Raw genomic sequence first — 72,089 nt, 5'->3', positions numbered from 1 at the left:
TTCAAAATTTGAACTACGGGGTCTCAGGGGGCGTTTACCGCGCTAATGTAAAAGTAATAGAAAATGAATATATTTTTTCGTTGTTCAGTTTGTTTACATATATATTTTATGGTACATGCGAAGAATCGGTATTTCAACTAGTATACAATATAACAAAGACAGTCTAAGTGTGATCCTACTACCAATACAAATTACTCTATATAGTTTTGGTAAATATATGTACCTAGGCAAAGGCAGAAAGCTAAGAATTGCTACAAAGCTCCAGTCAAGCTAAGGGGAAGAGGTTTAGGAATTATCATTCTCCATGCAAGCAAAGAGTAAGAGGTTGGTGTCATTCGAAACTCCAGGCAAACTAAGCGGGTAGGGAAGCCACAAAGCTCCAGACAAGCTAAATGGTTACGGTTAGGATCACTTGGAACTCCAGGAAAGCTAAAATAGGGGATTTGACCAACATAAACTGATATCGATAGAAACTTTACATGTTGTTTAATACCCTCTTCTGGATAGCGGTGGCGCTAGTGTTCCTCTTTTGTCCCATAACCTGGTAATTATGAAGATTCCCATTACCTGCTTCTTGTAGTAGTTGTAGTAGAAGACGTGGTTTTGTTCATAAATAAGAAGCACGTGTTTCTTGTTACAAATATAGGCCACGTGTAGGTTATTACAATGTTGAACAAGGATCTGATAAATTGTTCTTAATCAATTGGTAATGTTTACTGGAGAAAGAGATAACTTTCATTGTTATCTCTACACTGAAAATTTATTTGTATAAATGAGAAAAAAATTGCAAACACAAAAAGAATATTGGTAACAAGGAAGGGATTGGACGCAGAAGTAGAGCAGGGTCTTCAGCTAAGGAAAGACGAAAAGAGGGCAAAGTGAAAACACAATTGTGATTCCACGCTTCCTTTTGAGAGAGAAAGAAAGAAGAGGTTTGGACAATGTATTCACATTTAAACATGCTTACAAATATAACTACGCGTACTGTCTTTTTCGCAAAACTTGTAACCATAGACTTAGTCTTAATTCTTGCAGCAAGATACAACGTCCAAAATATAATCACGTAATGATCAATCCCGAAAACGAAAGTTTAACAGTACCTAGTGCTAACATGTTATCCCGTACTACATACATTTGGGTACATTACGAAGATCTGCAGTCTGGTCTTCACGCTCACCTGATGTAAACCACTTTACGGCGATATGTAGGATCCTCATGTTTATGTGAGACTGTACTCGAACCATGTGTGCATGAGTTGCATGTGAGAATTTACATGCTATTTGACACCCCATCATAACCCAAAAAACAGGGTCTTATTTTGGATCAGTCGTCACGTCCAGTTGGAAATGAGTCGTCCTTGAGTTGTTCAGAAGATATTCTTGAACTTATTGTATAGCAACGTCATGCCCGTTGGTTTCCCGGAGATTATCCCAATCAGTGTTCTTTCCAGGAATTCTCCTGGGTTTTTCACCTTGGAGATAGCCAACCGCTTCCCCATAACTGAGATAAGTTTAATTCAGTGGCATCTCGTGACATAACTTTTCGGTAGTTCACAGTCGTTAGAAAAACCTAATCGTATAATTCTTTCAGTATTATAAATAAGTGATAAAATCAATGAAAGCAACCAGATATACTTAAACATAAAAAAGTAGCCATTCATAACAAATAGTTCAATTTATTTGTTTATGAAATCAGCTCAGCTGTTCCTCGGGACAGCAAATTTGTCAATTACTATTTTGAAGTCTAAGTTTTACCAGTTTAATCTATTGATACTATAGTTAATGCACTGAGATGATTCTGCATTATGGCACCTTTTCAAATACTTCTATATTCTGTAATACAATAAAGAATTTTCAGTTTCTGAAGTGAACATATTAATATTCACTATGCTTTTCAAGATACATATATTAATATATTTGTGTCCTGGAAGATCCTATGTTTTCCTATGGATTCACTATCTATTTCACGACGATACATTAATGGCATCTCCATTAGACTCGAGATGTCTACTGAGCTCTCTTCTAGTTAAGCTATTAATGTCCTCACATTTGACGTGAGGGAGCCGGATTAAATTCCTTGTTCGAGCTCATATGGTTCGGAGCCCACTTTAAACTGTAGGTCCACATCTCATATACCCTTGCTGCTGAAAGAGACGCTAAACTCAAGATCAAATCAAGATGTCTTCTGTATCATATACTGCGAAGATAACGTATGTGGAGTACGTAAAAACGTAGGTCGCATGTGTAAATCCTGTAGTTTTCCGACTTAACGTACACAAACGTATAACTGAAAAGTATATTTTATACGTAGTTTCCATATAAGTGTTCCGAACAAATGTACTTTCCGTACGGAAGAGAGAATTGTATATAGGCGGCTAGGATCTCACATACAGATAGACGTATATAACATATAGCTGACGTATTCACATACGTATATGTATATAATATACGGAAGACTGTTAGATGTAATACATCATGCAACGGCATGATTTAACATCTAAGCGGGAAAGTATGTAGGAAATGGATAACGTATGTTCCGTATTGATTTCCGTAGTAAACATGATGACTCTGTATATCTGTACAATATACCACTGTCCAGATAACGGATCAGTGTATACTTGAATTGCCAAGTACGCTGTTTTAAAACTGTTAACAATATATAAGCAACATCAAATGCACCAAATTATTATGAGAGTTGCAGAGGTGTCTTTGCATGTGTTCCTGGATTGTTGTCTCAAGACATTATTTCATGACTGTATATTTTGCATTTACGTTCTTTGTCAGAGGTCAGGCTATAGAAAACAAGATTTACAGTTTAAAAATGAGATTACAGCAATGTCTTTGATGTTCTCCCACAGGGAATTGAACCTGAGACTTATGGAGTCAATAGACAAATGAAGAAGGCAGGATATTTCATGAATTCAACCAAACCACGGAAAACACCAGTTACCTGAAACTTAATGAAACACGCAACATGTTCAAACGCACCCAACATTTGATACAATCAATCAAAAGTGAGCGAATGTGATTTTTTTCACAAGATTATTATGAACCTTACTCGTAAATGTGATCATGCAAACGAGTTTTGATAGAATATTTGACATGCTTAGCATACGCACACCCAGAAAACTTTGTTCAAAGTTTGGAACATGACGGTTCTATTCTACGGGCACTACATCTTACTAGTATTAAAGTGATGTAATTCTACACCCAAAAAAAACGATAAATAATTGTTAAGATATGCCACCCACATTCTCAAAAGAAATGATTGATTGTTTTTATAAGAAAGAATACAGATTAATGTAAGATCAAATCTTTAGGCCACACTAATCATTTCGGTACTAAACAATCATACTTTATTATGAAGTTATTCAAATGTATGTCGAGTTACAAAGTTTCGAGAGAGGACATCCGGACCCGGTGGTTCTCGTGTGGGGATACACCCCTGGTGCTCACAGTAGTTAAATTCAGCATTGTGTCAATGTGCTTCATACAGTTCTAATGCGTTTTTTTTTTCAGTCAAATGTCCAAACTATTTTACACCTTTCAGGTTAGTTGGCAAAACCCTTCATATAGCAGGCAAGAAAATCAAAACAACGATAATTCTATTTCATATTCTTTAGCCATTTATTGCTTTAAATGAACTTTGAAATTTCGATACAGTTTAGTTTTCACTTCCTGATGAAAGTTAACTTTGGTCGAATGTGTCTGTTCTAACTTCTTTGTAAACGTCCACAAGTAGTTCGAAATCACTCAACATAATTCTGTACAAAATACAGTAATGATAAGATTTTTGCCACAAAAAATCTTCCGGAGAAATGCTTCTGTGTCAAACAAGCCTTAGAGTCACTAGTACTGAAAGAGTATTTTAGAGAAACCTAACATTACAACTCTATCAAGGATGTAATGGGGGATATACAACAATATACAGTCTATACCCACTTTATATTTTTATAATTCAGCGCATATTTATTTTTTTAAAAAAAGGAAATGAAATCTTTAAGTTTTACGTCCCACAGTTATGCCAGTTAGGCTAAAGGAGACGGTAATGATGAGAGACGAATGAAATGGTGGAATGAAGAAAGTGGGAAGAAACAGGAGAACCCCGAGAAAACCCACGAGCACGGTGTTTGTCCACCACAAAGTCCACACAGCGCGAGCTGGGATCAAACCAGGGACACCAAGCACCGGAGGTGAACGCTCAACCACTGAGGCACCGCGCCCCACATATTTATTTTAATTCATGGATATAATTAAGATATAAGGGTGGGTATAAGCTATACTTTTGAAAACAATCGAGCTACATTTACCAAAAACTCGAGCAATACATAACTGTAACCTATGGGAAATAAATAATAAATATTAAGAAACATATTTATAAGTCAATCAGTGGACCACCACACAACATGTCTTCACTTTTGCCACTTTGAAATACACAGAGAATCATGTCTCAGCGAATCAAGTGCAATCTCCGCACTAAAGTAAGTTAAGTAAAAAAAAGTAAGAAAAAGAAAAAAAACTCTATTCAGATGTGTGTTATACGCATGTTACTGCAAATAACAATATTTGCATTTCACATACTTAAAGAATAATGTTGAAATAGGAAAAACAGTTCCAAAATTTCATTCAAGTTCTCACAATACAGCAGGTAAGATCTTACAATTGTAGCAATGTTACAAAGTGCAGTGTCGTTTCATAAGCTATTCACTTTTCTTACAAATATTCAGGTAGGAAAACAAGTTTATTTAAGTAGGAAAACCATATCCGAAAGAAAAATCGAAGATTATACGTGTTAAATAAAAAAATACTCCAAAATATGTTGAAATATAATGTTATTCGGCGTTAACTTAAGAGTCACTGGGGAAGAGTTCTAAACCACCCAACCCCTTCCCGTACGACCCTCGGAAAGTCGTAATTTTGTTTGTTCCGTTAGTTTATTTTTATTATAAGAAATTGAGACAAAAGAAATGCACATAATTGATTGCGAGAATGAGTTATGTGCTACTATTTTGTTGTATTTTCAATTACAAAAGTTTATTCTTTGATTTTGTTCAAAGCGTCGTATTAATTTACGAAAATAGTCAACAGCAGCTAACACTGCAAGTTCAAATCTTGTTTCGAACGTCTGGAGACCGCAGTTCCTCCGATCTGCTGCTCCCATTTCCCGTTCTGTACTATACAAATATAAGCCAGTCGCGCTTGCAGCGCTGCTGTGAACGCGGTGTGATGCTGGGATGCACATACTTAGGGATAAAAGAAGCGACTGCAATGTTACAGGAAAGAGAATAAAAAAAAAGAATCGACATGATAATATAATATTCTGAATATTATTAAATATATTGAGGTGCAATGAACAACGTACAACGTTAGGTGGTTCACGTGCTCTTGTGAACTGCATATGGCAACGCCGCTGGCTTAATTGTGTCTCTTATGTTGAGCACGTTCGTTAACAAATTGTGTCCTAGTGCAACCATCCCCCATTTATATTATCCCTACCAGGAAAATGTCTTTGTAAGAAAGCCTGATCCCAATCTCTATATTGTAACAATCTCTTCATGATGTTTTGTTTAAAATGGTAATCTGTCACAGCAGATAAGATACAATTATTTAATACCAATTTATTTAATTTGATCACAAAATTAACAAGTAAGAGCTAACAAGATGATACAAAGGGAAATGTGCTTGAATCAGAGTAAAAAGACCAACCGTTTTCTTGAAGTCTTTCATCAACTTGGCAACACTGTGTCTAAGTAGCAAATCACAATCTTTTCTTTATTCTTTCTAAATATAACAGCATGTGACACTGTATCCCGTGTTCCCTTGGAAAATGGTATGCCTTGTAATCTCATTTCGCTGTCCTTTTTTTTCTCCCTTCCATTTTTTGTACCAATATTCCGAAAGTGACGTAAATCTTATTTTACGCGGTTACGAGAACAGTGTCGTTGTCAAAGAAAATTATATTTTGCTTCTTGTCATGAAATTGGAGAAAGAAGAGAGAAGATTTAGTAGAAAGTAACTACGGACAAAATAAACAGGAAATAAATCTTTTATTCAGATTTTTTTTCAAGTATGAAAAAATAACAGGATTTTTTTTTTTTTTTGCTACAAAATTCAAAGTATATTAGACCATTGGATGTTTAAAATTCCAAATAGAGGTACAAGTTACTTTTGAAAACTCAAAAGATGTTCGATATTTACTTTTTTATTTCATTAATTCTTCAAAGTACGTGTATCTATTAAGGATTGTGCTTTCTGGCAAGTCCTGGGACTTTTTTTTCAATTCTAGGTTTGGGCCTAGAAATATTTCTTCCACATTTCTCGGTCTTCAGCTTCTTCTTTTAACTCTTAATATTTTGTTCTATTTTTTAATCATCAATCAGTCGTGTTCTTCTTCTTCCTATTCATCGCTTTCGATCCATCTTTCATTCTATGGCGGTGTGAAGAAGATAATGTCTTCGCAAGATATGTCCAAACCAATTAGCCTTCCTAGAAACGTCTTCTTCTCTTCTATCCGTTTAAAACATATTTATTTGTTACTCTCTTTGCTCATTTTACCTTCTCCATCTTCCTCCAACGCCACATTTTGAAGTTTTCTAAATATTTCTTCTTTAACTGCCACAATGTCCATATTTGTTGAAAAACATTCACTGTAAATGTTGAATAATTATGGTTGCATACTACATACACATTTTAAATTCTTATTTCATCACGTTTTCAGTTTTGAACGTCAATGGGGACGAAACAAATCTTCTGAATCATTCGAACTCCAGATTTCCACGATTCCTCGGTCTGTCCATTCGTGTGGCCCTATCACAAATAGATCAAATAGATACTCTATCACGCCACCGTCATTTGTCCCCCTTTTCAGTAAACCGCACAGAGAGGATAAGGAGGAGGTAAGTAACTCGACGTCGAGAAAGAACAGTGGTGACAAGGAATATAGCATAAACATGGTTTTGCAGGCATGACTACGCGTACACTCCAACAATTGTTCTCCCACTTTTGTACATTGTACCCTCCCCTTGTTCGCTCTCTGTGTCTCTCTATCCTTTCCCTGATCAAAAATGTGTGCTATTACGTCACATTTTGAACACTTGAACATGATTGGTGTATTCAGTTATGGTACAAATCCATATTCTTATAGCTCTAGAGACAATACCGTAAAATGCACTTATAGCACATTTAAGCTTATAGTTTCTATGAGTTTCCTCTTAGGGACTTCTTTTCAACACTTCTTGTCAATCTTGTTCAAATTTTAACGTGTTGGCGACCAAATTTTGCATAAAATAGAGTCTTATGAACAACGCTCCACTCATGTCGATTTTCAATTCGAACAAGGAGACTTACGGAAGTGTAACTCAAGAATTTGAATGAACTTTTGCATATTTGTAGAACATCGAAAAATAATCGGCAAGCATTTTTTGTTTCAGCAATTGTGCGCATTTAAAGGTAGAAACCACCCTTTGAACGTTAGGGGTGGTCTCCAAGCATAAACAGAAAACATGTACTGCCAGGATAATTTTAGCACAGCTGATTCAGAATCTGACATCAAAATCACAAAATTCAAAAAAGGCTGCTCCAATATGGTGATTACAATTATTAAAAGTTCTCTGGTTTGAAATGCTCTACAGTTAGTCAACAACAATTAGAGTTTGCAGAGGTTATTGTGAGAAGGTTACAAACCGATTTGAAACCCTTTTCTGTACTTTTTTCTATGGGATGCATGATTAAAGTGTGTCTCTACACCTATCACTAGTTGGAGAGCTTATTCATAGTGAGTCCCCTATGTCAGAACTCCATATATCCTCAATTGTTATAATTATGAATTTATTGAGAAAACGTTTTACAGTAATGATATTCCGTAAAATAATGTGTGATGCATAAACATTGTTTACGCTACGCACACCTTATTACGGCAATAACTGTGCACAAATCACAAAACGTTGCACAGTCTTTGAAACAAAATATTACGGAATTTTCAAATGCAGGTTTTTTTCTTCCAAATAACGACTTTTGTCACGCACCTAATAAGATTTGCAAATCTGGGAGAGGAAAACTGATTACGAATCAGTAATAGGATCTTAATAATATTATTACGGAAATGTAAATTTATGTTATAGTTGTAGAGAAGGACAATGTCAGAAAAAAAATTCTCAAGAAATTTTTCCATGGCCTAAAGAAGAACACACCAAGAAGCTGAATCCTAGCAGTTGTTCCTGCAGGAATAGTTTCTATTTTGAGGTACTCTTTTGTTCAAATAGGCTCAAAAGTTGATGCATTGTGAACACTTCACGAATCTAACAACAAAATAGATTTTGCATTAGACGCTGGAAGAAAACCATGTTGAAATCATGATCTCTCAAGATTTGATGTTAATTTAATATAATTTGAATCTTTAAATGTACACTGCGACTAGTGAGAGGAGAGGGAACTCACTAGAAATAAGTCCCCCAACTGGTGAGGAGTGAAGGAACTTACCTTAAATAAGCACCCCGAATATTCATAAGTGTAGAGACTCAATTAAATCAAGTATCCCATTTAAATAAGTACAGAAAGGGATTTCAAATCGATCTGCAACCTTCTCGCAGTAACCTTTGGCAACTATAATTGTTCTTGGCTAACTGTAGAGCATTTCAAACCAGAAGACTTTTAGTAATTGTAATCACCATATTGGATCCGCCATTTTGAGTTTTGTAATTTTGATGTCAGATTCTGAATCAGCTGTGCTAAAATTCCCCTGACAGTATGTTTTCTTCTACATGAAATAATTGTTTTCTGTTTATGCTTGGAGACCACCCCTAACGTTCAGAGGGTGGTTTCTACCCTTAAATTCACACCATTGCCGAAATAAAAAAATACCTGAAAATTATTTTCTGATGTTCTACAAATATGCAAAACATACTTGCGTAAGTATCCTTGTAAGTATATTGATACAGTGGGTGTTTCTTGAATCTCCGCTAGAGTATTACACTGATAAAAATCCGTTCTCCGGACAGCGGTATATTGTACAAATATACGGTATCCTCTTGCTTACTATAGAAATCTACGGAGCATACGTTATCCGTATGCTACGTAGGCACTGCCCTTAGATGTTACATCGTGCCGTTGCAGGATGTCTGACATCTAACAGTTTTCTGTATATCACGTGCATATACTTATGTTACATTCCTCAACTATATGTTATATACGTACATTTTTATGTGAGATCCTGACCGCCTATATTGTTTCATACGGAAAGTACTATAGATGGAACACTTATACAGAAAGTATTATAAAACATGCGTTTTAAGTTATATGTCTGCTGTACGTTAAGCCCAAAAACTACCGGAATTACGCATGCAACCTACCTTTTTAAGTACGCCACCTACATTTTTTCTCAGTGTACAAGAGAACCACGTGAGATGGCGAAACAAAGACAAGACAAAACTGTTCATTGGACCTCGCCTACCACCCACGCTGATAACATGGCCATGTACGCTGTGAGTTGGTGGCTTGAAAAGTGAACACATAAACATTGTGGATATTTTCGTTGGAAGCTATTTATTCAGCATTGTAGAATTACTCATGAAATATTTATGGAATATGAACAAAATCATCTAAGTTATTCTTGAGGGAAACATCATAAAAGACTCACAAAAACAATAAAATATCACTCTGTTACATTTTTCTACGGCAAATGTATTATCTAGCATTGTCAGAGTGCTAATGATAAATTTATTTATGAACCGTAAACAAAAATTACCCGAGTTGTTCTCGAGAAGATCTTTCGAGCCCCCAGAAGATTTGTTCAAAACAAATAATTTGTACATTTTCAGATTATAAATGAAATATATATTTATGAATGATAATCAAAATCATCTGAATCAATCTTGAGAAAACCGTTCAAAAAGTATTCACCGTCGTGAACAACCAATCACTCGTGAACTTTTCCCAGAAAAAAAAACTTGGATTACATTATAGAATTGCTAATACAATATTTGTTTATGAAATATAAATAAAATCGTTACAGCTGTTATCGAGAAAATCGAATTTGTTCCCCCCTTCTGTAAACTACTCTTATTTTTGGGGTAGAAGAAAATTCAAGAAACTCTTTCGAAGAATCTTGTTTAAAATTTGGTAAAGATTCGATAAACGGTATGATTTCTAAGCAAGTGAGCACGTTAGATTGGGACGATAATCGAATATTCAAAATTACTTTTTCGGTAGAGGTCGTGAAACGTTTAAACCCGTTTAAAAAGCTCGAATTCATTTTTTTCCATCATCACCATACTTCCCCTCTCCTGTTTCACATTAGGTTTTATTTTAGTCAGACACGTCTAAGTTTGGGAGTTAGCCTACAGCTCTTGCAACGTACAAAAGTATCTTTCGCACAAGTCAAGTTTTATTTTACGTCAAATAACTTATGTAAAACAGAACCCGTGAACTGACGGGATGATCGTTATTAATAATGAAACAATAATAGAATTACAATAACAATTATTTATATAATAAAATTTGATAAATAAAATTACAGTGAAACCTGTCTATGTTGGCCACCATCGGTTCCCTTGAAAAGTGGCCAACTTACAGAAAATAGGTGTGATTAGTGTATTTTTAGAATAGGATTTCTAGTATTACTTGATAGTAGAATTTTAATAAACAATGTCACGACAGCTCCTTTAGTATATATATATATATATATATATATATATATATATATATATATATATATATACAGAGTAATTAGTGGCGTATTTACTATTTTGTTTCGGGTGGCTTTGCTACCTTCGTTTCTAGAAATGTGAAAATTCTGTAAGATATTTGATTTACTTTAAAATAGTAAATAATATTTCGGGGGACTTAAACTCAGAAGTTCCCTTAAATACGCCACTGAGAGTAATCATAACAATATACGGTAATAGAAAAATATGTATCTTATGGTGGTTTATTCTAGACATATTTCTTTTATTCTTTTTGGCACATATGCACATTCTAATTTTGTAGTTCTTGCGTAGTATCCTTTACCGCTTGTTAATGAGCTACAAATGTTTCCCTCGGAGAAAAAGATGTTTTGAGAAAAACTTAAGGGAATTCATATCTCAAAACTTCCGCTACTTTTCGACAAGCCGTCATGTGCCAATAGTTGACAATTAAGATGGTTAGCTTTCACCTTGAATTATTAAAGTTCCCCAGTGATGAAAGGAGCCGTTATAGCTAATAGCTTTACCAAAAGAGACAGGGTAAACAAATATGTACAGTCATTTCCTGAACTCCTGTACGTGATTTTTCTTATTTACATCTTCCTTCACCACCCCTTTATCAGGGTAGCGTTCTGGCCATTGACGTCCAAGAACAAATCGTGGGAATCCATGCTTCTTTGTCCTCAGACATAAATACAGAACATCTGCCTCTTAGGCGCGCTATACACTACGAGAGCAATCCTAGGAAATATCTTAGCACTTATCTTCGGAAAAATCTTATGACATATCTTGTAGGAAATCCTACCCTTTTTGTGCCATACACATGAAGAGTTTTCCTGTCTGACCGAATGACGTTTATCAACATTGTGAAATAGCTTTAATAAAAGTACAAAGTTGAAGAATTACTGTGCTAACCACACTGCACATCCCACTAATATTAATATCAGGCGCTATATTGTTAAATTGGACACCTCTAAAAAAAAAAAGAAAAGAAAAAAGCATTAAACTCAGAAGGGTGCTGGTATACTTTTGGCGCACCACATTTTAGAAGATTTACAAGTAAAATTTAATACTTTGCACGAAAAGACTTTTTTTTTTTTTTTTTGCAAGCAACAATTAAATACTAAGTAATAGACCTGTATTTTATGTTTACAACTGTAGGGTTACTAGTTTAAATTATTATAAATGTTTTAACGACGGATAAAATAGGTGAGAGACAATGTTTGGCAGAGAGGGTCCAGCTAATTTTTCTAAGAAATGTTACAATTTCGGTAATTTCTATTCACATTAGTTTAGTTTAGATTGGTTCAGGTTAGTTACGGTTATGTTAAGTTAGATTATATTAGTATATGGGTCCAGCACAATTTTCAAAAGTGAAAGAATTTCGCTCACTTCTATTAATATTAGGTTAGTTTAAGTTAGTTAATTTCATTAGGTTAGATTTGGTTAGGTTGTGTTAGGTCTAAGTACTTGCTTCTTCCATTTCTCCTGTAAATTTTTTGTATGTGTTGCCTACTTCTGGACCCCTTCTGCGAAACATTTACCTAAGTGAGTGAATATGAAAAATGACCGGTGATACTATTTTCCACCACCGGTGTATTTCTCCATAGTTTACAGAAGCTATAATTTATGTTTACAAGTGGAGCGCTACTACCACGATACCATGACAAGTGCTATTCAAACTCGTATCATTGCCAAAACCCATTCGTTTTCACTACGTTCACTAACGCGCTTGTTTCCTTCGCTTGCACCCCGTCGCTGACGCTCGGGCCCCCGCTTCGCTTTGCTCTGACTCAGTTAGATAGCATTCGTACTTTCCAGAAACCACCTGGCACAACTTGGTTTGAGTTTTTTGCACTACAGTTTTTATACTATATATCCGAACCCCGTATTTGTACGCAAATCGTAAAAGAATTGTAGTTTAACAACAATTGCTTTTGGTGGTCCCCTTGATGAATTTTATCTATGCTATGTATGATATTTTCATGTCGGTCAACGCAAATCATTTAGGAAACAGTGACAAATTATAATTTTTAAACAATTATTTTGAGTGGTACACCTAAAGTAAACCTGCACGATCAGAAGATACCTCATCAGTTGTGTTTTCACTTGTTTAGTTTTCACTTTCTGTCACCTGATGTCGCTTCAATCGAAATCTTACAAATTTTCTTTCCAAAATAGAGCGTGCTCTAAACAAGAGAAATCTCATAGGATCGTTCAGAACACAGGAAATGGCATGCGATCTGATGCCATACACGTTGAGATTTTGACTCTAGGACAAATCGTAAGAGATTTCCTAGAATCTATCCTATAGTGTATAGCCGACCTTATATGGGAATACGAAAGAGTTAAGAAAAGTAACAAAACGGTATTTTGCGTAGCCAAGATACGCAAGTAAATTTATCATTATCGTCATAGGGTAAACATTGCTTCAATGCGGCCAACTTCCAAGATAGACAGGTGGCCAACTTACAGAGTAATAAACAACCTATATCTTATGGGAAAATGCAGGTTCAAGACGAACCAGGCCAAGATAAGCGGGTGGCCAACTTAGAGAGGTGGCCAAGTTTACAGGTTTTACTGTAATTAACACTAACAAGTAAAAGGTCCAAATGGATGAATCGAGTTGCGGGATGAGACATAGTGCGCCTGATAGAGGATGTGAATATATGTATGTGTGCAAAGTTATAGCGGCTGAGCGCTATAAGAAACGGACTGGGATGGGGTCAACGTTGGTGGAAAAGGGCCATGCTATGTTATTGAAATATATCAAATAAACTATTGAATCGTAAAAAATGGGGAAAGATAGACAATGCAAACGGTGGTAGTTTCACATACTGGGAAAAGAAGAATGGGCTGAGTAGATCACAAACCTCCGCCGCCATTTTGAAATCTGTGATATTTTTTTTTAAATAGAAAGGTAGTTATGTGATATATCAATTAGGGCCAGCATGTTCTCAAAAAGTCAATTATGGACTTTAGTGATCGTTATTTGCACTTATTTTGAAGATTTAGGATCATCTTTATAGCTATTTACGAAAATTTGGGAGAATGATACTCGTATGTTGAAAGTTTGGATTATCACGAAAACACATGTAAGTTTAACATATCTACGAGCCAAGAAAACTAACAGTGAAATTTGATATCCAAGTTGTATATTATTACATTATTATTATTATAATCAAATTTCGCCGTTGGATATCAAATTTCACTGTTAATTTTCTTTTCTTGTAGATATGTTAAACTTACATGTATTTTAGTGATAATCCAGTCTTTCAACATAGATTTGCGTAAATAACTATAAAGATGATCCTAAATCTTCGAAATAAGTACAGATAACGATCACTAAAGTCCATAATTGATTTTTTGAGAACATGCTAGCCCTAATTGATATATTACATGACTACTTTTCCATGTCAAAAAGTATCACAGATTTAAAAATGGTGGATTCCAAGATGCAGGCGAAGGTTCATAATTTACTCTGCTCATTCTCTTTTAGCAATATGTGGCACTACCACCGTTTGCATTGTCTATCTTTCACTATTTTCACGATTCAACAGTTTATTTGATGTATTTTAATAACTTAGCATAGCCCATCTCCCACCAACTTTGACCCCCTCCCCGTCCGTTTCTTATGGCGCTCAGCCGCTATAATTAAACACATATACATATTTTCACATCCTCTATCAAGTGCACTATGTCTTATCCCACAACTCAATTTATCCATTTGGACCCTTTACTTGTAAAACTCGAACATGGGTATGGGGCTTGATAGTTTCTTACAACACCACTGCGTTGAAAGTCTTTAATGTAGAGCCAACAAATTAAACTACTAGTTACACTGCATGTGTGTTTGCTAAGCATATTTTACTTCAAAATATCTCGAATTCTTACTAATATACCTGTACATTTTTGTACAATTTAAGGTATTATAAAATAACGAATGTCATCATTTCTTCTTCCTAAACTCCAAAACCAACATTAAAACCGCAGCCTCAAATTGAGAAATATTTCAAGATATTTCCCTCATTCAGAAAGGTCTACTTCACCTGCTTCAGTGTTTAAGAAGGGGCTGACGAGTGACTCAAATAGTCTTTCATACAGGTTTTTGGACTAGTTTCATATAAAAAAGTTTTCAAATAACTAACAGTTTTTGTGCAACACTAAGTAAGTGGTCGTCATAAGTAAGTGGTTACCGCAAACAGTTTTCTACCCAAGTGGTCTGGGTTCAAATCCTTACAGATCTAAAATTTTTAACGCTCTTCAATTTTATTTCCAATTAGTACTCTTTAATGTACAATACCTCCTGTGGAGAAAAAAGAAAGATATACGAGAGCGACAGGGAATTCAAGCAGGTCTACAAATTGAGACGAACAAACTTCTTTTCTTTAATTGTTCCGGATTTGACATTTTCAGATAATTTCAACCATTTTCCAACTCATGTATGATCGATGTTTCCCTTTTTTCTCTTTTCACATGCAGTATGGATTGAAAATAATACATTATACACACAATACACTCATTGGACAACACGCTTCGAAAAATAGAGAAAAATCTTAAAATGGAGAAGCTTCACTGTGCATCAACTCCACAACAAAAGCCTTTTTCATTATTCCACAAGCTTACCTACTGTCGTTTCCTGGTTGAGATATTAGGTGTTAGTTGGGTTGCATCTTTCCAGGGTTTTGCGAATGGAGTTATAATATTCAGGGGATACAATTTTGCTGTTGAGTGTACATACAAGTTCAATTTTGCAAAAGCAGAACTAAGTATATACTTTTGTGATCCAATCCTGTTTTGCCATGCTCAAATTCATTTCAAAAAGTATAATATTAAAGAATTTACACACCTTCGATCTAAATTTGAACAATGTATGGTGTCACAATACAAGATTAACATAAGCATCTCAGTTACGGTCATGAGTAAAGCAGAGCTTCTGTATTCTCAAATAAAATACGGACAGTGCTATACTTATTTCAGACGTAACATTTTCCAAATATCCTGTAAACAAAATGCTTTAATATACAATCAATTTTATGTAATATTAATCCTTTTTTTAATCGTGAGCAATGAATTTTTCAGAGGGTGAGTGGTTATTATGTGGGATGAGAAATTCAGAAGTCGATATTTTCCAGTGCAGCAAACAAACAAACACACACACACACACACACACATGGTAACACAGAGACGGAAGTGGTTGTTCCTCATTAATTAGGGCTTTATCCCATTTTATGAATCGTTTCCCCAATTACAATTCAATATCCCAGACTCATCAACATCAGGCCATTGGTATCTATTGAAGCACAAGAATGCCAATACGCCATCAATTTTGTATGTTTCGTTTGGTCACAATTATCAAATCAAAATTCAATTTTCAGAAAAAAAGACCACACATGTCTTTGTATGCGTTCTGTGTATGTTTTTTTTTCATGTGTTAGTGCTTTGGCGATGAGCTACAAAGAACAGTACATCGTATATGTATATGTCCTTTTTATTACTCTGTTCATGTATGATTCGTGGAGCTTTATATGCAATAAAATGATTATACATTAATGAATCCATACATTTGTCATCTCTGACATGACAAAGTTATGTATTTTTGTATTTAATGTTTGGTTTTCTCTCTTCGTAAAATCTAACATTTGTTTGCAAACCTACAGATAACGAAACTATTAAGATTATTCAAATTCAAAGACTTCAAAAAATTAATTTAAAATAGGTAACTTTTAGTAGCCGGAAAGGTTGTCGTACCTGAGTTAACATTTCACACAGCTAGGCTCAAAAGCTTTTGCTTTCACGGTAAATGTTACACGTTTCACAGAGAACACAGAAATTCAGCTTAGCTAAATATGTTAGATGTAAAAAATATTTGCAGAAAATGTTTTATCAGAAATAAAAGAAATACGCATTAACCCCAGCATATTCAAGGGGGAGGGGTTATGAGGTGTTGATTTCGCAATTCAGGTTTTCATACTTGACAATATGTGACCTCCTACTTCAAATTTCTATTTTGTCAATAACTTACTAACTCTATGGCCTATAGATCCCGGAGGTTTAATACCACGTTCACAAAAAGTTCTCCATCGACTTCTATTCTTAGCCAACTGGATCCAATTTCTAGTTTGTGTTCCTATTTCTGTAAGATCCATCTTAATATTGTCCTCCCATCTGCGTCAAGATCTTCCTTTTTTTTGTACATGTGGATTTCCAGTCAAAACATTGAAAGCGTTTCAACTTTCTTTCATTCTGGTTACATGACCTGCCCACCTGAGCTTCCTAGATTCGATGACTCTAACAATGATTAGTAAACTGTATAAATTATGTAGTTTCTCGTTATGAAGTTTCCGCCGTTCCCATTCCTCTTAGGTCCGAATATTCATCTCAGGATTCTGTGTCAATAAATATGTAAAATATTCACTTTATTACGGCAAACGATTTCTTCTGTTTTACTAGTAAATAACAAGAGAAACAATCAGCTGGTGGATACTGAGTAACCCCCACTTCTTTGATCAAACTAATTACCTTGAATATTACGAGTATATTTCTCTGGTTATTGTTCTTAACTGGCAGTAATCAACAAACGATTGTCTATAGTTTCGCAGTCAAGAGTGGAAAGCTGAGACTATTTTGCAGAGCTGCTGTTAAGTTTTCCAAATGTATTGTGCTGTGTTTGTATAACAAAACATATTTTGTACACAATTTATATTTCAAAATACATGATGAACATTATCTGGTATGTTTACTGAAAAAATGAATCAGACAAAACTAGCAAAATAAAACATAAACATGTGCCGTTCTTAATTGAAATAAATACAAGGGACATTTTACACCACCTTTGTCCAACAGCGAACTATGCATAGACTTGGTCTTGTGAAGGTTGAAATGCTCTTCATGCATATAAAAGATATTTTTTGTTGTATTACGTTTAATATATCCTATTATATAGAAACTTCGTGTAATGGAGAACATTAGATTAATATACGATACTTGAGTATTTTATCTATGTGCTGCTGCATACAATTCGAAAGCAAAAGATTCATTTTTGTACGTATCGATAGTGGTTTGTAGTATATTTTGTGATGTTATCATGATATGCAGTAAAATTTTTACCTTAAAATTATTTTAGTGTGTTTAGCTGGATTCGTCAAAACAATTTAATGAAACTGTGTTAAAGTATGCGGTAACCTATGCATAGAAATATGAGTTAATAGACAGTATAAAAGTAACCAAGAAAGTTTTGCCACTTTCTCTCCTACCACTTTCGAACATCGATATGTCACCTAAGACGTACCTGGAAAATAAAAAAAATAGTCCCTATTAGCATTAACGACATTCTGCCAACGTTTTGGAAAGTCATGGATTTCATCTCGGTGCAATTTGGTGGACCTTGAAGCGAAGAAGGTATCAAGTGCATTTTACACCTCCACTAGGGGTTTGAACTGGTATCCTCTAAGGTGATTGTCTAGGGAATGGAACAGGTGATAATCCGATGATGAAATGTCCGGGGAGTACAGCGGATGCAATAGTGTTTCCCATCCAAGACGTAGAATGGTGTCCCGAGTGATCCTAGATACGTGGGGCTTAGCGTTGTCCTGTAACTGGAGGATCCCTTTGCGATTCAAAAGTCTGGCTCCAGAGTTTTGAGTTTTTTTTGAACAGTTGCCTGCTGACAGTACACAGTTGCATTGATACTCTGACCAGCTGGTAGCAGTTCCCGATGCACGATGCCTTGAGCAGTCTACAAAACACATAGGAGGACCTTATTCTGGTGCAGTGCTGGGTTCGGCTGATTTGGAACCAGTTCATGGGATGCTAACCAATGATGACGGCGCCGTGGAGCTTCGTACAGAACCCACTTCTCATGACATCTCAACATGCTGTTCACAAATGGCTCCTTCCTCAGACGAGACAACAAAGAATCACAGGTGTCTGCTCGCGTTGCCTTCTGGCCCGGAGTCAAATCATGTTGAACCCATCGACCCAACTTGTAGTGCTTCCAAAGTTGATGGAGGTGGTGTCGAATGGTTTCTTCACTCACACTGAATTCTTTTGTAGTAGCAGTTCCTTTTTAAAAGCTTTCTAAAAGTACTGGAGAGGTTTGAGAAAAGCCTTCGTGTCTCATCCTAAATGAAGGGAAAATCCCAACCTACACCTCCTCGCGGGAGAAAGCGGGCAATGTTTTGGCGGCTAACGTAAGTGGGAACCGACCTACTACCGGGATAAGGAGTTAGCTTCTACCAAGTGCCAACGGCCTTCTCGGAGGGTGGATGAGCGGGTGGAGGTTAGGGCACCTTCTTGTCCTTAGGAGGGGAAACTGTCCTAAAAGGCGGATGAACCATTAGATGGTCAACGGCATGGAGATGTGGAAAGGAAATGAGAATACTACCACATTATCTTTTCCCAGAAGGGACGAAGGAGGAAAATAAATAAATAAATATGATGGTTCTTCCTGAGGTAAAAATTCCGGAGGTAAAATAGTCCTCCGTTCGGATCTCCGGGTGGAGACTACTCTGGGAAGAATCATCAGAGAAGAAAATAATAACTTTCATTTCAGCATGGGTACCTGGAACGTACGAACTCTACGACGTGAGGGAAAACTTGAAAATTTAAAAGTGGAAATGGACAAATGTAAAGTGGACATAGTGGGCTTGAGAGAAGTGAGATGGCCAGGGAAAGATGAGATAGCATCGGGAAATTACAGAATATACTATTCGGGTGGCGATAAGGCCGAGAATGTTGTCGCGATAGCAATGAAGAACGAAGTAGCAAGAAGTGTAACCAAAGTGGAATACTGCAGTGACCGATTGATGTGTGTAAAACTGCATGCAAAACCAGTGCATATTGTGATAATACAAGTTTATATGTCAACAACCGACCATGATTATAATGAAGTAAAAGTAATGTATGATCAGATCAGTGACATATTGCATCAGGAAGGAAGAGGTAAGGTCATCGCCATAGTAATGGGAGACTTCAACAGCGTAGTAGGAGAAATAGCTGCGAATAAGGTAGTGGGACCATTTGGACTAGGTAGAAGAAACGAACGAGGTCAAATTCTTATCGATTTCTGTAGGCAACATGATCTGGTGGTGATGAACACGTGGTTAAAGAAAGAAAAACCAAGCTGTACACGTGAAAAAGTCCAGGAGATAAGAAACGCTACCAAATCGATTACATTATTGTGAAGCAACGTTTCAATAATAGTGTACGATACGTAAAGACATTGCCAGGAGCGGACATTGATTCGGATCACAATTTACTGGTGGCGGAAGTGCAAACCTGGTTAAAATTGATCAAGAAAAATGGGAGAAGAAATCGAAAATGAAACTTAGGGCGACTAAGAAATATCGACGATTATGCGAAAGAAGAGATTGAAGAAAAATTCTGTGCAATGGGAGATATGGTTGACAATATAGAGAATAGTTGGGAAAAAGTTAAACAGATTCCACTTGACACACTCCACAATAACATTGGGAGAATGGAAAGAGCACCGAGAATACCATGGATAACTGAAGCAATGCTTAAGAAGATGGAGGAATGCAGAAGGGCAAAAAACACGGACATCAATGAATACAGAAGGCTGAATAATGAATTGAGAAGAGAAACGGACAAAGACAAAGAAATGTACATGGAGCAGATATGTGAAGAGATAATGGAACTTCAACGGCGCGGCAGATATGATCTGATGTACCAGAAAGCACAAGAATTAGGAGAGAGAACTAACAAAAGTATACGAACTTTCGGCATCGAAGATCAACAAGGAAATGTAACCACTGACCATCAAAGAATCCTTAGAATTTGCGAGGAATACATAAAAGATCTGTATGATCAAAAGAACCGCCCCAAACATATTGCGATCGTAGCAGAGGATGAGGCGGATGATGATGAAAAAGGACCCAGTATATTGAAAAGTGAAGTAGTACAAGCAATCAAAGACATACGAAGGAGATAAGCCACTGGAGATGACGACATACCAGTAGATTTGCTCTAGGAATTAGGAGACAATGCAATGAAAGTATTGACCTCACTTATTAACAAGATCTACCTGAGTGGAGAATGGCCAAAGGATTTTCTTGATGTTACAATGATTGCATTGCCCAAGAAAAATCAAACAAAGAAGTGCAGCGATCACAGAACCATTAGTCTGATTCCCCACACTGGAAAGATCATTGCATGCATACTGAATAGGCGGCTGGAAAGCAAGATAGATGAGAGGTTAGAAGAAGATCAATTTGGATTCCGGAAAGGAAAAGGCACCAGAGATGCTATATTGGATTGATGAGAATTATATCAGAAATAATTCTTGATGGAAAGTAAGAGTTGTGTTTGTGCTTCATCAACTGGCGAAAAGGTTTCGACCGAGTCAATTGGACGAAACTTCTGAAAATACTTAAAGAAATCGGAGTCAACTGGAGAGATCGACGACTCATTCAAAACCTGTACATAGGACAACGAGTGAAGTTGCGCTTGAATGAAGGAGAAACCAATAGTGTGCAGATTTGAAGAGGAGTCAGACAAGGATGTAGTTTGTCGCCCCAATTATTCAACATTTACAGTGAATGTTTAATGAAGGAAGCATTAATGGGAACTGGAGACTTCAAGACTGGAGGACAGGGGAAGATGGAGAAGATAAAACGGACAGAGAGAGCAACAAACAAAGATGTTTAAAACAGATAGGAGAGAAGAGGACGCTTCTAGTCACCACTCTTCGTAGAAAGGCCGATTGGATTGGACACATCTTGAGAAGAAATTGTCTTCTTCACACCGCCATAGAAGGAAAGATGGAAGGGAAGCGATTAATAGGAAGAAGAATAACACAGCTGATTGATGATTTGAAAGATAGGAGAAAATATTGGGAGTTAAAAGAGAAAGCTGAAGATCGACAAAAGTGGAATAAACATTTCCAGGCCCAAATCTAAAATTGAAAAAAAAATCTTCATTAGTCCTAGGACCTGCCGAAAGGCAGAATACCTAATAATAATAATAATAATAATAATAATAATAATAATAATAATAATAATAATAATAATAATAATAATACTAATAGCAGTTCCTTACATGTCTGGGCACTGTTCGCCTCAATAGCTGCCTGAAGATCTTCATTTTGTACACGTATTGATCTTCCGATACGTGGTGCGTCTTCGACTGCTTTGTCACCGTCCTTAAACTTGTTAAACCAGCGCTGCACTGTCCGTGTAGTCACGACACCCTCACGAAGGCCTGGCATATCTTCCACCCCTTTGCAGCGGCCTTTGACTCCAGTTTTAACTCGTACAGCATACACGCACTTATGACGCTCTGTGGAGATCCTATGTTCACTCTGTCCTTACGCAAGTTCATGGTGTAATTGAACTGCAATAACCAGGTAGTGTGTTGGATATGCCCATACCAACAACTGACCTTCGCCTTATGTCAATTTGCATTCAACTGACGGTGTGAGGGCCAATTGAACACAGACCTCTACAAAAAGCGACAGAACTTTTTTTGGTTACATTTATATATATATATATATATATATATATATATATATATATATATATATATATATATATATATATACCTGGTCCGTAATAACGGAAAGGAACCTCTTGTTCGTAGCAGTACAGAGGTAGATTGGTGTCTCCTGCCCAGAGCAGCACGGAGATCGGTAACGTTAGCGAGTATCTCCCACCCAGAGCAGCTTTGAGAGAAAGGTAGGAAGCGATCAGCTGGAAATGATGTCTTCTGCCTCTATGTGTTCTCTTTTATAGCCGAATTTGGAGGCGGAGCCTATGGAGAGGTTGTAGGGGTCCTCTTCGGGACCCTCCGTGTCCTCTTCGTACTTCTTCGGAGATGGCATCCCTCGGCTGCTTGTAATCCTTGTGGAGAAGCGATGTTTAAATATTGCACTATTAGAATCACTATAAATATAAGGAAATATTGCACTATTAGAATCAGCGGATAGTGGAGATAAAATATTTTTCGACACAGATTCAGCGTCACAAGAAAGAGTTTTGTCTCGACTCTGGTCTATCCGTTGCAACCTAAAGTGGTGAAAATTTACAATTTCTAGTTACAAATTGTATAATAATGGATAAATGCATTAATGGATAAAACGGAAATAGATAGCGATAAACATTTTTTTTTTGTGGATTCAGTACCGTAAGAATGTGTGTCTCCTCTGTTTCTAATCCTTTGTTGCAATAGAAAGTGATAGACACCAAATTAGCTCTTCCATTTTAAATATTAGTGTTCATAGAACAAAAGCAGTACGAAATAGCGAATAACATATATCTTCTAAAAAAAAGTATTTTCGATATAGATTCCGCATCCGAGGAACATGTTCTACCTTTGATCTTATTCCTCTATTGAAGTGTTATACAGACTTCAAACATTTACAGGGTTTGTTCGCAAAGTAATGAGACTGACCACCGCGCCAGCAGCGAGACTCCAGTCGCCAGCAGAGCGCTCCCTGGTGTGGAGTTTGTGATGGCAGTTTAAACTAAGCAACGCATCGGGCGGCAGCTTTGAAGCAGCCCGATATTTGAGTTTTTGTCACAGCAGAGAGCAGCGCTACGCGATTCAGTTTTGCTTTCACCTGTACAGAATCGCTTCTCAATTTCTCACGTTCTCTGTCGTGACAAAAACTCAAAAACACACGTGATCCTCACTACGTCATAGCTCGGACGCTAGAGCTGCCCGATGCGTTGCTTAGTTTAAACTGCCATCACAAACTCCACACCAGGGAGCGCTCTGCTGGCGACTGGAGTCTCGCTGCTGGCGCGGTGGTCAGTCTCATTACTTTGCGAACAAACCCTGTAAATGTGCTATTTCATGTTTAATGTATTGAATCCTTATAGTTCGGAAGTCTACGCTAGTTTCATATTGCGAAACGAAAATCACTTATTTAGTTTAATGTCCCACGTTATGCACAGAGGTTAAGGGATACGGTTATGATAATGAAATGGAGGAATGATGAAGGTAGGGGAACAGACGAACTCCTGAGGAAACCCACGCATACGAGGTTTGTCCATCACAAAACGTACTTGACATGACGTGGAAACGAACCAGGAACCGCAAGCACTAGAGATGGCTGCTGAATAACTTAAAAAAAACATCAACCGATCATTCCTCAGTTTCCTAAGCACCCGAATTTCCCTACTACTCTTTTTTTAACCCTTACAAAAGGGAACAGGGACACGGACACAAACATATCTAGAGCTCCCTGGTGGCTAAGCGGTTAGCATACGCGAATTTGGCGTGGGAGACGCCGGTTCGATTCCCGGCAGGAGTTATGTGGTTCGGATTTCACGTTAATCAGTAGGTCCACGTCTCATATAGCCTCGCTGCTGAAAGGGATGCTAAACTAAAATCAACTTAACTCAACAAACATATCTAGGACAGTTAAAATTTGAGAGATTCTCCCACCGGGAATGGAACCCGGGACCCTGTACATCAAAAGCGCACGTGTCATCCAGTAGAACAACGGGGAGGGCTTTAACTTTTAAAATGAAATGAAATCTTTCAGTTTATCGTCCAACGTTTATGCCTGTTAGGCTAAGAAAGACGATAATTACAGCAAGTGAATGACGATGGAACAACAGGAGTACCCCCAAGAAGACCCACGAACACGATACTATCCACCACAAAAATATTTGGATTTGGTTCGAACCAGGGACCTCACACACCAGAGGTAAGCACTCTACCACTAAGCAACCGTGCTTTATATAAAAAATATACAGTCTGAATTAACAGATTGTGTGTATGCTTTGATTTATTCCAGTGTTTCCCAACCGGTGTGCCGCGAGGAAATTGGATCAAAATTATTAATTCTATAGTAACCAAATTCCAAGACATAGGAAAAAAATGTATATTTTTGTATTTCACATTACTATGAATTTCTACCATGGAAAAAAATTACTGTAATTGTAACATATTATCCTACATCTATTAGTGTGTAGCAGACAGTATTTCGGCTCGTACACATTTCCACGGTTAGCTGCTATGTTACGCTTCAATTGAGAGTCATACTAACACCGAGAAATGGAAGCACTTGTACGGTACGCGTCAAGTGAATGTTCATAGAACACTCATTCGCACGTGAATGACAGAACAACACTTTGTTCAACAGCTGTGTTTTGACTTCGACGCATCGCAAGCTGTGTGATTGCAATAATATGCACAGGTTTTGGTTAAAACAGCAAGTTTAAAAGTACAAGACATTTGTTTGTTCGTTCGTTATTTACTGATCTTCGTTCTTAGTGAAAGGTGGATACAGTTTTCGAAAAAGAAAGCGCATTTTTAAAAATCTGAGTCCTATATTTCATTGCAATTGTTTTCTATTTTAAAATTAGAATAAAAATTAAGTATAATGAATTAGCATGGGGGGAAACCAATGATCGAGCTTTCATCTCTGTGAGAAGGTGATCAGTAATCACAGAAAAAAATACCATGGTATTTTATATTTGCAAATAATAATATCTATGAGTGTGCCGCGAGAATTCAAGTTACACCCGTAGTGTGCCGCAACTTGAAAAAGGTTGAGAAACGCTGATTTATTCTGAGAGAGACACACAAAAATCCTAACCGTGATGCCAGACTGCTTGTAAAATCGTCGTCTGGAACCACAAAGATAAAGCAAAAATTGCCGTTGCTTGGAACTCCCTTCCACAATTGATAAGTATGAGTGCTGTCCGATTAAAATAACGTCTTCCCGCTGAAGACAAAAGAAGATTAAATAGAAATGAAAGGGTAAACACAGGACTAGAAAAGACAAAAAAAAAAAAAAAGAAGTCGATAGTCAGTGCTTCCAAGACTGAAAAGAAATAATTTACAATTTTAATGACTCTAGCATATTTTTTTTTAAAAAAAGAAAGTCCTTTTGTTTCACGACAGAGTTAAAATTCAAACTTGAATATTCATCGGATTTGATCATTGGAGGAATGGTGGCAGTTGGATTTGGTCCAGCCCAACAGAGCATCCATCCAAGTGCGAAGAAGCTTATCAATATTCTAAATTCTGCAATTGAAATATTTTCGTTTCGGCTTGCACGAGAGGGTAGGGGAAAAACAGAGAAATATAGAAGTCTACAAAAGATAAAATAGAACAGAATTCTTTTGTGATATTATAAATTTAAAAATAAGAAAAAAAGAAACGTAAAATAACCCCATTCATTTGGTAGATGGTTCTATAATGAAATTTATTTTTCAAGCTTTTTTCTTTTCAATACTGTTGTTAAAAATCATAATAAATTTGAAATTATCTGACCGTTTAAGGAAACATCCTAACCTCATAATAAAGACTCAAGTATGTACTTATTCCTCGTATAATTATATCAAATAATAATAATTATTATTGTTATTATACGATTGAGGTCAGGAACTAAGGTTAGAAGGCCGATATTTCTGGATGCAGTAATTTTACTGCATTCAGTTGACAACTGTGCAGAGTTTCTGCCACCTGCCACTTGCGGCGCCAGTTGTCGGTAAAAACAAATGGCGATTCATTTAGAAAATTGGTCTCGCGAAAAAATCCTGCTCAGTTCTTCGATTTCTGTGGGCGAAATATGTAACTGCGGCTGAAATTCACCGACAGCTCGTAGAGGTTTACATTGAAACTGTAATGTCTCATCAACATATCGCAGAATGGTGTCGAAAGTTTGCAGCTGGTAGTGAAAACGTCACCGACGAAGAGCACAGTGTCGACTTGGAAGAATTGGTGGAATGGAAATGTGGTAGGAAACGGAAGTACCCAGAAAAATCCGCAGATATGATGCGGTCTACCACAAACTTACTTCATCCGGGATAGAAACGGGGACCTCACGCACCGAAGATAAGCGCTCCACCACTGAGCGACCGCGATCCTTAGACCAGCGTTTCCCAACCGGTGTGCCGTGAATGCGCCGCTGGCGTGCCGCGGGGAAATCGAAACAAAATTATTAATTCTATAAAAATCAAATTGCAACACATAAGGGAAAATGTATATTTGTATTTCGCATTACTATGAACCTTTACTATGAATCTACAATTTTAAGTTTCATACCGTGTTACTCTTGTGTACAATTTTAATGTTGAAAAAAGTATTTGTTATCATTGTTGTGACTATTGTTGCTCCTTTATTGTTGCAGACTATTTCGTAACTTGAAATTTTAAAATATCATTCAATACTTTCGACAAAACAAACATGCATACAAATTACCTACATTTGTGTTTTAAAAGTAAAAGAGATTTGTTTGTTCGTTCGTTATTTAGTGATCTTGCTTGTTAGTGAAAGTTTGGATGCAGTTTTCGAAAAAGAAAGTGCATTTTTAAAAACCTAAGTCCAATATTTCATTGCAATTGTTTTCTATTTTGAAATTAGAATGAAAAATAAGCATAATGATTAACCATGGGGGGAAACCAGTGATCGAGCTTTCTTCTTTGCGAGAAGATCATTAATCATAAAAAATACCTCGGTATTTTATATTTACAAATAATAATATCTATGAGTGTTCCGCGAGAATTCAAATTACACCCATAATGTGCCGCAAGTTGAAAAAGGTTGGGAAACGCTGCCCTAGACGGATGAGTAAGACAAGTGAATAATGATGGAAGAATAGTGCAATGACAATGTAAGAGGAAACAGGAATAACCCGAGAAAACTCACAGACGTGATGTTGTCTATCACAAACTTGCTTGGCTGGGGGACCCTATGCACAAGAGGTAAGCGCGCCACCGTTCCCCCCATCCTGTCTGAGTAGATATTTTTGTGTTACCAGTAGGGATGCGTACGAGACAAGATTTGTGGCTGTCTCGACTCGAAAATATGCTGTAAGAATGATGTCTCGACTCGAAAAATGTATATTTCTCTATTGGAAGAGCCGTGTATCGATTCGAATTTTGTCAGGAAAATCCTGTCTCGACTCGTCTCGTGCGCATCCATAGTTACCAGATTTACATGTGGAGTTTTTTTTTTACATTTTTTTTCAGAGTGGATTTTTTTTTCGAATAAAACAAAAGATCTGTTTAATGCTTGTAATAAAATATACCAGTAATGTCTGGAAGTTTTAGTAAGCTTGGTTGCAATTAAAGGTTGAACAGTTACGTTAAACAAATAGTCTTTTAAAGACAGAATTGTTTGCTTATCTGGTCGGCAACAGCAGAATGAGTAATATATATATAAATACCTTTCATAATAGCCATTGCATTTGTGATAACGAAGTTGCGTATTACATTCTGGAGCCTTTTTATGACAGAAGTAAAAAAAAAAAAATCAAGAGCGAGTCGTCTTGCATGTAAAGGTGTTTCAAAGAAGAGCATATCGTATATCGATTTCTTTTTTGACCAAAGTAAACAATCCGCATTCTTATTGTACTTTATTTGACATTCCTCATAAATATTTGTGTTTCGTTTTATAGCTGTGGAACTACAGTAGACTTCCAAACTTCCGGCTGCAATAGAAAAAAAATGAAACCAGCAATAAGCAGTAAATGTCTGTCACATCCGCTCTTATTAGAGATAGGTTATACAGAATATATACTATTTTCGTTAGAGACAGAATCGATGAAAAAAACAAAAACAAAAACAAAAAAAAATTTCGTTTTTGTTGTATGCCGATTGTGTCTTCACTGTTCGCCTTTTCTCGTTTTGCCTTATGATTCTTTTCAAGGAAACGTCAATCAAAAATCGGCACTTATTGATTTTTTATCCTAAGACAGAACGGGATTTCCCGTTTCGACTTACAATAATTTCCGTATATTGGTAACCCTGCTTGAGCAAAAATATAAATGTAATTAAAATGTTCAACAGAAGGATACTGAGAAACTGGAAAGAAGCAAGTTTCATTGAAATTAAAAGGTAATAATGTTTGAATTGGAATTTAGGACTTTGGCCCAGAGGTTAAAGGAAATGTCAGAGGGCAGGGGTGGACTGGCGAACTTTGGCCCACCATCAAAATTTTGACCCACGAAACAGACCATCATGGCCTATGAATCCGGATTTTCAACGCCCTACTGCAATTCACGGGAATAAAGTTATAGCTAATCAAAAAAGAAAAACGAAAAAAAGGAAAAAGAAAGAAAAGAAAAGAAAAGAAAACGGCATAAACAAAGTCCTAAAAGTCCTGGTGTGCGTAAGGGTCTCTCTTTGTATTATAATTTACATTCAGATAATCATAGGATGAAATTTTCCTGCTCCGACAAAATCTTTTTCAGGATCATGTTTGGTGATGGTGATTTTGAGTTTAACGTCTCGTTCAGCAGCTAGGCTATATGAGACGTGGATCTGCTGATTAACGTGGAATCCGAACAACATGAGCTCCTACCGGAAATCGAACCTGGGTCTCCCACGCAAAAGGCTCTTACGCTAAACGCTTAGCCATTAAGAAGCTCAATCATGTTTTTGGTCAATCGGCAATTACATAAGGCACGATTACTCCCTTCTTGTTTCGATTCGCAGGTTCAAACAAATGTGTTTGATTCGAATCTTCTGCCACTCTCCAGTGGCGGATCCAGGGTGGGGCGATCGTCCCCCCCAGAAGAGAAAACTTTGTTTTATTTTATATAAAAATAAAACCCATCCCAGAATTTGGAGCTCTTAAAAGTAGCTCTAAGTAGCAGTATTACAACCCACCGCCCCACACAAGTCCGTCTTGGATCCGCCCCTGCCACTCTCTCAAGTTCACGTTGTCATTTTTCATTTCTCTTTACCGGATTTTTTTCTTTCGTTGTATATAAACACAGTAGAATCACTTTTAACACTATCCACCTTATATGTGAAGTCCTTGCCGACGCACACTGCTTGTCTGTAAAGAAAAAGGACAAATTAAAATAATAGTTCTCATAATTATGTTTAATTTATTACCTTATGAAAAAAAATGAGCTCCTTCGTGGCTAAGCGGTTAGCGTACGCGCATTTGGCGCGGGAGACCCGGGTTTGATTCCTGGCGGGAGCTCGAGTGGTTCGTATTCCACGTTAATCAGTAGGTTCACGTCTCATATAGCCTCGCTGCTGAACGGGACGTTAAAATAAACTCAATTCAACTCAGCTTTATGAAAACATGTTTCCAGAAACTTCGATTCGCAAACCTTCCTGGCCATCAAAGAGTCTGAGCCGAATGTTCACTAGTGTGCAAAAAATTTCAAGCAAAAACTGTACGACTATACTTAAGTAGTAAAAAAATAAACTCTTCCAGTCCAAATAGAGGATAGTTTTATTTGATAAAGTTAACATTTAAAAAGAAATGGGAGCAACAAGGAACTAACAATAGCGATATATACAGGGGTAGCCGGGGAGAGGAATGGGAAGCTGGCCCTCCAAACATGGTAAATGGGATACGATTGTTATATGTTTATTAAACTTGTTTAAGAGGCCTCATCACTGCGAAATTAAAATACCGCTAATTTTACAGTAATTATGTGATATCTTCAAATAGATAAAAGATAATCGAAAAGTGGAACAAGACCTCCCTAGACAATATTATTTGGCGTGAGATACCGTTATCATGACTCATTTATCTGCTTTCGATTTCCAGCCATATTGAAAATTGGCATTTATTTTCGTGTTTCTAAATAACTGCAAACGGAAAGCTACTAGGTGACTCGTAATAACGGTACCTCATGCAAAATAACATCGTCTAGGAGGTCTTTATCCATTTTTCGATTATCGTTTATCTATTTGAAGATATCATATAATTAATGTAAAATTAGCGGCATTTTAATTTCGCAGTGATAGGGACTCTTAATACTTACAACCAGGGACGTGAACAGGAATTCATTTCGTGAGGAGAGTGTCCAAATTCAATATGAAGACAAATTGTACTGAAATTTCTAATATCGATCCTAAATTTAGACATAATTTCCAGAAAAGTTGGGATTTCTGGGAGGGGTGTTCGGACCCCAGGACCCACCCCTGCCTATAGCAAATGAAGAATGTTTGTAATATAAAAAGAAGTATTTTTTTTTAATGAACAATGCCAATACTTTAAAATAATTTTAAAAAATGACATTAATCATCCACTGTGATACTCTGATTTGCTAAGTGGATGCACAGTTATTAGTTTATTGCTATACTATGTATTGTACCCTGTACTGTATAATTGTATCTCAGTTTAATATTATGTTCTCTTCTAATTTTTCTTTCAATTATAACTATCCGTAAAATCGCAAACTCAAGCAAATCGAATTTCATAATTCATTTTTGCTTCCTTATTAATAGTTTATAGGTCTATTTGGTACAACCTATTATTATTCTAGATTTACCTACTGCGAAGACCAAAGTCTCAATAAGGTAGCATAAGCAACACATAACAATAAATATATATGAATAATAAGTATATCTAATAATTATTGAAAACACTCATTATCGAAAATATATAAAATACCAGACCCACAAATTGAGCAGAGGGTTGGCACTCGAAGTTAAATAGAAGTGCTGGGAATCCTCACCTCAACATATATAGTCTAATTGAGTTACTGAAGCGGGAGCAACCAGAAAATGAAGTTTCGATGGTCATACGTTTAGGAGAACATGCTACAAGACATCATAAATATAAATGGAGACAATTTAAGTTTCGTCTGCGTACTTTGTAGTAAAAAAAGGGAAAAAAATTAAATGAAATCTCATACCGAGAATTTAACCTGGGTATCCCACACCGAAGATGTATGCTGTAAATATGCAGTCAGGAGAGAGTTGTCCAAACGAGTTTAAAGTGGACAATATCGTGTTCGTGGATTTTTGGGAGTTTAGCCGTTTCCTCCCACAGTTTCATTCCGCCAATTATTTCATAATCATTCACTTTAATGAATCATCCTCTTCTTGTAGCCTTAAAGCATAAGCGTGGGACGTTAGATCAACGATTTGAATTGAATCCTTTTCTCAGCAAAGTGTCCTATAATACGGGATTTTAAGAGCAGATAAGTGGCAAGGACTTTTGAACAAGACTGTACTTGTTAGTCTTGAGGAAGAAAACATTTCTATCAAACTATTTTAATTCTAGTTAATTTTAAACAAAAATCGAATATTTCCTTACATAAATTCCGAAGATGAAGAACCAAAACGTTCTTTAAGTTTACAACCTTAAAGCCAGTCTTTAAGTTTCAACCAGCATATTAACCGAAGGACAGGACAGCTAAGCTGAGACCCAGTACAAGCAGGAAACTGTGGAATATAGAAGAAAGTCTTGTACTTACCTAATAAAGTAGTAGGCGAAAACCTTTCCAACATAATGTTTAAAGCACATGGTCACTGCACTCAGGTCTCTCTCTCCTCATTCTCTTCTGCCCCCTCTGTTCTATGGTCTATCCTCTGCTCAATATGCGGTTAGCCTAATTTCATGGCACTGTTTGAGAAGGATAAGGTTAGCTGCATATTGAACAGAGGACAGGACAGCCAAGCCGAGGCATAGTACAGGCAGGAAACTGTGAATAATGATGCAAAACCTCTTACCGCATGCTCACTCGGCCACGTGCTATACAAGGATTCCCGACGTTGTGATTGAGGCACATGGTCAAAGCACTCAAGTCTCTCTCTTCCTGCATCCTATCTTGCCTCTCTCTGTCTTGGTTTGGCTCTTCTGTCCTCTGGTAAATTTGTATTTTCTTTCTTAGTTGCAAACAGATGAAAAATTGCTTCGTTGTGCCTTGTTTTAACAATTAGAACTTCCACTATAGTTGATATGTGTTGTTAATTGTTATCTAACTATTATGGGGGGCACGGTAGCTCAGTGTTAGAGCGCTTACATTTAGTACGTCGTGTACCTGGTTCGATCAACGACCAAATAAGTTTGTGCTGAACAACATCGTGTCCGTGGGTTTTCTTGAGGTATTTCCGTTTCCTCCCACTTACTTATTCCAGCAATTTTTCATCATTCACTTACTTTAATCCGGCCGTGGTGGCTCAGTGGTAGAGCGTTCACCTCTGGTGGTGTCATTGGTTGAATTCCAGCTCGCGCCAAGTGAACTTTGCTGTGGACAAACACCGTGTGCGTGGGTTTCCTCTGGGGTCTCCCGTTTCCTCCCACTTCCTTCATTCAACCATTTCGTTAATTTCTCATCACCATCTCTTTTAGGCTAGCCGGCATAATCGTGGGACGTAAAACTTTAAGAATTCATTTCATTTACTTTCTTTAACCATCTCTCCCTTAGCCTAAAGGGCGTAATCCTGGGACGTTAAACTCAAAGAAAGACTTTCTAACCTTTACGACCTGTGCATTTATCCTTTAGGGCAAAGGAGACGTTGAGAAATGAATGACGTTAATGAAATGAATTGTGAATAAAACAATATACAAGGCTGAGTCATAAATCTTGCAATATTCTGGTACTCAAGATACGTGTATTTATTTACAGTACAACGAAAGCAGGTTAACAATCAAAGTATAGCTCTTCCTGTTGGACTGGCTGTAGCCATCTCCTTGTCAATTTCTTAATTGGGAGCCGATAACATACCTTGTCTTTCCAGGTAAAGAAGTCACTTACAGGAGTTTTCACCTCCTGCCGGTTGGTGAAGCATCTTGATTCCAGGGAGTGCGTCATGAAGCGGAAAAGGTACTAAGCAAAGGGACAAGGTTAGGACTATATACCTAGTGTGGCATCGGTATGATGTCTTCAAGTTTCAATATTTCTGCTGCATTTTTCGAACCGAGTTTCGTGTTGCGTCATCTTGTTGAAGCAGGAAGCGCTTCCGGCTCAGAAATGCAGTTCATTTTGGGCGTGGTGCAGCATACGTCCTCTGGAGCTGTTCGGAATAAATGTCGGTATTGATGGTACGAAACTGATCAGGCAACACTGTTTATACCATTCTTCTTTCTCCTGTACCTCCCCTACTTTATTCAATGTGTTTCTTCTTCACTCTTATCTGATTGTAAACACACGCTACTACGAGGAAAGATCAGAAAGTAATGTTACAAGGCTGACATTCCTGCAGTTTCGTCTGTTATAGAGGAATGAGGCATTGCGTTAATTTTAATACATGGAGTTGGCAACTGTGCAGAGTTTCAGCCTGCCACCACGTACGGCGCTAGTTGTAGGGAAACTCGTTTGGAAAACTGGTCTCTCAAAGGAGTCCTCTCAGTTATTCGATTTCTGTGGGTGAAACGTGTAACCACAGCTGAAATTCATCGGCAGCTGGTAGAGGTTTACGGAGAGACTGTAATGCCTGGTCAATATGTCGCAAAATGGTGTCGAAAATTTGCGGCTGGTGGAGAAAACGTCACCGACGAGGAGCGCAGCCCAGAAGACCACCACGCTGTTCAAGCAGTTTCGCTGGAACATCATCGACTGCCCTCCCTACACCCCGAACCTCGCTCCAAGCGACTTTCACCTGTCCTCACACTTCAAGGAGCACCTAAGGAGTCCGTTACTTCGCTTCAGACGAGGAGGTGGAACACTTTGTGACAACATAGCTGAACACGCGAGGCCAAGAGTTTTACCAGAATCAAACTCATCCCACTATGCGACACCGATATGGAGACTGTCAAAAAATAACCTAATGTATATACTGTCTGTTGCCTGTATTGGTTCTATGAAATAATATATACACGTTTCACTGAAGGCTTTGTAACATTACTTTCTGATCACCCCTCGTACGTTCCACATAGGTCAGTTCGAAGTCACTACTATAAAACATATTATAGGTTTCTAAGGTAAAAATGTAACTTCTATTTCAATTTCATATTGCAAATTTTAAAAGGAAATACATTTTTGTGTGATTTCTTTACAATACAATTGGAAATAAAAATAAAAAAGGATATAAAAAAGGAAATAAATAAATAAAAGAATAGGAAATAAAGAAATAAAAAAGGAAATAAAAAAGGATATATAAAAGTAAATTAAGGAAATTCTACTAAAATTGACATTTATTGCTTCTAACATGAATACTACACAATCTGGAAGCTTAATTGAATTTAACTGCAACAAGCAAGGAAGGGGCTAAAATGTGAAAAAAAAAATGGTGTCAAAGCGTATTTTCCTAAATAATTACTTAGAACATTTGTAATACTTCACAGCCAAAGTGGATTTTTTTTTTACCACTTAAAATCAGAAATTTTTGACAAACATTACTTTCTCGCTAATCCGGCAGTCAACTTTTCTTTGTTTTTTTCTACATACCGTGATTACAAAGACAAGAAAAGATTTTGTGATGGAGCATATCTGAATGAACAAATTCACTAAAAGAAATTAAATACATAAAAATAAAAATGGTGCTGTGTACTAAACGTCCCTACTGGTGTAAGGAATTCAAAATTTTGTATATCGCACTACGTATTTTATTGTACAGGTACTTTTGTTCAATAAGTAATACTGTATTTTTTTTTCTATATGACATTTGCGACTAAATCTGTTCTGTAATAATATGTGTTAACTTGCACTTCCAGTATCACATGAATAAAGACATAATGTAATGTAAACACACACAGTAAAACGTTCCCAGTAATCTTGTATTTTCACTAGTTCAGTACACACCTAAGCAAGAAATGGCCAGATTAGCGAAAATTCTAGTAAAGAAAATAATAGTAACAGCTAATACATACACAAAACATATAAAATTACGTGCACCAATTTTTCATCAAATTTTGAAAAAAAAATCAATTAAATACCACATATACACTACAGTATATGGAAGAAAGTAAATTATCATGTAGTACATACAAATAAATATATCCAGCTGAAACTACCTCGAAATATACTTTTGAAAATACACAAACTAAAGAACTTAATCGAAACGAAATTAATTGTTACATATTTTAAGTAAATTTTAAACTAATTCTCTGTAAATATTTCTGAACTTGAAAAAATGTTTACAATTTTTCGTTAACTAACAAGGAACCCTAGGTATCTATCAGAGCCCGATTTTCACGAAACTTTGTATATAGAGAGAGAACCTTGAGAAACTCGCACAGCCAAAATTGTAGCTGCAGAGTCCAAGACGTTGGGGTACTAGGGCCCGAGAAAGATCAAAAGTGGAACGTCAGTACATTAAGGACATGGTGAGAAAATGCAGTTTTTCTTTAAAACTAATCATTGTAGCGACACGAAATGAGCATACATGGATACGAGATAGTCAATATGATCTGTTAAAAGTTATAAAAAGAATATCCGCCATCTTGAAAGAGGCCATGTTGAAACTGATATGATTGGTGTAAATGAGAAGAGGGTCATCCAATGCATTAATTTTAACGTAAATAGTCACAAAGACCTGTTCATGAAGTCTGTTGTGGGATTACATTATTCCTGTGTTTCTGGTTTAGGTACAAGATAAGCAAAGTGTATCTCATGACACTCGAGCAGATGCAGGGTGTGGAGCGCTATAGGTGGACTGATATGACGTTCTGATTTCTGTTCGAATTAAGTCAAGTCTAATAAAAAGTTACAAGTTAATGTCAACCATGACATTATTATGAAGATTGAACCCGTCATATCACCACATCCACACCAATTACATGGTGACTGTGACATAAATGATGTACTGCTAAAATTATATTTCTATCAGTTTTCTAGTTCCACTGATCCCACTCATAGCGCTCCATAATCTTCATCTGCTTGAGTGTCATAAGATACACTTTACTCATCTTGTACCTAAAGCACAGGAATAATGTAATACCACAACAAACTTCACCAACAGACCAGAAGCACAACAATATTATAATCCAACAACAGACTTCACCAACAGGTTTTTGTGGCTATTTACGTTAAAATTAATGCACCGGATGGCCCTCTTCTCATTTACACCAATCACACCAGTTTCAACATGGCCTCTTTCAAGATGGCGGATATTCTTTTTATAACTTTTAACAGATCATATCGGCCATCTCGTATCCATGTATGCTTATGTCGTGTCGTTACATTGATTAGTTTTAAAGAAAAACTGCATTTTCTCACCATGTCTTTAATGTACTGACGTTCCACTTTTGATCTTTCTCGGGCCCTAGTGTCCCAACGTCTTGGACTCTGCAGCTACAATTTTGGCTGTGCGAGTTTCCCGAGGTACTCTCTCTATATACAAAGTTTCGTGAAAATCGGGCTCTGATAGATACCTAGGGTTCCTTGTAAGCACCTTTTCTGTTATTTTCAGCAGTTAATGAACAACATCTCGTAATTCTAATTAAACAATAAAATGAAGGATAAAATACGAAAAGGAGCTGACAACAACTTGTAGTACTGTTTTTTAGTAAATAAAACGGTAATATGTGCCGAACAAATACATTACGTAATGTGAAATTTGAGGTTACAACTTCAAATGAATCAGTTGCTTACTTGGTGTTACTTAACTTAGAAAATGTACACTTTTATCTTATCTAAATAATTTTTCAAATTGTTTTCAGCAAAGTGAATTAGGAATAACAAAATAAAAGGTTAGTGTATATATCTTCTGGCATCCGTATTTGATTTATTACTACAAACACGTATAATTTAAAAATTGTGAGTCTTACGTTAGTGAAATAAAACCGGTACAAAAAATTTTCAAAGAAAAACTACACATTTATTTAGTAAAGTAACCAAAAATAATATGTAGAAATATTTTACTTTCTTCTGGCCTCTTGAGGGAAATGAGATTGAGAAAAAGAAAAACAACTTTTATTGCTGTATACTAAGAGGGAAAACTTAGATAATATAATTCTTGTATGTAACATTTAGTACATCTGGTAACTTTTCTTCCCTTGCCTTGAAGCGATAAAAGAAATAACCCTTTCGCAGCTGATTTTATTTTAATCATTAATCTATTCTGTATATGTACTTCAGAAAATCAGAAAGTAAACTGTCAAATGGTGAGCCATCCCACTAATATTACAATATAGATCCATCTAATGTACCAAATGTTCTCAACTATACCATGTCATTAGAAGAATAACACGATAAACAGACTGAAGTTATTATTTTTTCTCCAACACTGAGTACCTTTCACGAGACTCCTCTGTTTGCAACACAATTGAAAACATGCGACTGGACGGAGAATGCTAGTTGACACTAAAAACTATAATTCATTAAAACTGCCAATAATGGTCGCCAAATGTTAAATTGTTTACCTACTACAGTATACGCTTTTACTTCATGGAAAACGTGTCATATTTTGTGTGTGCTTAAGAAATCGGTAAACACTTCGCTAGATTCATATTAAATGTTTGTCTTGACTGTTCCTTTTTATTTCAATAGCTTGGGGAGGACTCATCAATTTGAGAACAGAGTGTACTGTGATACCGTAAGTTAACTCATAGGTACAAGATGTATACAGTACTATTGGTACATACATGTAGCCCCTTTCAATATGATTTCCTTCAAACAATTATAGTTCAACATTTTTTTTTAAATTTTAAGTTGTTCATACGCAAACGTATTCGTATAAATGTGGAAAAATACAACTAACTTCCGATTTTCTAGAAAATAACCTTTTTTTAAATGGAAGTTATACCAGTATTTGCTTATTCGGAAACTCTTTACGTGGAGGAATACCGCTGTCGTCTTGGACCTTTACTGGAAGAGCTTTTCTTCTTCTCTTGATTCAGTCCTTCGAGCCTCTTCGCTTCGATGAAACTGTAAAGCGTGGCTGGCTCTGGTGTTGGACGGTTTAATGGACACTCTTCTACGGTGTGGGCTCTATCTTTAGTTGCGCCACAAAGGTTGCAGACATATCTGCGAAGCTTGGGACAGACGACTCTACCAAACCTATTCTTCAGCTTATGACTCTCATACACGCTGCGTGGTTGACCCCTATCCCGACAGAAACTGCATTCAATGTTCGCCTTTTGGCACAGTTTTTCCTGTTCCTCCTTTGTCAGGACACGTGGAGGACTAGGAGGTGCTGCTGCTGCTACTACTGCTGCTGCTCCTGCTGTTGTTGGTGGTGGTGGGGGTGGTGCTGGCGCTGGCGCTGGCGGATATTCACGACGCCCAATAACGGGAATGTGCGCGTCCCACTGGATCCTAGGTTCATGGTCATCCGGAGGGGAGTAAGGCACTTCAACGCCATTTCTATTAAAATCCTCGCAATCTTCCTCTAAATAAGACAAACAAGAAAGAAGAATAATATTTTTAATAGATTCAAATAAAATATTAATATAACTGAAGAATTAAAAATATTTAACTCAGTAGCTGCATCATTTAGGTGGAACCACTGGTAAAGAATGCGAGTGTGAAAAAAAAATGCTAATTTTTTATAGTGACATCAACGGCTGGTGAAGCCTGAGTTGCACACAAATCATAGAACTGGTTTCTCTCACGTGTGATACATCGGGAGAATTCGGGATGATTCGTGGAGCTGTCTTCCGAACTCACAAATGAGAAAACGCGAAACAGCAGAAGTTCACTAACAATGTTGCCATACTTAGAAGACATAACAAACGAGTGACAAAAAACGCACTTAAAGAATTAAAACACGAACGCTAATAATTATTCGAATTAAATGGTAACAATAGTAATACAAGAATATAAAGTAACGACCACAACAATAACAATAAAACGAATCTTTGCGGCAATTTGACAACACTGTACCCTCAGAACATGTTTTCCGTACAGAAACGACACTAGCAAAATTTCATGGGCAGGGGTTGACGACGGGACACACCCTCGCGTTCTGTTGGGTGATAAAGTTCGTAAACCGAGATCAAGCTTCACGAGTCTTCGCGATCACTATAGGATAAGTAAATAAATTGGAGTATCTTTACTGGTTCCTATCTACGAATTGCGGAAACTGAAAATTACTATATAACAATGCGAATGAACCCAACATGCTGGGATTATTTGTTGGAAGCAGGCTCACACCCAGAAATTTTGGGGGCAATCTAATACTACAAGCCATTACGTCTATATAGTATTTAATGGGTATTGTTCTACACCCGAAAAAACTATAAGTACTAATTGTAAAATGTTTCCACCTATATTTTCTGAAAACAAATGATAGAACTGATTTTTTTTTTTTTTTTTTACAAGAGAAAGAGTACAGACGAAGTATAAAATTCAATGTTTTTACTGCATAAATCATTTCCCTTTTAAATTTACTGAAAACTGTACTCAAATTGTCCTTCCATTCTCAAGTTATGTACGAAACAAATTTCATCAAACGAAAAAAAAAAAGAAATGTCGCTGACTGTCCAAATGTATGTTGAGTTAGGAAGATTTTTTGAGAAAGTCCGGACCCCTCCCCCCATTCCCATGGGAGCGCCTCTGGTCGCAAGTCTTGCAAATAGAGCTACCTGTGTGTATTACCAACGCAATTTTCAGCTCCGAAAAATGCCTGAAGCAAAGATGCCCATCAGGGGAGCAAGGGGGGGGGGTGCTCGCCTCTAGAGGAAATTGTACTTCGAAAGGTCGAAAACCCAATAGAATTTTTAGAACATTTACCGCAAAATTTGAAACTATATTTGAAATGTCGCTTATACTAACCCCCATCTGGAAACCACAACATGGGTGACCTTGGCCTGAAGAAACAGTATTAGGGAAAAATACAAGTGGAAGTATAAGCTTTAGAAAATACAAAAAAAAAAAAAAAAAAAAAAAATCCAAACTCTTCAAATTTTGCCAAATACACTGAAACACTTGAAAAATATAATTAAATAGGTTCTGCGTATATTATGCACTGGACATTGTTGTAGCTTGCTTCAACTGTATTATATTACTATGTTTGTGTTTACGTAGCACCTTTTGCGCCTTTATAAGCACATAGAGGATTTTTATACATTAATCAATGCTTAAGTGATGAGAACCAGAAGCCTATAATTTCAATCTATAATTTTTGATTGTTGTAGCGAAACAATTGAATATTAACTTATGACATTATAAGGGACGCTGCCTGACAGCTTTCTGGTTTATTTGCATGACATAACTCATTTTCTACAAAAAAAAAAAAAAAAAAAGTCACATAGCGGTTCTTCGAGGCGCAGCGACGATATATTTCCAATCTCCTTCCCCTTGGTTGGCTCATCAAAGTGAAACGACAAAAAAAAAAAAAAAAAAAAAAAAAAAAACCTAAGGCCCGAACCTCATATATGTTGAAAATTTGATCGAGATTGGTTGCGTGGTTCAAAAGTTATTAGGTTTTATTACTTTTTATTTATACGACCCCTTCCCCTCCCCCTTCCGTGTGTTGAATCGTCAAAGTGAATAGCCTAAAGTAATTCCTGTCCCATAACTCATGTATGTTGATTTGTAATTAATAACTATAATAACCATATTTGTAAATTTTGGTGTGATGTAAACATGTATGAAGTAAGTGATAACGCTATGCGTAAGTGTTTCGTGTGTAGTTTTGTGTTGTATAAGAAAGAAACATGGACATAAGCAAAAATGATGAAAAACGACTGGAATTTTTCGAAATGTGGGTGTGGAGAACAATGGGCAGTTTTGGATATTACTAGCATCAATTACCCTCTTCACTGGGTTAAATTTAGAAAAAAAAATAGCAGTATGTTCCCTTAGCCAGTCACTTTTTATTATTACTAAAGCACTCATTGATATCGGCCAAATTTTATGATTTTTAAATGTAACCCTCTCCTCCCCCAAGCTGCGGGGCTGAATTTGGATTTAAACGGCATCAGAAGTGTCACTGTTCATCTCAGCAACACCAAAAGATAAAGATTCGACACTAATATCGGTCATTTTCGAGCACTCTTAAATGCCTCTCCCTCCCCTCTCCCTTAAGTTACATCGTCAAAGTGATATGACAGAAACAACTCAGGTTCAAATTTCATCTAGGTTGAAAATTTGATCGAGATCGGTCCGGTGGTTCAAGATTTATTAAGTTTTATTTATTTTTATGTGTCTCCCCCTCCTCTTCCTTTCTCCTATGTTCTATCATCAAAGCGAGTAGACAAATACAATCTTAGACCCGAACCTCATCTATGTTGAAAATTTGATCAAGATCGGTCGGCTACTTCAAGAATTGTAAAGTTTTATTTATTTTTAAATACCTCTCCCCTTTTTTTCTCACCCTGCCCTAGGTTCCACCGGCAAAGTTATACATTAACAATCACCCTAGATCTGAGTCTCTTCTATGAGCTCCTCCGTGGCTAAGCGGTTAGAGTACGCCCCTTTGGCGCGGGAGACCCGGGTTCGATTCCCGGCGGGAGCTCATGTGGTTCGGATTCCACGTTAATCAGTAGGTCCACGTCTCATATAGCCTCGCTGCTGAACGGGACGTAAAACTCAAAATCAATCAATCTCATCTATGTTGAAAATTTTACTAAGATGGGTCAGATGGTTTAAGAGTCATAAAGTCACAAAAACAGTCACTTTTATTTATTTTTACAAATATCTGCCCCTTCTCGTTTCCTACGTTGCACCACAAAAGTGAAATGATAAAAAACATCCTAGGCCTGAACCTCATCTATGTTGAAAATTTGGTCGAGATTGGGTGTGTGGTTCAAGAGTTACTAAGTCTTATTTATTTTCATATATATACCCCTCTCCCTTCCCTAGGTTCTACCGTCAAGGTGACATTTTAAAATACTTTCCAGTCCCAAAATGCATCTATGTTAAAAATTTGGTTGAGATCAGTCGGGTGGTTCAAGAGTTATTAGGTTTTAATTATTTTTTCTATCTCTCCTCTCCCCTAAATTCTACCATCAAAGTGAATAACTAAAACACTCCCAGGCCAGAACCGCATCTTCGTCAAAAATTTGATCGAGATTGCTTGGGCGGTTCAAGAGATTAAGAGTCGCAAACATAGTAACTTTCAATTTTATATTATAGAGTAGAATTTGGATAGCTGGGGACTCCGCCCCCAGACCCCCGATTCTGCTCCACCTACGGCCTCGTATTTCATATCTATCGGCCTTTGCATCAACAGTGAATTTCGTGAACTTGCTCTTCATATTTTATGAATCTACCCATCCGGGGGCTTCGCCCCACACACTGTCTTTGCTTGGCCTACGGCTTGGCACCTCTTGAGCCCACAATTCTATCGTTTCTTTTCCTATTTCAACTATCTAAAAGATAAGATTTCGTATCCGAAGAAAATGCCCATTTAAACAGCATGGGATTTTTTCATCCCCGTTTAGACCCCTAAACGATTAAAAATATTCACTTTTGTCAATTTACCTGTCGGTCAATCCTGGAAGGCTACAATCATGCGAAATTTCATTATTCTAATCTTGTCTTAGGTGCCTAAACATTTTGGGGTGTAGAAGACATCCCGTATAAATAACATGGGAAAGATTTTTCAGTTCCCCATAAAACCACTCTACGGTTGGAAATTTTTATTTCTGATGATTTACTGAGGTAACGCTAACGAAAATGTATAAACATATCGAAAAAAATAAAGTTTTTGTTTCAATTCTAAGAACGTAAAACATGAGATTATAGGTCAAAAAAAAAAAAAAAAAAAGAAAAAAAGGCCCACTTAAGTAACGTAGGGAAAGTCTTCATCCCCTGTTTAGACCCCCTAAAAATTAAAAATATTCACTTTTTACAATTTTCCTGTGAGTTAGTTCCGGAAAGCTACAATCATGCCAAATTTAATCATTGTGGCCCTACAGGAAGTGCTCAATAATTTATGTCAGCTCATGTAGTTTTATGTATAGTCGTGATTAAGAAGGGGAAGAGAAACTGGTTGAAACATTGACTAAGATGAAATTTTATCATAAAAGACGTGCTAAAGGGTATGTTGGCAGGAAAGTGGAGGAAATGAAGTAGGTTACAGCTGGTGGAAGATATAAAAAACTGAAACATTGTGGAGACGAGGAAAGACCGTGGCGCATGGAATTTTCTCAGTTGCGGCAAGCAACCTGCCGGTAATGGCAGATTACCTATGATGATGATAATGACGATCTAGAGATTTCCACACCAAAGGAATATAATCGGAAGGGAAATTATATTTATTCAAACATAATATACGACTATGATTGAAAAGAGAAATTATTTATTTTTCGTTAATCGAAAACTGTTAATATTTTGTGTTAAATCTAAAAGTGTTATCGTTCTCAGAGAACTTAAGATATATTTTTCAAGAAAAGGTTTTACATTAAGTTTCTAAAAAAAAAAAAAAAAAAAAAAAAAAAAAAAAAAAATCGTTGATTCAATTCGCATCCGTAAATATCCAGACACAGTAGAGGCACATAAATTCGTAATTCACATTTACAATCGCATTTGGTTCCACTAAAGGCTGCTTCTATGAAACTTGAATGTTCATTGCCGCAGAAGCGAAGTTAAATGTTTTATCGTATTCTCTGTCAATCTAATGAATAAAGGTTTTGCTACTATCCACCTCCCAAGGATTCTGCTTTACACTAACTACCCCTTTTTGGCCAACCACGGGCCTCTTTATTTTAGGAATCTCATCCAGGCCTCTATTATAAAGGAAATACCGGTACCGGGTGTATCAAAAGTCCGCAGTCATAGTCCTACTCTACTACGAGTAAAGATATGAAATAAATTGGGAAGAAAGAATAGCTGGAAATTGGTAATTTTCAATTTAAAATGATGGAATCTTTAGATCTGCAGTAAGCGTTTGTGATATACCTGAAAATGCGTCCTATTTTACACGAAAGAAAAGAAGAAAGAAAGAAAGAAAATCAACGTTTCCAATTCAGCAAGCTGTTTGAACGAAGAGCAAGATCATTTAAAAATAACACGGAAAATGTGCCCGAAGCCCATTGATGTCTGAGCGAACCTATTGTGACCGTCACGACTCGCGAAGTCTGGGCTCTAGACCAATCATAGGAATAGTTTGCTTTACTTGTGATGCATCGGAAGAATTTGGCACGTTTCTTGGGGCTATATCTTCCGAATGCACACTTCAAAATAAATAAATAAATAAATAAATAAATAAATAAATAAAATAAAAAAAATAAAAAACGTAAAACAAACGTAAAACAACAGAAATGCAAAAACAATGTTGCCAAAATTTCAAGAAATTGTGAGCAAGCGACAAAACAAGAAGCTGTTAAAGAACTATAGCACGACCACTAACAATAGCAAAAATATAAAACAATAATAACATCAAAAATAAACAAAACAAAACTTAGCGGCAATCCGACAACACTGTACCCTCGGGAGATGTTGTCCGTATAGCGCGAGATGTGACACTGGCAAAATTTTGTGGATGAAGGTTGACGACCGAGACACGCCCTCGCGTTCACGCTGAGATTGTAGATCTAGGCGAAGCTTCACGACTCCTTGCGGTCACTATAAAACCCTTCCAATCCATTTACCTACAATGATGTATTGTTGGTATGATGAGAGGCCAAGGTAACAGCTTGCTGATCTTGTAACATAGTTTATATTTTATTATTATTACTAGCTGAAATACCCATTCTTCGCATGGGTCAGGCAAAATATCAATCAAACAAACGGAACAACGAAAGGGTAATAATATCGGTCATTAAAACACTACTGCTTTACTACTACTACTATTACTACTACTACTTTACTACTACTATTTTACATTATACTACTTTTACATTATACTACTTTAACATATTCTGGCGAGACCCTCTGGTTGGCAATTTGAAAAATAAACGCCTCTGGCCCACATCTAATGCCGACAGTATTCGTAAGTCAACACCTGTGGGAGTATTACCATTCATCTCAGCGACCTTGGAAACTATAAATTTGACACTAATATCGGTCATTTTGGATTATTTTTACGTATCGGGACCTTTCTCCCCCCCCCCGGTTCCTGAATTATATCGTTTATTTACAAAACGTTGTTATGACAACCTAAAGACAAAAGCTCATCAAAAATCATCATATTGGGATCAATTTTTGATTCTCTTCCTTTTCCATATTTTCTTCTTCTTCTTCAAACTGGTTAGTGCATATTTTAAAATCATACATTGCCCGGAAATATAATAAAATTACACTAAAAATACAAGATATCGTTGCAAAAAAGAGGGAGGTGAAAATCGAGAAACATGGAAAAAACATCTATAGACCCAAACTGAAAGTTAAGAAAAAAAAAACTCAGTCCCAGAACCTGACAAAAGGCAGAATATTTAATAACAATAGTTTATTACCCATATAGCAGAAGTTGGCCATGAGTTGGCTCAGTTTAAGAGCGCGTCTCTTCTGTTGGGAGAGATCCCTACTTCCATCCCTTTGTGGTTGAAAACATCATGTCTGTGGGTTTTCTTGAGACTAACGTTTCCTTCCACATTTTCATTGCACCAAATTATCCTGTAATAACTCACTTTCATTAGCCGTCCGTCTCCTATATCCTACAGAACATAATAGTGGGACGATACATTAGAAATTTCATTCCACTACAAAACTTCCTCGCAGGTCAAATGTCTGTCCTGAGACATTCAAATTGTAATGGAAATCTTAAGGATAATGAAAGTGTCCACGGAATTTATTTTGAATTTCAATGGAATGTGTCCGTAACGGTAAAATGTTTGAATGTTCTATAGTTGTCCTATGATCCTCCCCCCCAAAAAAAATGTGCCTCAGGAATCTCAGAGGAAGTTCCGTTTCCGCGACGTCAGGATTCCCACAGATTGTCCCCTGAATATTCTGATATCCAGTACAGGTGCCCAAGGAATGTATGTGTCATTTGGGCAGGGCTGTACTTAACTTTTTTGACACACCCTCAAACAGTAAATTCGTTAGATGTCATAAGCGTAGCTCACAGTGTTTTTGGATGACAGAAGTAACTTCATCTTGATTTTGTCTTACAATCAGGGTTGCGAAGTAGGAGATTTCAGTACTGATTCCTCTGTGATACGATATTAAATGCAAGTATTTTTTTTTCCCTTTTTTAGCTTCAGTTGATTAAATTAATTAATCACCGTTCATCATTTGTATTCTTCTTTGATCGAAATAAATCAGAAAGACAGTACAGGACTCATCAGTTCTTGACCAAAACTGACCTTGGCTTGCTTAGTAAGCACGCGGAACATTTTTCTGTATATATACGTTCAGTTTCATGCTTGCTTCCTTGGAACTTAGCATCCCTCTTTAGTAACAAGGCTATGAGGCGCGGACCCTCAGTTTAAAGTGGAATCCGAACCATCGTACTGCGTTCAAATTTCAAGGCTGTGTCACCTGGAATCGAACCCGGGACTCCGCGAATCAAAGACGCATGCGCTAGCTACTAGACTAACGGACAGTGGGCGTTCGGTTCCGAGTTGTGAGCCATCAGAGCTGGTATTTGGATTTAGATCAGACATCGTACGCGAACTTAACTAAACTGGAATTGATTCTTACTTGTGTGAAAACATTTTACTGTGAGACTTTGGCTCTTGAGTTACGGGCCACCGAAGATGAAAAATTAAAAAAAAAAAAATCCCTCAGTTTAACATTCCACTATTATGTCCGTTAGGCTAAGGAAAACAGATGATTAAGGCAAGTGAATGATCACGGTATAGTTTGATGGAATGAAAAGGTGGGAGGAAAGGGGAGTACCCAGGAAAACCCACGGACACGATGTTGTCCACCACAAACTTACTTCGCTAGGGATAGAACTAGTTACCCCACACACCAGATGTAAAAAAATGAAATGAAATGTTTAAGTGTTACGTCCCACGGTTAATGCGGTTAGGCTAAAGGAGACGGTGATGATGAAATATGAGTGAAATGGTGGAATGAAGAAAGTGGGAGGAAACGGGAGAACCCCGAGAAAATCCACTTGCACGGTGTTTGTCCACCACAAAGTCCACACGGCGCGAGCAGGGATCAAACCAGGGACCCCAACACCGGAGGTGAACGCTCTACCACTGAGCCACCGCGCCTCCTCACACCAGATATAAGCAGTCTATCACAGATAACGTGTCCCCCATAAACCAAGTTGAAAACGAATTCTTTCAGTTTAACGTCATACGATTTGTCTGTTAGGCTAAGAGAGAGGGACGATTAGGGCAAGTGAATAATGGTGGAGGATTTGGTGGAATTAGAAAGTGGGAGGAAACGGGAGTACTCCGAGACAGCCCAAGGACACGATGTTGTTCATCACAAGCTTGCTTGGTAGGGGTTCGAACCAGGGAGCACCACGCATCAGGAGTAAGCAAACTACCGTTCCTCCCTATTTCGCCAAACACGAACGTAAGCCAATACTCAGAAATGCAAAATTTAAAAGCTGTAAAAAAGTTTGTAAATAACAAACTAGAAAATGATGCCTTAAGCAAAAAGTAAAAAAAGGACAATGATATGAGAAAGTAAAAACAAAGAGTTATAATCACATCAAAATATGTAAATATTAATCAAGGATTACAAAAAAAAAAAAAAAAAAACAATACTGCTAAGTGTATACATAGAACCCCGGAGTGACTTAAGGAAACAACCATAAGAAATTAAGTATGAATATATTCACTAAAACCAATCATGGCGGGTTTACGATTGAGTAGTTGAAACTATACGTTTGTGGTTCATCTTATCCACAGTTCAAGCCTCGCTCAGTGCTGAGTATTATGTATTGTTTTCTAACCATTAACTTCATTATCATCATTCATTTCTCATCATTTCCTTTAGCTTAAAGGTAACGCTATAGGACACAACTGAAAAAAATAGGGTTAAGATTACGATTTTGGCATTTATGGTCATTTAGCCCGTCACGTATGAGAGATGACGTCAATCGGCGATCACATTATCCGAGTAAAAGGGAAGGATGAAAGGATTGGGGGAGGAAGGAAGGGGCCTGGGACTTATATGTTGAGTACCATCCCGGCATTCCTGGTGTGAATGAGGAATACCCAGAAAAAACTCACTCACGAGAACTGGCTTGAAAAACTTTTACACTTTTCAACCGACTGTTCCCACCGGAAATTCAAATCGGGACCACTCGCACCCAAAATGAGAGCGTTAGCGACTACACTAAGCGGGGTCACAAAATAAAACAAAACCCTTTGGTGCGAGCGGTTCTGGGTTCGATTCCTGGTGGAGTCACTAGGTCGAAAACGTGTAAAACGCTTTTTCAGGCCAGCCACCCTGAATGAGGTTTTCCTGGGTTTTCCTCATTCACACCAGGCAAATGCCGGGGTGGTACCTAACATATAGGTCCGATGCCGCTTTCTTCCGTCCCCAATTCTTTCTTCCTTCCCTTTTCCTGGATTGTGTGCTCACCGAGGGACGTCATCCCTCAAACGTGACGGGCTAAATGGCCATAGATGCCGAAAGCCCAGAAATCTAAATCCTAAATCCTAAATAACACAAGAATTTTAAGAATGACCCAAAAAATGGATCAAAAGATTGCGATCTTGGCCAATAACTAGATGTTGTGTCAGGAGTAGAGATGCAAAAAAGCCGGCTTTTTTGAATCGATGGTTTTTTTCACATAAAAAGCCGGCTTTTTTGGAAAAAAACCGAGAATTTTGGAAATTTTGGCTTTTTTCATTTTCATGATTTTTCTATCCAAATAGCTTTCTTATAGTATATTCTATAGTTAGATAAGATTTCCACGACCTGAATGCCATATTTAGCTCTGTAATTCACCATCAAGATGGATTGAACACATATTTTACGAATTAAAGCTAACATGAAGAATGTAGTATTTGAGGGCAATTTTACAGGTTATTTAACTTTATTTTAACTTTTGAGTTATCGACATTTTTTTCCTTCTCTAGATCATTTTAGTTTGTCATCCGTGTTTCATTTCTAAGAGTTTAGTACTCCAGCTTCTAGCACGAAAGTTAAACTTACGTTTTTCTATATATCCGTCAAAGCATACGTTTTTCAATATGTCCGTCAAACCGTATTTGCACATTTCTGTTATACTGTAGTTGTGCAATGATTTAGCAATAATTTTCCAGATACAACCTTAAATACCAATTTATACAAATAATCAATAGCGGATTTAGAAAAGTACTTTGGGACGGGTTTCTCTGATTGTTTCGTTTTCTAAAAAGTCCTAATTTTATTTGGGAGGTGCTTGAAGTTTATGAGTACAGGCATAACTAATATTTCGTTTCGTTTATATGTTTAGCAATAATCTTCCGGATACAACCTTGAAGATCATTTTATACTGAGAATCAGTGGCGAATTTAAAAAAGTGTTTTGGGAGGGGTTTTCTTACTACTAATGTTTAGTTTTTCTAAACATTCGTAATTTTTATTTGGCGGAAGCTTAAAGTTTATGAGTAAAGGCATAACTAATAGATATTTCGTTCGTTTTAGACATTCCACAACTTTGGAGAACAGGCTTCAGTCCGAAAGACCGATCCTCTAACCTTCGCAAAACCGTCACTGCTGGTAATTAGTAATAATAACGATTTAAAAACAATAAGAAAGGAAGTCGGCCAACTCCTACACTCCTAGTCGGCCAGTACACGCATTATTTTTACATTCTCAGATGGAATGAAGGAAGGCTTTGTCAGAATGGTCGAATGCTGGGTTGAATCCCGGACTTCCCGATAGAAGCGCAAAAGCCAACCACTCAGTCACGTTTGTTGTGCAGTTGTATTTAGCTTAACTTAAATATATTCCGTAGTCTTTTTTTTTTCCGTAATGATATGTTGAATCCCTCTTGTTAAAAATTCAGAAAACTTGAGGACTGGGTAAACCGTGATGGTGGTCAAGGGCGCCCATGTTGTGGTTTCCAAGGAGGGGAAGTATAAGCGACGTTTCAAAAATAGTTTCAAATTTTGCTGTAACTAATGTAAAAATCCTATTGGATTTTCAATATTCTGAGGTACATTTTCCTCTAGGGGGGGGGGGGGCAAGCGCCCCCTTAACCCCCCTGATGGGCGCCCTTGATGGTGGTTATAAAAAACTTGACTGTAGAATTTCAAGAATATACAGAACCGTGTGCAGCCTTTAATTGTATCATACAAATCTAAGTATTTCTCTTATGTTTTATTTTAATTTTATTTTGTTTCAAAAAGAGGGTATGGAATATTTTGAAGTAAAAATACTACATACAATTTTGCTAGTTATTTGTGTATTTTTTGAAAGAAGTTTTTACTCTTAGGGTTGGCTCGTTTACACCAGCTGTTTTTTTTTTAATAACTGGTTTAAACTAAAAAATTTAAAAGAACAAAAATGCGAATCGTGTGAACTTCATAGTGACGTTTCACATGTCAAACCATCTGCATTAGTCTTATTTCCTTTTCACCTTTTAATCAAGGTGTCCCATGTTCAATTGTCGGTCGAACCACAACCCTTCTTTCATGTGTAAACCAAGTACTCTTTCGGATGTCACTTTAAGCGAAAGTCTTCTCCTTGATAACCTCGGTATTACGTAAGGATGTTAAGCCTAAACATACAAAACGAAATCAAATTATATATTTCTGCATGCCTGTTGTTTTATAAAGAAGCGAAGGTTGCTTAAATATATTGATTAAAATTGGTAAAATTTATCGATTGCCTACTTAGCTTCCAACATTAGCTTGGATTGGACTTTCAATGATACCTACATACTAAATTTGTAATTTAATACCTCAGTTTTAGAAAAATAAACACACTGCTGAACAAGACTGCACTTATTTAATATAAAAACACATTTACACGTGACGTTTCGATCTTCTATCCAAGATCCTCATCAGACGTACACTCACGTCTGATGAGGATCTTGGATAGAAGATCGAAACGTCACGTGTAAATGTGTTTTTATATTAAATAAGTGCAGTCTTGTTCAGCAGTGTGTTTATTTTTCTGATTTTATTCGCAAGACGTTGACTATGATTGTGTGTCACTCAGTTTTAGCGTACTGATTATAATACGTTGACCTTTAAATTTTACATGCAAATTAAATTTTACAGGATTTTCCCGTTATTGTTTTACATTTAAAAGAATGACGGGATTTTCCCGATGGCTAGGGCGGGAGTTTCTCAATTTAAGAAATTTACTGACCGGACTTCTTTAAGCTTATGGGATCTCTTCCAGCATAACCCCGTTGTTGAATAATAAAACCAAGGCGAAACAAACTTATTTCTGTGAATATGTAATACAAATACATAAAGCAAAATATCTAAATCAAAAAACCTGGTTTAAACCCCAAAAAAGCCTGGTTTAAACTGCCCCCCCAAAACGGGTTTTTGGCATTTTCAGAAACAACGATGGTTCTTGCCAACTCTGCTTACTTTTGTATATAGGAGGTTAAAATGTGTTTATTATATACATTGGTTAATCCTTTGGAATTCATAATGTAAAAATGTTGAAGTAAAATTGTTTAAAATATCTTTTCGAAATTCATGGTTTACTTTCGAGGTTTTATATTCTTATCGGCATCAACCACTAATTAAATGACTTTCTGTGTTACAGAGAAGCGAAACAAAGTCTGCTTTATCGATTTAAAGCAGAATTTTGAAAAAAGCCCAAAATTTCCCAAGCAAAAAAGCAAAGCAGAAAAAACCGAGTTTTTTTCCAAAAAAGCCGGTTTTTTTCCGAGCCCTTGCATCTCTAGTCAGGAGCCACAAAATTTTTGAACGGCCTCTAGATAAAACTAGTTTCCGTATATTTTACGGAATAAGCAAATCAAACTGAGTTAAGTGGTAGTTTTGGTTTGGCTGCACTATATGTAGTTCTCCAGATATAAGACGTACAAGAAAACGTTTGGTTGAATGAAATATATTGGGTATTTTGGATCAGGGGCAACAAAAATTTTTAATGGCCCCTAAATCGAGATTTTGTATTTTTTACGGAATAAGGACATCATACTGAGTTAAATGATAGTTTTGCTTTGGCTGCACTATATGTAGCTCTCGAAATATAGGGCGTACAAGAAAATGCTTGATTGAACAAAATATGTGGGACTTTTTCGATCAGGGGTCACAAAATATTTGAAGAGACCCTAAATCAAGATTTCACATTTTTTCGGAATAAGCTCGCCATACTGAGTCAAGTGATAGTTTTGCTTTGGCTACAGTATATGTAGTTATCGAGATATAAGGCGTACAATAAAATTTGTAATTGAATGAAAAACATGGGATTTTTTGGATCAGGGGCCACAAAAAATTTAAGTGGCCCCTAAATCAAGATTTCGTATTTTTTGCGGAATAAGGACACTATGCTGAGCTAAGCGGTAGTTTTGGTTTGGCTACAGTATACGTAGTTATCGAGATATAAGGCGTAAAAGAAGATTTATAATTGAATGAAAAAAACATGGGATTTTTTGGATCAGGGGCCACAAAAAATTTAAGTGGCCCCTAAATCGAGATTTCGTATTTTTTGCGGAATAAGCACATCATACTGTGTAAATGATAGTTTTGGTTTGGCTATACTATATGTAGTTCCCCAGGTATAAGGCCTACAAAAAAATTTCTGTCTGAAATATATTGGATCTTTTGATCCAATAAAATATAGTGAGTGAATGGAAATAAGATCTCAACTCAACTCATTTTTCTGCTTAATGTCCTATGATTATGCTCCGAGGCGAAGGGAGATACTGATTATTCTAATGAACGAAATGGTGGAATGAATAAATCATAAGGAAATTGGAAACCTCGAGAAAATCCACGCACACGGTGTTTGTTCACTACAAAGTCCATTTAGCGCGAGTTTGAATAAAACCAGAGACCCCACAGACCCGAGATGAGCTTTGTACGGCTGAGAAACTGTGGCACCAACCTCATTATTTTGCCCCACAGAAATTCTCTATACGATAAAGGACTTGACTTGACTCCTTCCAGTTTAACTTCCCACGATTATCCCCATTAGGATAAGGGAGACCATGATTAAGGCAAGCAAATAATGATTGATGAGTTGGTGGAATGAGAATGTGGAGTATCCCGAGAAATCCACGGACACGATGTTGTCTACAACAAACATACTTGGCCGAAAATCGAATCAAGGACCCCACGAACCAGAGTTAAGTAATCCACTACTGAGACACCGTGCCTCCCCGAATTGTCCTTTGTTATTTCGAAAGGAGCCATTGCCCCGTGAAACTGTTTTCTCGCTAAAGGACAAAACCCGTATTTCCTACTTTGGAGTCATCTTTGCATCGGCGGAGTTTCGTTTCTGTAATGTGGCTCTTTTAATCAAGGAGACTCTTCTTTGAAAAGGGGCTCTTTGTACCCCTTAACCTATTTTCCGAAAGAAAGAAACAAACAAATAAACAAAAAAAAAAAAAAAAAAATACGTCTAGTATATTTTCTGTCTAGTATATATGTGTTAAGTTTGAAGAAAATCGGATGACGAGAAACCTTTGTGAAGCTCTCTCGTTTACACTATCACTTTTTGGACTTGGCGTGTTTTTTGCCCCAAAGTCTCAATTGAAGATTGTAATACTCAATTACAATTACAGCCCTGTTATTCTGTATGGTTGCGAAACATGTTTCCTTACTCTCTGGGAAGAAAGTAAACTGGAAGTGTTTGAAAACATGATTCTGAGACGAATATTCGGAGAAACGGGGATGAGGAATGGCAGAAACTTCATAACGAGGATAACTTATACCGTTTACTAAACATTATTACAAATAGGCTCACCAAACATAAGAGGCTCAGGTGGGCAAGTCGTGTAGCCGGAATGGAAGAAAGTAGAAACACTTTCAAAGTTTTAACTGGAAGTCCAATTGGAAAACGACCATTAGGAAGACCTAGGTGCAGATGGGAGAAAATTATCTCTCGGATCTCGCGGAAATAAGAATACAAAGTAGAAACTGGATCCAGTTGGCTAAGGATAGAAGTCAGTGAAGAACTTTCGTGAACGCGGCATTGAGCCTTCGGGTTCCATTGGCCATAGAGCTAGCTAATTAGTTGATTGTCAATTATGGATTTCACGGATTAATAAAACAAACATTTTTACATACATATTCACAAAACACTGTAAACTTATGTTAAATTAACGCTTTCGTTCAACTGTACAGTCCGCAGAAAAAAAACTTGCAACATGCGCATGTAAGTTTATTGTGAAACTACGCCTAACAGCGCAGGAATTCAACATAACGTCTAACAAGGAACCCTAGGTATCTATCAGAGCCCGATTTTCACGAAACTTTGTATATAGAGAGAGTACCTCGGGAAACTCGCACAGCCAAAATTGTAGCTGCAGAGTCCAAGACGTTGGGACACTAGGGCCCGAGAAAGATCAAAAGTGGAACGTCAGTACATTAAAGACATGGTGAGAAAATGCAGTTTTTCTTTAAAACTAATCAATGTAACGACACGACATAAGCATACATGGATACGAGATGGCCGATATGATCTGTTAAAAGTTATAAAAAGAAAATCCGCCATCTTGAAAGAGGCCATGTTGAAACTGGTGTGATTGGTGTAAATGAGAAGAGGGCCATCCGGTGCATTAATTTTAACGTAAATAGCCACAAAAACCTGTTGGTGAAGTCTGTTGTTGGATTATAATATTGTTGTGCTTCTGGTCTGTTGGTGAAGTTTGTTGTGGTATTACATTATTCCTGTGCTTTAGGTACAAGATGAGTAAAGTGTATCTTATGACACTCAAGCAGATGAAGATTATGGAGCGCTATGAGTGGGATCAGTGGAACTAGAAAACTGATAGAAATATAATTTTAGCAGTACATCATTTATGTCACAGTCACCATGTAATTGGTGTGGATGTGGTGATATGACGGGTTCAATCTTCATAATAATGTCATGGTTGACATTAACTTGTAACTTTTTATTAGACTTGACTTAATTCGAACAGAAATCAGAACGTCATATCAGTCCACCTATAGCGCTCCACACCCTGCATCTGCTCGAGTGTCATGAGATACACTTTGCTTATCTTGTACCTAAACCAGAAACACAGGAATAATGTAATCCCACAACAGACTTCATGAACAGGTCTTTGTGACTATTTACGTTAAAATTAATGCATTGGATGACCCTCTTCTCATTTACACCAATCATATCAGTTTCAACATGGCCTCTTTCAAGATGGCGGATATTCTTTTTATAACTTTTAACAGATCATATTGACTATCTCGTATCCATGTATGCTCATTTCGTGTCGCTACAATGATTAGTTTTAAAGAAAAACTGCATTTTCTCACCATGTCCTTAATGTACTGACGTTCCACTTTTGATCTTTCTCGGGCCCTAGTACCCCAACGTCTTGGACTCTGCAGCTACAATTTTGGCTGTGCGAGTTTCTCAAGGTTCTCTCTCTATATACAAAGTTTCGTGAAAATCGGGCTCTGATAGATACCTAGGGTTCCTTGTAAGTGGCACGAATCACACAGAAGAAACCTCGGCGTCCTCCCCTGCACACCTATTTTGGAACAAAAGACTTCGTTGTTTCACAATAAACTTATATGATCATGCAGCCGGTTTTTTGCTGCGGACTGTACAAAGTCTGAGTCAAGCCAGAAAGCTTTTATTGGGTGTATCGATTTTCTTCTTTTCCTTTTTTTTTTTACACTTGGGGGACACTTTTGCTGAGTGATAAGAGTGCTTACCACTGGTGCGTGGGGTCCCTTGTACGATTCCCGGCCAAGTAAATAACATTGTGTCCGTCGGTTTCCTCGGAGTACTCCAGTTTCCTCCCACATTCTCATTCCACCAATTCTTCCATAATCATTCACTTGTTTTAAGTCTTCATCCCGGCGAAATTAAAATACCGCTAATTTTACAGTAATTATGTGAGATCTTCAGATAGATAAAAGATAATCGAAATGTGGAACAAGAGCGCCCTAGACAATATTATTTTGCGTGACAAACCGTTATCACGACTCACTTATCTGCTTTCGATTTCGAGCCATTTTGAAAATCGGCATTTATTTTCGCGTTTCTAAACAGCTGAAAACAAAAAGCCACTAGGCGACTTGTGATAACGGTACCTCACGCAAAATAATATTGTCTAGGGCGCTCTTGTTCCATATTTCAATTATCTTTTATCTATTTGAAGACCTCACATAATTACTGTAAAATTAGCGGTATTTTATTTTCGCCGGGATGAAGACTCTTAATCATCCGTCTCTCTCTTAGCTTAAAGTACATAATCGTGGTACGTTAAACTGAAATATTTCATTTCATTTTACTTTCTTAATGGCCTTACCTTGTTGTTTCAACTTCGAAGCATAGTCTCGCCCCGACTTAAACTCTAAACCCAGTAGAATCATTCTCCCAAACCTCTGAGCGTAACGCCTTATAATTTAACATTCTCCACACAATGTAGGAAGATGCTTTACCAGATTCACCCCTTCCCCCCCCCAAAAAAAAAGAAGATAAACATGAGTTCCTACACTGATTTGCATGTCGAATACCTAAGAAGCTTCTTCTCTTCCCTTCTTTTTAAAAGAGGATCAGTCGAAATCGACTTAAGCCTCTAGCCACAGTTTGGTCCCTCAAATCAAAAGAGAATGCATTAATTGCTATGACAATTGTTTTAAAAAATGTTAGTTATGCTACTTATCCTTCAAAGTTAGTGCTTAAAGATCCATTGTGTTATTTTCCTAGAAAAAATTGCTACAATTCCTTCCCACCAAGAAAAAAACTATTCAAGAACTTGCTGCCTTAAAACCACCAATAGACACCCTTGTCTGAACCACGCGCAGAAGAAAAGATGAAGTCTGCAATTCTTTGTTCCACGGTTAATGTTATATGGGCTTAACCCGTAAGTAATCGCGGCTTTTTTTTTATGACACCAGTACTCGCGCGGGGATCCAGTAGATCCCCAAATTGATATTAGTTTTTTTTACAACAAAAACTAATTATTTTTTTTGTAATAATTAAGACAATGTAGCGTAACTTTAGACATGTTTTTAAAAGTATTTGCTGTAATTAGATTTTTTGTGCTCGTTTTGAGACATTTTTTAAAAATATTTTTTCATCAGGACTTCTGGTTATCAACACAAAAGTTACCTGTTTGGGGCTCTGTGAACACTCCAGGATAGTACTTAAGGGTTAAGGGACTAATAAGAGTAAACACATGTGAAAAAAAATATCTGATAGAATGAAAATGTGAGAGAAAATGCGAACATCTCGAGAAAATCTACAAATACAATTTTGTCCCTCACCAATTCATTTGACTTAGCATGGAACCAGAGGTGATCGCTCTACCACTGAGCCATCGCGTCCCTCCCAAATTCAAAAAAGGCACTTACCAGGGGCCCACCTACGCTGTGGGGCTACTGGATTCGCAAGCCCCTAAAAGAACTTCGTAACTTAGCATATATTCTAACACTTCCTTAATAAAACTATACTACTTTTTTTTTTTTTTTTTTTTTTTTTTTTTAGCAGAGAGTTGGGATGCATAGTGGCTCAGCGATAGAGTGCTTATCATTGGTGTGTGGGGTCTCTGGTTCAATCCCAGGCCTAATTTGTGAAGTTCAACATCGTGTCCATAGGTTTTCCTGGGGCACTTCCGTTTCCTCCCACATTACCATTTCACCAATATTCACTCGCCCAAATCATATGCCTCCTTTGTCCTAAAGGGCATAATCATAGGACGTTAAACTGAAAAAAAAGTTTTTTTTTTTTGTTTTGTTTAGCAGAGAATTAATTGATGTAGCATGAAGATTTCATTTTGTACTCTATCCCTACTCGTCTGATATTATAGGTGGTAATACTTAAAATTACTTATCATCTTTTCGATTAGGATTAGGATTTAGATTTCTGGGCTCTCGGTATCTATGGGCATGTTAGCCACTCGCGTTTGAAAGATGACGTCCCTTGGCGAGAATACTATCTGAGGATAGGGAAGGAAAGAAGCAACCTAGGACAAGTGTGTTAGGTACCATCCCGGCATTTGCCTGGTGTGAATGAGAAAAACTCAGGAAAATGTTACTGAAGATGGCTACCCTGAGAAAGCTTTTATACTTTTTCAACGAATGTCCCCACCGGGAATGGAACCCGGGATCGTTCGCACCAAAGGCGAGAGCATTAACGTCTAAGTTACGCGGGGCTACTATTGTCTTGTCGAATGTAGAATAACACTGATTCTGTACTACACAAGTGCACAATCTTGTATTACATAGATATAGAGTCTTCTAGTCAGTTCTTCTAGGAATACTATCAGAGGGACATTGTCTTCCCGGGATTGGCCATCCACCCCCTTACCTGGAGTTTAGAACAATTAAATGACTATTGCCAATATATCAAAATAGGTCAGAGTGCAGCTTTATCATGCTTTTTTTCTCTCTCTGAAGGAAAACCTGCTTGCAATATTGGGCCCCTGCCAACAAAATTTTTTGAGTGCGTCCCTAGGGCTTACTTAAAACTTCCTACAGGAACAGGCATAAGGTATATTTATATAAAAAAAATAATTATACATAAAAAAGAAATAAGACAGCACAACAGTCCATGAGATGCCATTGACAAGAAAGATGGTGGACTTGAAACTGAGTATTGTGCAGTAGTACATGTAAAACTTGTACCTTACTTTATGACATATTGCATATTTTTGTTGATTACCTATCCATTTGTTTCAGTATTATTATTAATTAAGTCGCTTCCCGTTTGTCATCAAAATATAAGAACACTGCAAATTGAAATCGGGCCACGCATACTAAAAATCGGTGTGGCACCTATCAGACACATTGTAGTTTCCTTAAAATCATAAAATTAATAGAGATCCACTAGGGAAATACTTACCAGCTCGAGGTTTCTGACCTAAAAGAAAAGCCAAGCTTGGAGGCATTGGAAAACCAAACTCAAAAGCCTTCATATTCTAATTTCACCTTAGTTTTGACCAAAGAAATCTTCACTTTAATAGAAAAGTACTGTACCTCGTCGCGACGCCTGCTTCTTCTGACTGAGCGTCGACAAGAAATTGCAAAGTGACTTTATGAATGACCAATAGAAAATCATCTTTTGATGTATCATTCCTTAACGTTATTGGTTAATGCTAATAAACAATCGTAATGAATGTAATAATGGGCGTCTCACCACGGCTACACCGGACTTGTTTACCACAGTATTATTTACATCTTCATATCCGGACACATACACATTCATATGTGTAGGAATGCATATATGTATCTACATAATATGTATATCTGATTTCCTGTACAAATATAAGCATTCATAGGGACTCATACTAAAAACATTTATAGTAAAAGGAATCCGACATCTGAGACGATTTTTTTTTGTGCTTGGATTTTTTTTTTTTCAATACAAAAACTTCGAACGTTGTTCCCATCTTTTATTATTGTTGTTTTCTTGTCTGCAAGGGTACGGAGTCTTCGGTCACGTACCTTGAACGAAGCTGAAACAATATACTTTACCAGTGTTGCCTGAGTCGACTGAATTCTTCAAAATTGTTCTCTTTCAGTCTTTACGGCGTGAAACATCTGTGCTAGGGATGAGCAAAACCGTTTTTTTTTTATAAATTAAAAAAAATAAGAATGCTCGAAAAGAATTGCCAGATCGAACTTAAAAATAATTATTTTTTCTTATTAATCTCTACAGGCTTTATACCAATTGTTCTGAGTACTTTATTATTATACTCATTAAACAATTATTGTAACGTATCTATCCATTTATAATTTTCTTGAGTACTAGAATTTTACCAAATGATTTGTTTACGGGTTCTGTTAAAACGTTCTACGATATATTGTTTTACGAAGAAAACAAACACTACAAATGGATTTAGCAGATATGCAAAATATTGCAAAGTATAGTAATAATTACAAATATATATTATGTTCTATTGATATTTTTTCACGATATGAATATTGTGTTCCGTTGAAAACAAACAAAGGTCCTGAGATTGTAAAAGCAATAACAACAAATTAAAAAAAAATGTTTCCCATGTTTAACATACAAACAGATTTAGGTGGTAAATTTTATAATCAACATGTAAAACGGCTGTTTAAAGAATGTGAAATTAATCATTATAGTGCTCAAAATGGAAGGCTCAAAATTGAAAAATTAGCAAACTATTATTTCTCTATGTCTTTCGGTTCCCGAGATATAGTTCCATAAATCTCATGAAATTGGAACATTTTTTTGGCCAATATCTGAGGGAAGATGACCAGATGGCTAGTGGCCACCGGTTGCTATTTGGTATCAAAATCTTCAGTATCCTCTAAGGTATTTATCAACACCAATATGACCCCTCTCTATGACTTACGGTTCCCGAGATATGGCCCCTTAAATCTCCCGAAATCCGAACATTTTTTGGCCAATGTCTGGGAAACGATGGCTAGGTGGCCAGTGGCCACCGGTTACTATTTGGTTATGAAGAAGCAGTTATGAACAGTAGGTTGTGATCCTCATAACCTCTTTGTTACATAAGAACGTAAAACACACAAAGAATTAAGGTTATCAACGTATAACAATTTATAGGAATTTGTTATGCATTCAAGATGACGTTTTAATAAATATTGTACATTTCCTAAATATGTTTTTTTAGAAACACCAAACAGTTGAAAACATTTTCCGATTTGAATCTGTCTTTTTTTTTCTGTTCATGTCCGAAACGGAAAATGTGAGACCAACCTTTTATAATTCATGTGCATCCGACTACTTTCTAATTCTTTTTGGATCAAAAGATGCAATGTATTTCAGGCGGAAATCTTCTTGTAGGCCTTATATCTGGAGAACTACCTACAGTGTAGCCAAATATTACTTCACTCAGTATGATGTTAAAAAAAAAAAAAAAAACTCGAATTATTGGCCTTTCAAATATTTTGTGGTCACTGATCCAAAAACTAATTATTGACCAAAATCGCAATCCTTTGATCCATGTTTTGGATCATTCCTAAAACTCTTGTTATCTATTTACTCAGATATCTTGATGCTGAGACACGAATTTTGTAAGAATTATTGAATTTACAGCAGGACTATTTCAAACGAAAAAAAAAAATCTAGTAAATTTTCTTGTTATTGCCGATATGCACGCAATATCGATGTACCGCTACCGGCATTTAAAACCTTTGATTGGCCCTTTGAAAATCGTTAAAGGAGACTGTAGATTTTTAGCTAGGAAGTTGTTTTTGTACCGTTACTATATAAAATTCGTAGTTTGTACAGCATCAGGTTTGAAATGTATTGAACCTTCAAATGACATTACACACATTTCTAGCGGATACAAAATACAGGATGTTTCTCGGAATTTTCACGAAAAATAGTTGCTTTAAAGTGATTTTTGGACGCCCCTAGCGGGGTCCAAGAAGTAGGTACCTCCACTAAGTTTATGTAAAAAGTAACAAATGCTGTTGCCTTGAATTTTTTTTATTTTATTTATTTACCTATTTATAATAATTATTGAAGTACGGGTAATATGTATGAAAATAACAAATAGTGTCAAACCCTCAGTATAATGTGTGAAAAAAAGTACAAAAAGTACACACTTTGGGTAGTTCTGGCTCGTTCCATAAATATCTTAGATTCATGGTTTGACCATCAATGTATTTATAATGAATCAGACTTTCGAATGGTACCAGATGCATATACCTAACGGATTCGAAATTTGGGGAAATCTGGAAAATGTTTTCCGAAACAAAATGTTGCTTCCTTTATTCGTTATTCGTTGCCACGTGATTTTATTATCTGATTGACCTACTGTGCCAAACAGGGGCCAATTTGCAAGTTGTAAAACACTATTTCCCTTCAACCCTCTCCCCCAATAAATACCATTATCTTGCAAACTGAGTATGTGTTGACCCCACTACCGGGCTGGGTACCCATGAAAACCCTCCAATACCAAAAATTAAGCGTCTATCTGAAGAAATGGTTATTTCAAACATTATGCAAAATCTGTCCAATTTTGAACTTTTAACTAGGGATGGCCAGACGATTCCGGATCTCGGATAACCGGATCCTGCAAGATCAGGATCCGAAAATTCGGATCTTAGACCCGGATCTGGATCCGAATATTTGGATCTTAAATCCATATCCGGATATCTGGTTCCTGGTCCGGATTCGGAATTTCGGATCTTGGATCCGGATCCAAATATCTGGTACCTGGACCCAAATCCAAAATTTCAAAGTTCGGATTCGGACTCCTGTTTTGAATATTTTAGGCCTTAGTTTCAGACCCAGAACTAAAATATCGGTATGTATAAAATAAACCGTTGCAGATCTGTTCTTTTCCTTAAAAACAATGTTTATTAGATGGTGTTGTACTGTGTTCGTTATTTATGGTAATTATCCGTTGCTTTTGTTGTATGTTTGCTCGTTACTGACAGTAAACTTAATGAAATGTACACCCCTGGAGAGAAATGCCTTAAAATCTTCGAACAATAGTACATTCTTTTTAAAGAACATTTAAGCCTATATAAGTAACGAACTAACCTGAATAACAATGCTTAAGCGAACATCCTACAATCCATTCAGGAAAGTACTAATCAAAATCATTAAAGAAGAAAGTATTCTTGAACGTGGGTCGGATAATATCACGTTTATTTCTTTTAAAGTACTGATTCGATTCTAAATTAGAGTGGGGTCGAGTAGTACCGGACATTTAGGAGTGTTTCAAAATATATTTCATAGGCTTTGGAGTAGAAACTGAAAACAACTAGTTGAATATCAAGTGCAAATTTTATTCTAACAATACATGCAATTTTCGTATGGAAAACGTTCATTTGCACAGCCAAGTAAGAAAAACGAAAATAGGCAAAATTGAAGTATTTCTAAACTTTTGCCATGTAGTATCGGACACTATTCGTACCTACAGTTAAGTTCGTAAAACATAGAGCTGTGCGTTTCTAAGACATTGATTCACAGTTGTTGCATACGTAAATCTGTGGACAATGCTCTAGATTTGTACAGTTTTTATGAACCCACCCACTGCAACGATTACATATATCCAATTACCTTGAAATGACTTCCTACAAATTATGCAACGCGTATCTTCGTCATCTTGAGCTGGTTCCTGTGGTTCTTCCTGGGATCCATTTCGGTTAGTGCTTTGCTTATTTACATTGACTTGTTTGGCTGATATAGACCTGGATCTGTCGTTCTCCGTGTTTCGAGCCTTTGTAGTTGCAAGACGGACTCCTGTTTCTAGTTGAGGTTTGTAAGGACTAGATGTCAATGTGTCATTTTGCGCAATACATCTCTCTCGTTCGTGATTGAGTTCTAGGACGATGTTGGATGGGAAAATACTTTGGTTATGATATGTTTGTACAACACATGTGACCACAGCGGCTTTCATGTTTGCTTCCTAACATTTTCCCCTTATAATGTCTTTTTTTTAACTTTCCTTCTCTTGACATTTCTCATGCTTGTAATAGAGGTTCTTATAACAACAGCACAATCTGGGGAATGAAGAACAGCTTATTTTCTATGAATTTAATGGCTTCTCATTTGTCCGATACTACACACCAATAAAGTGTCCGATATTATCCGATTCACGCGTTTGGAATTATTCATGAATTGTGTCACACGTATTAGTTTTGAACAAAAGGTTAATATATGAACTTACCTCCACATAATGTGCGTTTTATGTAATGGTTACAATACTCTCTCTGCTCTTACCTGTTTTACGCTCATACTTCCGACAATTTCTTGAATACACACAGAAAGTGTTCAGGAAATGCAGTCACGCCCCCTCTCATTTACCTGCTTCACGCACCTCAAATCAAATGACTGCCAGATTTCGACACAGTAACAGGTGTTCACTTCTTGCCTGCCAGCAGACTCAAATTATATTAATTTCAAAATAATCTGTTATGTTCGATACTATCCGACCATACTCTAAAATTTGAAAGTTGTATTCAATTCCATTATTTCCTGGATGTTTCTTCTCGTTTCGGATGCATCACTATTCGTTGACAATTTTCGCATTTTTTAAATGTATTAAATTACATAAGAGTTTTCGGGAACCGTGAGTAATCATTAAATTTTTGTTTGCCGGTGTTGTGCGCTCCTTGGGTTCGCCACTCTTATTTGCTAACTTTTTGCCTTGTGACATGCGACTTATTTCATGTCAAAAAAAAAAAAATGTTTACTAACTTTAGAAGAAACACACAGTAGTACTTTCCCGTTTCTACAAAACTACGCGGGTCGTACGTAACCGAAATTTGAACTTTGTATTGGTAGCACAAGTAATGCAAAGCTAGAGATGCAAAAAAGCCGGCTTTTTTGGAAAAAAACCGAGAATTTTGGAAATTTTGGCTTTTTTCATTTTCATGATTTTTCTATCCAAATAGCTTTCTTATAGTATATTCTATAGTTAGATAAGATTTCCACGACCTGAATGCCATATTTAGCTCTGTAATTCACCATCAAGATGGATTGAACACATATTTTACGAATTAAAGCTAACATGAAGAATGTAGTATTTGAGGGCAATTTTACAGGTTATTTAACTTTATTTTAACTTTTGAGTTATCGACATTTTTTTCCTTCTCTAGATCATTTTAGTTTGTCATCCGTGTTTCATTTCTAAGAGTTTAGTACTCCAGCTTCTAGCACGAAAGTTAAACTTACGTTTTTCTATATATCCGTCAAAGCATACGTTTTTCAATATGTCCGTCAAACCGTATTTGCACATTTCTGTTATACTGTAGTTGTGCAATGATTTAGCAATAATTTTCCAGATACAACCTTAAATACCAATTTATACAAATAATCAATAGCGGATTTAGAAAAGTACTTTGGGACGGGTTTCTCTGATTGTTTCGTTTTCTAAAAAGTCCTAATTTTATTTGGGAGGTGCTTGAAGTTTATGAGTACAGGCATAACTAATATTTCGTTTCGTTTATATGTTTAGCAATAATCTTCCGGATACAACCTTGAAGATCATTTTATACTGAGAATCAGTGGCGAATTTAAAAAAGTGTTTTGGGAGGGGTTTTCTTACTACTAATGTTTAGTTTTTCTAAACATTCGTAATTTTTATTTGGCGGAAGCTTAAAGTTTATGAGTAAAGGCATAACTAATAGATATTTCGTTCGTTTTAGACATTCCACAACTTTGGAGAACAGGCTTCAGTCCGAAAGACCGATCCTCTAACCTTCGCAAAACCGTCACTGCTGGTAATTAGTAATAATAACGATTTAAAAACAATAAGAAAGGAAGTCGGCCAACTCCTACACTCCTAGTCGGCCAGTACACGCATTATTTTTACATTCTCAGATGGAATGAAGGAAGGCTTTGTCAGAATGGTCGAATGCTGGGTTGAATCCCGGACTTCCCGATAGAAGCGCAAAAGCCAACCACTCAGTCACGTTTGTTGTGCAGTTGTATTTAGCTTAACTTAAATATATTCCGTAGTCTTTTTTTTTTCCGTAATGATATGTTGAATCCCTCTTGTTAAAAATTCAGAAAACTTGAGGACTGGGTAAACCGTGATGGTGGTCAAGGGCGCCCATGTTGTGGTTTCCAAGGAGGGGAAGTATAAGCGACGTTTCAAAAATAGTTTCAAATTTTGCTGTAACTAATGTAAAAATCCTATTGGATTTTCAATATTCTGAGGTACATTTTCCTCTAGGGGGGGGCAAGCGCCCCCTTAACCCCCCTGATGGGCGCCCTTGATGGTGGTTATAAAAAACTTGACTGTAGAATTTCAAGAATATACAGAACCGTGTGCAGCCTTTAATTGTATCATACAAATCTAAGTATTTCTCTTATGTTTTATTTTAATTTTATTTTGTTTCAAAAAGAGGGTATGGAATATTTTGAAGTAAAAATACTACATACAATTTTGCTAGTTATTTGTGTATTTTTTGAAAGAAGTTTTTACTCTTAGGGTTGGCTCGTTTACACCAGCTGTTTTTTTTTTAATAACTGGTTTAAACTAAAAAATTTAAAAGAACAAAAATGCGAATCGTGTGAACTTCATAGTGACGTTTCACATGTCAAACCATCTGCATTAGTCTTATTTCCTTTTCACCTTTTAATCAAGGTGTCCCATGTTCAATTGTCGGTCGAACCACAACCCTTCTTTCATGTGTAAACCAAGTACTCTTTCGGATGTCACTTTAAGCGAAAGTCTTCTCCTTGATAACCTCGGTATTACGTAAGGATGTTAAGCCTAAACATACAAAACGAAATCAAATTATATATTTCTGCATGCCTGTTGTTTTATAAAGAAGCGAAGGTTGCTTAAATATATTGATTAAAATTGGTAAAATTTATCGATTGCCTACTTAGCTTCCAACATTAGCTTGGATTGGACTTTCAATGATACCTACATACTAAATTTGTAATTTAATACCTCAGTTTTAGAAAAATAAACACACTGCTGAACAAGACTGCACTTATTTAATATAAAAACACATTTACACGTGACGTTTCGATCTTCTATCCAAGATCCTCATCAGACGTACACTCACGTCTGATGAGGATCTTGGATAGAAGATCGAAACGTCACGTGTAAATGTGTTTTTATATTAAATAAGTGCAGTCTTGTTCAGCAGTGTGTTTATTTTTCTGATTTTATTCGCAAGACGTTGACTATGATTGTGTGTCACTCAGTTTTAGCGTACTGATTATAATACGTTGACCTTTAAATTTTACATGCAAATTAAATTTTACAGGATTTTCCCGTTATTGTTTTACATTTAAAAGAATGACGGGATTTTCCCGATGGCTAGGGCGGGAGTTTCTCAATTTAAGAAATTTACTGACCGGACTTCTTTAAGCTTATGGGATCTCTTCCAGCATAACCCCGTTGTTGAATAATAAAACCAAGGCGAAACAAACTTATTTCTGTGAATATGTAATACAAATACATAAAGCAAAATATCTAAATCAAAAAACCTGGTTTAAACCCCAAAAAAGCCTGGTTTAAACTGCCCCCCCAAAACGGGTTTTTGGCATTTTCAGAAACAACGATGGTTCTTGCCAACTCTGCTTACTTTTGTATATAGGAGGTTAAAATGTGTTTATTATATACATTGGTTAATCCTTTGGAATTCATAATGTAAAAATGTTGAAGTAAAATTGTTTAAAATATCTTTTCGAAATTCATGGTTTACTTTCGAGGTTTTATATTCTTATCGGCATCAACCACTAATTAAATGACTTTCTGTGTTATAGAGAAGCGAAACAAAGTCTGCTTTATCGATTTAAAGCAGAATTTTGAAAAAAGCCCAAAATTTCCCAAGCAAAAAAGCAAAGCAGAAAAAACCGAGTTTTTTTCCAAAAAAGCCGGTTTTTTTCCGAGCCCTTGCATCTCTATGCAAAGCTGATCTGTACTTAATCGTCATTTGCTTATCTTGTACTGCAGTATGGTTTTTCATTTGAATGTCTGGATTAACAACGGCAACGCTAAACTGAACTGTATTCGACGGCATTTTATTTTACGTCCTGGTGCTATGTGGTTGTGTTCTACGGTAGAGGTAATCCAGGATGGGCAAGAGTGCTATTTGAAAACACTTTCAAAGTGAACATTCAAAAAGAACTGTCACCTGCAAATATTGCAACATTGAAATACGAAATAAAGGAAGTACCAGCGCATTATGGAAACACCTAAAAGGACGACATCCAACAATAATAATGAAGCCTGAAGTGTTACTCTCCGCACATGAGAAAGAGGAGCAGATTGAAGAAATGACAGAGGTGCGAGGAAGTATTCTGATCAAATGAGATATCAGAGGGTCTGAGAGAGAATCCCCCAAACATTTCTTTTTAAGTTGAGTATGATTAGAGGCTTTTGTAGTGCGAGGTCGTAGGCCAAGCAGTAACGTGTGTCAATTCAAACGAAGTGGTCCAGAAGTGGTTGCTCGATCATCTCCGAAAATTATAAAAATTAGAGTGTGATGAACCTTGTGTATGAGAAGGTCAATAACACTATTCACGTTGTTGTACGAGGGGGGATCCAAAAAAACGGGAATTGTGCTGCAGTGGGGAGGGAGAGTGGGGGAACCCATTGTTGTACCAATTGTCCGTTACGATCACGTCACCTGCGTCAGTGTGCGAAGTTGTGTCGCTGTGAGTGCATCGGTTCGCTCTTGAGAGTTCGTTTAGTAAACCAACTTTTTCCAGTTCGGCGAAAACGTGATGGCAGATTATCGAGACGGCTGTGAAATTTGGTTTCCTGTTGGGGAAATCGTCCGCGGAAACTGCTGTAATGCTGAAGACTGCTTATGGGGATGCTGCCCTAAGTAAAACCAGAGTATACGAGTGGTTTGCACGTTTTAAAAATGGAGAACTGTCAATTGAAGACCAACCCCGTTCAGAACGCCCTTCTACGGCAAGAACTGACGAAAAAGTCGAAAAAATCAATGCCCTTGTTCGTGAAGACCGTCGCCGAACCATTAATCAACTCTGTGAGATGTCTGAAATATCGTGGAGTTCAATTCAGAGTATTCTATCAGAAGATTTGCACATGAGAAGGGTTGCAGCCAAATTTGTCCCTCGCCTTCTCACAGACGAGCAAAAGGAGCGTCGACTTGAGGCATGTGTTGAACTTCAAAATCAGCTCAAAGAGGACCTTGATTTTTTGCCAAGGTGACTACTGATGATGAATCGTGGTGCTATGGCTATGACCCCGAATCAAAGCAGCAATCAAGCCAGTGGAGGAGGTTTTGCCACTGTGGAGGAGGTAAAACAAAAATCGCTGGAGGTCATAAAGAAGATTCCGATAAGTGATTTTCAAAACTGTTTTGAACAATGGAAGGATCGTTTGCAGAAATGCGTTGCGGTCCATGGACAATACTTTGAAGGTGATGAAAATTTGGTGTAAAAATATTGAGAAATAAAGAAGTTACGACGAATTTCCCGTTTTTTTTTTGGGTCCCCCCTCGTATGTACAAGTATTCCTGAATGACGGCCATCCTTGTTGTCGGTGTAGTGCCAATTTTTGCATTTGCAAGCGTTTACGAAAATTACAGTTGCTCAGGACGTACGAATCAGGCGAACACCAAACAAAAACGAATGTTTACAGGAGAGACTGAAGCACACGAAGAATATGAACTTTTGCGTCTAAATAAATATGAAGGGTTGCAAACCAATACATGAAATCACTGGAAAAAGTACATAAAATTAAACATTTAAAGGGCTGTATTTTGGAATGGCATAAAGTGAGGGGTCCATATGTTTTGTGCTGAATACCAGTGTTGGGTAAGTTACTTGTAAAAATGTAACGCGTTACAAGTTACTTTACTTTCTCTTAAAATGTAACGCGTTAGTAATGCGTTACTTGCCTCAAAAAAGTAACTGTTACTTTACTTCGAAAGTAACGCGTTACTAACGCGTTACTTTTAGGTCCGAAACTTTGAATATGTGGAAAAAATCTTATTACTTCAGTTTTCCGTACTGCTATTACTACCGCTATTATCATTATATTATTATTATTATTATTATTATTATTATTATTATTATTATTATTATTATTATTATTATTATTATTATTGCACGTTCTGAATCGATTTATGTAAATGCAAGGACAAATTTTTACTTGAGAACTATATGAACATTTTAATGTAATGTAACATTGACTAAAATGCCATACTGCGTTATCGTAGGGATGGGCACGAGTGAATTCGAACAAGTTTTCTTTGAAACTCGATTCGACTAGAAACAGACATCTTTGAGCTCGACCCGAGAACTCGGCTTGAAAAATTTCCTCCAACTCGACTCGAATTCGATCTACTCGAGTCAAATCTGGTGTATAGTTTCGAGTACTCTCTTCAAGTATCTTACATAGACAATATAATTATTATCAATGGTAGTACTACTACTACAACTTTTCTTCTTCTTCTTCTTCTTCTTCTATTATTATTATTATTATTATTATTATTATTATTATTATTATTATTATTATTATTATTATTATTATTATTATTGTTATTATTATTATTATTATTATTATAACAACACTGTGTATAAACATGAAAGATAGGCGGTTTATATATGAATACTAAAAAAGTTGTTGATTGCCAACCTCGGTAGTCGTGAAGTCTAAGAGTAAAGGACATTGTTCACGAGCTTCTGAATTTGGGTTGAGGGTCTAGGTTGAGTATTCGGGCTAGAGCCAAACGTTGTTAAAAGTTATAGGGCACTGGCCAAATATCTTCAAAACTGCTCGGCCCGGGTTTAGATTTGTCAACGACTCGAGCAGATCGCCTCACAGCTCATTCACTATCGACTCAAACCGAGAAGTGAGCTGAGCCAACAACTCACCCAACCGAGTCGGCTAGAGCCCTTCGCTCAGTTGAGTCGAACCGAGCAGATGGCTTATCCCAACCAAGCCAGCTCGAGCCGATGGTTCACCCCAAGCGAGCCGGCTCGAGCCATCGGCTTAGTTAAACCGAGCCGAGCTAAGCTTGTTATAAAAAAAAATCTCTTGTAGTCTCGCTATCGAGACGAGACGAGATGCAAGCAGTGTCCCCTCTCGTGAGCAACACTAAAAGTATTCCATATTTCTCATGGCTTTCGCTTTCCAGTGTAATCAGCCCATGATTTCAAAACGAGTTAAAACGAGCGAGCCACTTATCAAACTCGACTCGACTCGAAACTCGACGCCAAAAACAGTGAATCGATTCGAAACTCGACTCGAGAATATTACTTTTGACTCGACTCGAAACTCAACTTGGATTCGAGTCGAGTTTTAGCTTGACTCGTGCCCATCCCTATGCGTTAGAAAAAAAAATGGTTGCTTATTATTATTCTGCTAGACTAATTATATAATAATAACAATGTCACTATGTAAAATTAAAAATACAGAATATAGAGAAACATTACACTACAACTGACGAAATGAGAACACATGAACTGGGGGTGAATCAAAATTGCCAATAACTCTAAAATCGATACATGCTTTTTAAATCTAGTTGTTCCAAACTCTATAATCAACGGGACTTTAGGATATGCAAACTGATCTAAAAGAACCCTAATATTACATACCATCAACATTACATCAATAAAGTAAGCCTGCTCATCAGAACACCGTTTATTCATATTAAACCCTTACTGAATGTCGTTTATTATGGCACCCTAATTGTTGATAAATATTTCCCGCCGGGGCACCACTTTACTTTTAAATTCTGTTCAGCAGTGGCGTACTTACGATTTTGTTTCGGTGGGGCTCTGCCTGAAAATGTGAAAATTCTGCAAGATATTTTATATACTTTACTATAGTAAGTAAGATTTCGGGGGGGGGGGCTTAAGCCCGGAAACCCCTACCCCTAAATACGCCACTACTGTTCACCATCATCTTCAGCTTTTAAGAAAAAAATATTCTTTCAAATGTTCGAACGATAAAATATTTTCGTTCTCCATCTTTATAAAAACAACACCATTCAAAGTAAAATAGACTACCAGTACCATTGCACTCGTAGTTCACTCACTTGAATGTATTGATTTGGAGCTGTCAAAATCTAAGACAAAATCTTCCAGGTGCTTGCAATTAGTACACGTGATTTCCCTGAGGCTGTCCTCATCTTCCAAAAGCAGCAAGTGGCACTATATTTTGTTATATAAATAAACATATCAAATTGTATCTATGAATGTATTTGAAAGCCTACCAACGTACTGTAAAGTTCGTAAGGCGAAACGGGAAAATGCACATCGAGATTTCCCGTTCCGCCTTGCATTAAGATGAAAAGTGATAACAGGTTTTACATGGTAATTTCATTGCTAGAGGTCATAAGGCGAAACGGGAAAAGGCGAACAGTGCAGGAATTGTCGGTCACTGACATCGTTCATGCTCCATTGTTCCATTCTGAAAAATTCACTTACAGGAAAGAAACATTTGTTTCCGAAAAAAAATATACATATATTGTAGTTACTCATCCGAAATGTAACGCGAAAAAGTAACGCAAACTAGGTACGTTACTTAAAAATTTGTAACGCGTTACCGTTACAG

The 72,089-nt window shown here is 36.8% G+C and overlaps 1 protein-coding gene and 1 pseudogene across 1 annotated transcript; one reads left to right on the top strand and one right to left on the bottom strand.

The window, feature by feature from the left end:
- Positions 1–37,166: 37,166 nt before the first annotated feature.
- Positions 37,167–59,116, bottom strand: LOC145673829 (uncharacterized). Its single transcript, XM_081743601.1, has 2 exons — positions 58,982–59,116; positions 37,167–38,622 (listed from the first exon to the last, which is right to left on the bottom strand). Exons 1-2 carry the CDS (start codon positions 59,052–59,054, stop codon positions 38,063–38,065), a joined length of 633 nt encoding a protein of 210 aa, XP_081599727.1. The 5' UTR covers positions 59,055–59,116; the 3' UTR covers positions 37,167–38,062.
- A 9,235-nt stretch (positions 59,117–68,351) lies between these two features.
- On the top strand, positions 68,352–68,735 carry LOC145674248 (protein GVQW3 pseudogene; annotated as a pseudogene).
- Positions 68,736–72,089: the final 3,354 nt, after the last annotated feature.

The sequence above is a fragment of the Thermobia domestica genome, chromosome 17 (genome assembly GCF_964235325.1).
Source record: "Thermobia domestica chromosome 17, izTheDome1.hap1.1, whole genome shotgun sequence".
In the NCBI taxonomy this organism is placed as follows: Eukaryota; Metazoa; Arthropoda; class Insecta; order Zygentoma; family Lepismatidae; genus Thermobia; species Thermobia domestica.
This window is presented reverse-complemented; position numbering and strand designations above follow the sequence as displayed.

Bases quoted from the DNA above. Each gene is read 5' to 3' on its own strand.
- LOC145673829 (XM_081743601.1), bottom strand. From the start codon at position 59,054: ATGAAGGCTTTTGAGTTTGGTTTTCCAATGCCTCCAAGCTTGGCTTTT. The intron at 38,623-58,981 runs GTAAGTATTTCC...TGTCTTATTTAG, and splicing joins AGGTCAGAAACCTCGAGCTG to AGGAAGATTGCGAGGATTTT.